This window comes from Mytilus trossulus, unplaced genomic scaffold, assembly GCF_036588685.1.
Source record: "Mytilus trossulus isolate FHL-02 unplaced genomic scaffold, PNRI_Mtr1.1.1.hap1 h1tg000247l__unscaffolded, whole genome shotgun sequence".
Lineage (NCBI taxonomy): Eukaryota > Metazoa > Mollusca > Bivalvia > Mytilida > Mytilidae > Mytilus > Mytilus trossulus.
Genome location: NW_026963318.1, coordinates 3,045,772 through 3,117,860, shown reverse-complemented (window position 1 = coordinate 3,117,860; position 72,089 = coordinate 3,045,772). Strand labels below are relative to the sequence as shown.

General features: G+C 32.6%; 2 protein-coding genes across 2 annotated transcripts; both read right to left on the bottom strand.

Moving 5' to 3' along the window:
- Nucleotides 1–46,139: 46,139 nt before the first annotated feature.
- LOC134701624 (uncharacterized) lies at nucleotides 46,140–55,877 on the bottom strand. The gene is made up of 3 exons (XM_063562759.1): nucleotides 55,637–55,877; nucleotides 51,116–52,225; nucleotides 46,140–46,609 (listed from the first exon to the last, which is right to left on the bottom strand). The coding sequence occupies exons 2-3, from the start codon at nucleotides 52,193–52,195 to the stop codon at nucleotides 46,481–46,483; spliced, it is 1,209 nt and encodes a 402-aa protein (XP_063418829.1). The 5' UTR covers nucleotides 52,196–52,225; nucleotides 55,637–55,877; the 3' UTR covers nucleotides 46,140–46,480.
- Nucleotides 55,878–63,996: 8,119 nt separating this feature from the next.
- Nucleotides 63,997–71,207, bottom strand: LOC134701635 (uncharacterized). Its single transcript, XM_063562768.1, has 3 exons — nucleotides 71,047–71,207; nucleotides 69,624–69,709; nucleotides 63,997–64,372 (listed from the first exon to the last, which is right to left on the bottom strand). The coding sequence occupies exons 1-3, from the start codon at nucleotides 71,170–71,172 to the stop codon at nucleotides 64,222–64,224; spliced, it is 363 nt and encodes a 120-aa protein (XP_063418838.1). The 5' UTR covers nucleotides 71,173–71,207; the 3' UTR covers nucleotides 63,997–64,221.
- Between the last annotated feature and the right edge of the window lie 882 nt (nucleotides 71,208–72,089).

The following is a 72,089-nucleotide window of genomic DNA, read 5'->3' as shown; positions in this document are numbered from 1 at the left end:
GTGGTGTAATTTTTAATCTACACCTTTGTACTATATTAGTTATATATAAAGTTGAATTCTGTGATTTGTCGTTTTTACGTGATGACGGCTGACAAATTGGACCTCGTAATTTTAGTATTATAGATTATAAGATTATAAATTATTTATTTATGAACAGCTTCAATATTTAATTTTTGATTGTACTTTTTTTTAATGCTTGATATTAGTTTAGTTTAAACATATTCATTTATAGTGGATTGGGAAACAAGTTTTGCAACTTATATTAATCCCTTTCCACTTTGCGGGTGCGAATGCTGCCTTGTAGCGGCATTAGCCTATTCTTATTCGAAATTTACAAGGGTGTCTTTAACGTGCAAGAGATAAGGCTCTCTCTTAACACGGGTCAGCCATGTATCGTCCCCTTCCGACAGACTATCATCGTTTCTTCAAGACCATACTCGCAAATGGTGTCAAGGAATAGCCAAACATCGAGTTGCTGAAATTTTCATCCCGAACGGGAAACGAACCAGGAACCTTTGTGTTAGTAGTCCGATGCACTAACCACTACACCACGGTTCTCTATTGTAATAAAATGATTTTAAATTAGTATTTAGTTTTTTTGTACTAATCACATTACTGAACAGTTTTATTCAGTGCCGGCTGAATAGCAAATTTGCTATTTTGCGGGGTCCGGTCAAATAGCAAATTTGCTATTTAGCCAGTTCCGGTCAAATAGCCACTGCCTGTCCATAAATGTATCATACGGCAGTCATGTAGAAATAACCATTTGTTTGGAAAAAATCTACACTTACGTCTATACGTAGCTGTATGTATGCATATCATTCAAGAGGCCACAACGTAGAGTATGGTCAGATTGTAGATGATAACCCAAGGCATTTAAGATTTGAGTGTTTCTTTTTGTAACTTCATCGGGGTGTGTGCAAAAATGACTAAAAACTGCCTTAGAGTTAAGTCCATGCTAAACTGAAGTCCTTATGTTTCAGCTCTGGAGTTCCCAGTGAAGACATTTTTTTGGTTTCAAACATTAATGGTTAACAGTTACTAAATGAAGAAAAAGTTGAAAATTTCTTGAGCATCTTGACATATAATCAATTGTTAACATATTTGAACTGCTTAGATATTTAAATGGCGTCAATAGACACATTGGAAAAGTCGCATTTTTTAACATACATTTCTCTATTTCATTTGTTGAATAGACAGATTTGCCATCCATACAAATCTGACACGGTAATCCACAATGCCATATGAAAAATAAAGTATTGTTTTGAAAATAATGATAATCTTCCCTATAAAAAAATACATTACTAATCATTTTAAGCCATTGATGTCCCACTGAAAGACACCGTACTTATAGTTTTCATTCATACAAATGACAGGAACTGTAATATAGACAACCGAAATACAAGCGACCAAATAGGTCATTTTTTTTCTTTAAATAAGATCATTTCTTCTCTTTTCTATTAGGTCATTTTATCTCCTCTTCATCTTTTATCTGATATGAAATGACACCTTAACTGCATGTTTAAAAATTTACAATGTCATTCAAAAACAAGTGTGGTGTAAGCGTCAATATGCAGCATCCTACCGACACAAATAACCAAAAGACTTATGCAAGTTTGACGTTAAAAAATAGATGGGAGATTTTCTTAATGGGACCTCATCCCAGCGACAAAATATAGGTATGAATGAACTATTTACTTGGCTCATGCTGCCAATTATTTATTTTCTCCCTCGATTTTTTGGGGTATTTTCCTATAATAAAAATTACTGTTTGCATACTGATGAAAGTGGCATTACACACAAAAAAATCGACAAATCCATCATTGTTTATTTCAGACGTGTTCTACACCGCTCATAACTCTGGTAACAAGAATTTATTAACTGAAGTTGTTATTTCACTAGACCAATGTTTTGCATCACAAACTTGTTACTGTATATTTTGCATTATGTCTGTAATATTTGCCGCTGGTCAAGAAGCAGTTACAGGGAAATACATGTTTTATTCAATACCTGTAATAACAGATACTTTTAAACCCGAAGTATGATGAAAACGTCAATCAACTTTAACTAAAGAAAAAGAAAAACAGTGCATGGTAAAGAAGTATAAAGGGTTGAAAGAACAAAAGCAATATAAGTAGGACCTGCTTTTTAAGGTCTTTGTGTCCTTCACATGTTATGTGTGGTGACCTTTTGTTTATAAGTGTATAAAAAGTTAAACTTTTCAAAATTAAAGTAAACTTGTCATACAACTTTAGGTTCACACCAATAGATATAGAATTTTTATTTTCAAAATGAAAGGGTGTTTTAACCCTGATTTTTTAACCCTGTATGCGTACATTGCCTATGTAAATTTTCAAATTGTTTGTATGCACATTGAACGACAAATTTATGTGACGTATATAATTTTTCTGACGTCAGACACTCAAATCAATCCATGTGTTCGTAGATAGTAGATGTTTTTGTGTCCTGTTAAATTGTTCCTTTTAAAAGTTTTGGATTCTCATAAATTCTATGTATAACTTTTGGACTAGTTTGAATTTCGGTCTATTTCTGTAATTTATTCTTACATACTTTTGATTTTTTAACCCTGTACGCGTACATTGCCTATATAAATTTTAAAATTGTTTGTATGCACATTGAACGACAAATTTATGTGACGTATATAATTTTTCTGACGTCAGACACTCAAATCAATCCATGTGTTCGTAGATAGTAGATGTTTTTGTGTCCTGCTAAATTAATCCTTTTAAAAGTTTTGGATTCTCATAAATTCTATATATAACTTTTGGACTAGTTTGAATCTCGGTCTATTTCTGTAATTTATTCTTACATACTTTTGATTTTTTAACCCTGTATGCGTACATTGCCTATGTAAATTTTCAAATTGTTTGTATGCACATTGAACGACAAATTTATGTGACGTATATAATTTTTCTGAAGTCAGACACTCAAATCAATCCATGTGTTCGTAGATAGTAGATGTTTTTGTGTCCTGTTTAATTGTTCCTTTTAAAATTGTTATACGATGATGACTGATGTACCCATATTTTGACTATTTTATTAATTGGTACTGTTTATTTAACGCATCATGTAAATGTAGCGGAATTGATGAGACTGTTATTAAAGTGAGAGGGTTAGCGCTATAGAACCAGGTTTAATCCACCATTTTCTACATTTGAAAATGCCTGTACCAAGTCAGGAATATGACAGTTCTTGTCCATTCGTTTTTGACGCGTTTTGTTTTTTGATTTTGCCATGTGAATATGGACTTTTCAAATTGATTTTCGTCTGAGTTCAGTATTTTTGTGATTTTGCTTTTTATATGTCGAAAATTTTCAAAAATTCTGCGAATGTATCGCACAGTCTCTATTTTAATTCATCATTCTGTAGTTAAGAGGACATGTCCTCGTGAAGCACAACAGTTTCACACTAACTGTTTCTGTAAAGTTCCTATGTGCAAAAATGACCAAAAACTGCCTTAGAGTTAAGTCCCTGCTAAACTGAAGTCTTTATGTTTCAGCTCTGGAGTTCCCAGTGAAGACATATTTTTTTGGTTTCAAACATTAACGGTTTACAGTTACTAAATGAAGAAAAAGTTGAAAATTTCTTTCCTGAGCATCTTGACATATAATCAATTGTTAACATATTTGAACTGCTTAGATATTTAAATGGCGTCAATAGACACATTGGAAAAGTCGCATTTTTTAACATTCAATTCTCTATTTCATTTGCTGAATAGACAGATTTGCCATCCATACAAATCTGACACGGTAATCCACAATGCCATCTGAAAAATAAAGTATTGTTTCGAAAATGATGATAATCTTCCCTATAAAAAAATACATTACTAATCATTTTAAGCCATTGATGGATGGCCCACTGAAAGACACCGTACTTATAGTTTACGTTCATCAAAATGACAGGAACTATATTTATAGACAACCGAAATACGAGCGACCAAACAGGTCATTTTTTTCTTTAAATAAGATCATTTCTTCTCTGTTCTATTAGATCCTTTTATCTCCTCTTCATCTGTTATCAGATATGAAATAACACCTTAACTGCATGTTTAAAAATTTACAATGTCAATCAAAAACAAGTGTGGTGTAAGCGTCAATATGTAGCATCCTACCGACACAAATAACCAAAACACTTATGCAAGTTTGACGTTAAAAAATAGATGGGAGTTTTTTTCAATTAGACTTCATACCAGCGACAAAATATAGGTATGAATGAACTATTCACTTGGCTAATGCTACCAATTATTAATTTTCTCCCTCGATTTTTAGGGTATTTTCCGATAATAAAAATTGCTGTTTGCATACTGATGAAAGTGGCATTTCACACAAAAAAAATCGAGAAATCCATCATTGTTTATTTCAGACGTGTTCTACACCGCTCATTACTCTGGTAACAAGAATTTATCAACTGGAGTTGTTATTTCACTAGACCAACGTTTTGCATCACAAACTTGTTACTATATATTTTGCATCATGTCTGTAATATTTGCCGCTGGTCAAGAAGCAGTTACAGGGAAATAAATGTTTTCTTCGATACCTGTAATAACAGATACTTTTAAACCCGAAGTATGATGAAAACGTCAATCAACTTTATGTCAAGAAAAAGAAAAACAGTGCATGGTAAAGAAGTATAAAGGGTTGAAAGAACAAAAGCAATATAGGTAGGACCTGCTTTTTAAGGTCTTTGTGTCCATCACAGGTTATGTATGGTGACCTTTTGTTTATCAAGTAAACTTGTCATACAACTTTAGGTCCACACCAATAGATATAGAATTTTATTTCAAAAATGAAAGGGTGTCTTATATGTCAAATTTTTTCCAAAATTCTGCGAAAGTATCGCACAGTCTCTATTTTAATGCATCATTCTGTAGTTAAGATGACATAACCTCGTGAAGCACAACAGTTTCACACTAACTGTTTCTGTAAAGTTCCTATGTGCAAAAACGACCAAAAAACTGCCTTAGAGTTAAGTCCCTGCTAAACTGAAGTCTTCATATTTCAGCTCTGGAGTTCCCAGTGAAGACATATTTTTTTTGTTTCAAACATTAACGGTTTACAGTTACTAAATGAAGAAAAAGTTGAAAATTTCTTGAGCATATTGACATATAATCAATTGTAAACATATTTGAACTGCTTAGTTATTTAAATGACGAAAATAGACACATTGGAAAAGTCGCATTTGTTAACATACAATTCTCTATTTCATTTGTTGAATAGACAGATTTGCCATCCATACAAATCTGACACATTAATCCACAATGCCATCTGAATAATAAAGTATTGTTTCGAAAATGATGATTATCTTCCCTATAAAAAAATACATTACTAATCATTTAAAGCCATTGATGTCCCACTGAAAGACACCGTACTAATAGTTTACATTCATAAAAATGAGGGGAACTAAATTTATAGACAACCGAAATACGAGCGACCAAACAGGTCATTTTTTTCTTTAAATAAGACCATTTCTTCTCTTTTCTATTAGGTCCTTTTATCTCCTCTTCATCTTTTATCAGATATGAAATAACACCTTAACTGCATGTTAAAACATTTACAAAGGCAATCAAAAACAAGTGTAGTGTAAGCGTCAATATGCAGCATCCTACCGACACAAATAACCAGACTTATGCAAGTTTGACGTTAAAAAATAGATGGGAGTTTTTTTCAATGAGACTTCATCCCAGCGACAAAATATAGGTATGAATGAACTATTCACTTGGCTAATGCTACCATATATTAATTTTCTCCCTCGATTTTTGGGATATTTTCCGATAATAAAAATACTGTTTGCATACTGATGAAAGTGGCATTACACACAAAAAAAATCGATAAATCCATCATTGTTTATTTCAGACGTGTTCTACACCGCTCATTACTCTGGTAACAAGAAGTTATCAACTGGAGTTGTTATTTCACTAGACCAATAATTTGCATCACAAGCTTGTTACTATATATTTTGCATTATGTCTGTAATATTTGCCGCTGGTCAAGAAGCAGTTACAGGGAAATACATGTTTTCTTCAATACCTGTAATAACATATACTTTTAAACCCGAAGTATGATGAAAACGTCAATCAACTTTATGTAAAGAAAAAGAAAAACAGTGCATGGTAAAGAAGTATAAATGGTTGAAAGAACAAAAGTAATATAGGTTGGACCTGATTTTTAAGGTCGTTGTGTCCATCACAGGTTATATGTGGTGAACTTTTGCTTCAAAGTGTATCAAAAGTTAAACTTTTTAAAATTAAAGTAAACTTGTCATACAACTTTAGGTCCACACCGATCAATATAGAATTTTTATTTTCAAAATGAAAGGGTGTTTTAAATGTCGAAATTGTTCTAAAATTATGCGAATGTATCGCACATTATCTATTTTAATGCACCATTATGTAGTTAAGAGGACATGTTCTCGTGAAGCACAACAGTTTCACACTAACTGTTTCTGTAAAGTTCCTATGTGCAAAAATGACCAAAAACTGCCTTAGAGTTAAGTCCCTGCTAAACTGAAGTCTTCATGTTTCAGCTCTGGAGTTCCCAGTGAAGACAAATTTTTTGGTTTCAAACATTAACGGTTTACAGTTACTAAATGAAGAAAAAGTTGAAAATTTCTTGAGCATCTTGACATATAATCAATTGTTAACATATTTGAACTGCTCAGTTATTTAAATGGCGTCAATAGACACATTGGAAAAGTCGCATTTTTAACATACAATTCTCTATTTCATTTGTTGAATAGACAGATTTGCCATCCATACAAATCTGACATGGTAATCCACAATGCCATCTGAAAAATAAAGTACTGTTTCGAAAATGATGATTATCTTCCCTATAAAAAAAATACATTACTAATCATTTTAAGCCATTGATGTCCCACTGAAAGACACCGTACTTATAGTTTACATTCATAAAAATGACAGGAACTGTAATATAGACAACCGAAATACAAGCGACCAAATAGGTCATTTTTTTCTTTAAATAAGATCATTTTTTCTCTTTTTTTATTAGGTCATTTTATCTCCTCCTCATCTTTTATCTGATATGAAATGACACCTTAACAGCATGTTTAAAAATTTACAATGTCATTCAAAAACAAGTGTGGTGTAAGCGTCAATATGCAGCATCCTACCGACACAAATAACCAAAAGACTTATGGAAGTTTGACGTTAAAAAATAGATGGGAGATTTTCTCAATGAGACCTCATCCCAGCGACAAAATATAGGTATGAATGAACTATTTACTTGGCTCATGCTACCAATTATTTATTTTCTCCCTCGATTTTTGGGGGTATTTTCCTATAATAAAAATTACTGTTTGCATACTGATGAAAGTGGCATTACACACAAAAAAAATCGACAAATCCATCATTGTTTATTTCAGACGTGTTCTACACCGCTCATTACTCTGGTAACAAGAATTTATTAACTGAAGTTGTTATTTCACTAGACCAATGTTTTGCATCACAAACTTGTTACTGTATATTTTGCATTATGTCTGTAATATTTTCCGCTGGTCAAGAAGCAGTTACAGGGAAATACATGTTTTCTTCAATACCTGTAATAACAGATACTTTTAAACCCGAAGTATGATGAAAACGTCAATCAACTTTATGTAAAGAACAAGAAAAACAGTGCATGGTAAAGAAGTATAAAAGGTTGAAAGAACAAAAGCAATATAGGTAGGACCTGATTTTTAAGGTCTTTATGTCCATCACAGGTTATGTGTGGTGACTTTTTGTTTATAAATGTATAAAAAGTTAAACTTTTCAAAATTAAAGTAAACTTGTCATACAACTTTAGGTCCACACACATAGATATAGAATTTTTATTTTCAAAATAAAAGGTTGTTTTATATGTCGAAATTTTTTTCAAAATTCTGCGAATGTATCGCACATTCTCTATTTTAATGCATCATTCTGTAGTTAAGAGGACATGTCCTCGTGAAGCACAACAGTTTCACACTAACTGTTTCTGTAAAGTTCCTATGTGCAAAAATGACCAAAAACTGCCTTAGAGTTGAGTCCCTGCTAAACTGAAGTCTTCATGTTTCAGCTCTGGAGTTCCCAGTGAAGAAATATTTTTTGGTTTCAAACTTTAACGGTTTACAGTTACTAAATGAAGATAAAGTTGAAAATTTCTTGAGCATCTTGACATATAATCAATTGTTAACATATTTGAACTGCTTAGATATTTAAATGGCGTCAATAGACACAATATTGGAAAAGTCGCATTTTTTAACATACATTTCTCTATTTCATTTGTTGAATAGACAGATTTGCCATCCATACAAATCTGACACGGTAATCCACAATGCCATCTGAAAAATAAAGTATTGTTTCGAAAATGATGATAATCTTCCCTATACAAAAATACATTACTAATCATTTTAAGCCATGGATGTCCCATTGAAAGACACCGTACTTATAGTTTACATTCATAAAAATGACAGGAACTGTAATATAGACAACCGAAATACGAGCGACCAAACAGGTCATTTTTTTCTTTAAATAAGACCATTTCTTCTCTTTTCTATTAGGTCCTTTTATCTCCTCTTCATCTTTTATCAGATATGAAATAACACCTTAACTGCATGTTAAAACATTTACAAAGGCAATCAAAAACAAGTGTGGGGTAAGCGTCATTATGCAGCATCCTACCGACACAAATAACCAAACTTATGCAAGTTTGACGTTAAAAAATAGATGGGAGTTTTTTTCAATGAGAATTCATCCCAGCGACAAAATATAGGTATGAATGAACTATTCACTTGGCTAATGCTACCAATTATTAATTTTCTCCCTCGATTTTGGGCGTATTTTCCGATAATAAAAAATACTGTTTGCATACTGATGAAAGTGGCATTGCACACAAAAAAAATCGATAAATCCATCATTGTTTATTTCAGACGAGTTCTTCACCGCTCATTACTCTGGTAACAAGAATTTATCAACTGGAGTTGTTATTTCACTAGACCAATAATTTGCATCACAAGCGTGTTACTGTATATTTTGCATTATGTCTGTAATATTTGCCGCTGGTCAAGAAGCCGTTACAAGGAAATACATGTTTTCTACAATACCTGTAATAACATATACTTTTAAACCCGAAGTATGATGAAAACGTCAATCAACTTTATGTAAATAAAAAGAAAAACAGTGCATGGTAAAGAAGTATAAATGGTTGAAAGAACAAAAGCAATATAGGTGGGACCTGCTTTTTAAGGTCGTTGTGTCCATCACAGGTTATGTGTGGTGACCTTTTGTTTCAAAGTGTATCAAAAGTTAAACTTTTTAAAATTAAAGTAAACTTGTCATAAAACTTTAGGTCCACACCGATGAATATAGAATTTTTATTTTCAAAATGAAAGGGCGTTTTATATGTCGAAATTGTTCCAAAATTCTGCGAATGTATCGCACATTCTCTATTTTAATGCATCATTCTGTAGTTAAGAGGACATGTCCTCGTGAAGCACAACAGTTTCACACTAACTGTTTCTGTAAAGTTCCTATGTGCAAAAATGACCAAAAACTGCCTTAGAGTTAAGTCCCTGCTAAACTGAAGTCTTCATGTTTCAGCTCTGGAGTTCCCAGTGAAGACATATTTTTTGGTTTCAAACATTAACGGTTTACAGTTACTAAATGAAGAAAAAGTTGAAAATTTCTTGAGCATCTTGACATATAATCAATTGTTAACATATTTGAACTGCTTAGATATTTAAATGGCGTCAATAGACACATTGGAAAGTCGGATTTTTTAACATACAATTCTCTATTTCATTTGTTGAATAGACAGATTTGCCATCCATACAAATCTGACACGGTAATCCACAATGCCATCTGAAAAATAAAGTATTGTTTCAAAAATTATGATTATTTTCCCTATAAAAAAATACATTACTAATCATTTTAAGCCATTGATGTCCCACTGAAAGACATCGTACTAATAGTTCACATTCATAAAAATGAGGGGAACTATATTTATAGACAACAGAAATACGAGCGACCAAACAGGTCATTTTTTTCTTTTAATAAGACCATTTCTTCTCTTTTCTAATAGGTCCTTTTATCTCCTCTTCAACTTTTATCAGATATGAAATAACACCTTAACTGCATGTTAAAACATTTACAAAGGCAATCAAAAACAAGTGTGGTGTAAGCGTCAATATGCAGCATCCTACCGACACAAATAACCAAACTTATGCAAGTTTGACGTTAAAAAATAGATGGGAGTTTTTTCAATGAGACTTCATCCCAGCGACAAAATATAGGTATGAATGAACTATTCACTTGGCTAATGCTACCAATTATTAATTTTCTCCCTCGATTTTTGGGGTATTTTCGATAATGAAAAATACTGTTTGCATACTGATGAAAGTGGCATTACACACAAAAAAAATCGATAAATCCATCATTGTTTATTTCAGACGTGTTCTACACCGCTCATTACTCTGGTAACAAGAATTTATCAACTGGAGTTGTTATTTCACTAGACCAATAATTTGCATCACAAGCTTGTTACTATATATTTTGCATTATGTCTGTAATATTTGCCGCTGGTCAAGAAGCCGTTACAGGGAAATACATGTTTTCTTCAATACCTGTAATAACATATACTTTTAAACCCGAAGTATGATGAAAACGTCAATCAACTTTATGTAAATAAAAAGAAAAACAGTGCATGGTAAAGAAGTATAAATGGTTGAAAGAACAAAAGCAATATAGGTGGGACCTGCTTTTTAAGGTCGTTGTGTCCATCAACGGTTATGTGTGGTGACCTTTTGTTTCAAAGTGTATCAAAAGATAAACTTTTCAAAATCAAAGTAAACTTGTCATACAACTTTAGGTCCACACCGATGAATATAGAATTTTTATTTTCAAAATGAAAAGGTGTTTTATATGTCGAAATTGTTCCAAAATTCTGCGAATGTATCGCACATTCTCTATTTTAATGCATCATTCTGTAGTTAAGAGGACATGTCCTCGTGAAGCACAACAGTTTCACACTAACTGTTTCTGTAAAGTTCCTATGTGCAAAAATGACCAAAAACTGCCTTAGAGTTAAGTCCCTGCTAAACTGAAGTCTTCATGTTTCAGCTCTGGAGTTCCCAGTGAAGACATATTTTTTGGTTTCAAACTCGGTTTACAGTTACTATATGAAGAAAAAGTTGAAAATTTCTTGAGCATCTTGACATATAATCAATTGTTAAGATATTTGAACTGCTTAGGTATTTACATGGCGTCAATAGACACATTGGAAAGTCGCATTTTTTAACATACACTTCTCTATTTCATTTGTTGAATAGACAGATTTGCCATCCATACAAATTTGACACGGTATTCTACAATGCCATCTGAAAAATAAAGTATTGTTTCGAAAATGATGATAATCTTCCCTATAAAAAAATACATTATTAATCATTTTAAGCCACTGATGTCCCACTGAAAGACACCGTACTTATAGTTTACATTCATAAAAATGACAGGAACTACATTTATAGACAACCGAAATACGAGCGACCAAACAGGTAATTTTTTTCTTTAAATAAGACCATTTCTTCTCTTTTCTATTAGGTACGATTATCTCCTCTTCATCTTTTATCAGATATGAAATAACACATTAACTGCATGTTAAAACATTTACAAAGTCAATCAAAAACAAGTGTGGTGTAAGCGTCAATATGCAGCATCCTACCGACACAAATAACCAAAAGACTTATGCAAGTTTGACGTTAAAAAATAGATGGGAGATTTTTTCAATGAGACTTCATCCCAGCAACAAAATGTAGGTATGAATGAACTATTCACTTGGCTAATGCTACCAATTATTAATTTTCTCCCTCGAATTTTGGGGTATTTTCCGATAATAAAAAATACTGTTTGCATGCTGATGAAAGTGGCATTACACACAAAACAAATTCGAAAAATCCATCATTGTTTATTTCAGACGTGTTCTACACCGCTCATTACTCTGGTAACAAGAATTTATCAACTGGAGTTGTTATTTCACTAGACCAATAATTTGCATCACAAGCTTGTAACTATATGTTTTGCATTATGTCTGTAATATTTGCCGCTGGTCAAGAAGCAGTTACAGGGAAATACATGTTCTCTTCAATACCTGTAATAACAGATACTTTTAAACCCGAAGTATGATGAAAACGTCAAAGAACTTTATGTACAGAAAAAGAACAACAGTGCATGGTAAAGAAGTATAAAGGGGTGAAAGAACAAAAGCAATATAGGTAGGACCTGCTTTTTAAGGTCGTTGTGTCCATCACAGGTTATGTGTGGTGACCTTTTGTTTAAAAGTGTATTAAAAGTTAAACTTTTCAAAATCAAAGTAAACTTGTAATACAACTTTATGTCCACACCAATAAATATAGAATTTTTATTTTCAAAATGAAAGAGTGTTTTATGTGTCGAAATTGTTCCAAAATTCTGCGAATGTATCGCACATTCTCTATTTTAATGCATCATTCTGTAGTTAAGAGGATATGTCCTCGTAAAGCACAACAGTTTCACACTAACTGTTTCTTTTAAGTTCCTATGTGCAAAAATTTCCAAAAACTGCCTTAGAGTTAAGTCCCTGCTAAACTGAAGTCTTCATGTTTTAGCTTTGGAGTTCCCAGTGAAGACATATTTTTTGGTTTCAAACATTAATGGTTTTCAGTTACTAAATGAATAAAAGGTTGAAATTTTCTTGAGCATCTTGACATATAATCAATTGTTAACATATTTGAACTGCTTAGATATTTAAATGGCGTCAATAGACACATTGGAAAAGTCGCATTTTTTAACATACAATTCTCTATTTCATTTGTTGAATAGACAGATTTGCCATCCTTACAAATTTGACACGGTATTCTACAATGCCATCTGAAAAATAAAGTATTGTTTCGAAAATGATGATTATCTTCCCTATAAAAAAAAATACATTACTAATCATTTTAAGCCATTGATGTCCCACTGAAAGACACCGTACTAATAGTTTACATTCATAAAAATGAGGGGAACTATATTTATAGACAACCGAAATACGAGCGACCAAACAGGTCATTTTTTTCTTTAAATAAGACCATTTCTTCTCTTTTCTATTAGGTCCTTTTATCTCCTCTTCATCTTTTATCAGATATGAAATAACACCTTAACTGCATGTTAAAAAATTTACAAAGTCAATCAAAAACAAGTGTGGTGTAAGCGTCAATATGCAGCATCCTACCGACACAAATAACCAAAAGACTTATGCAAGTTTGAATTTAAAAAATAGATGGGAGATTTTTTCAATGAGACTTCATCCCAGCGACAAAATGTAGGTATGAATGAACTATTCACTTGGCTAATGCTACCAATTATTAATTTTCTCCCTCGATTTTTGGGGTATTTTCCGATAATAAAAAAATACTGTTCGACACTGATGAAAGTGGCATTACACACAAAAAAAATCGATAAATCCATCATTGTTTATTTCAGACGTGTTCTACACCGCTCATTACTCTGGTAACAAGAATGTATCAACTGGAGTTGTTATTTCACTAGACCAATAATTTGCATCACAAGCTTGTTACTATATATTTTGCATTATGTCTGTAATATTTGCCGCTGGTCAAGAAGTAGTTACAGGGAAATACATGTTTTCTTCAATACCTGTATTAACAGATACTTTTAAACCAGAAGTATGATGAAAACGTCAATCAATTTAATGTACAGAAAAAGAAAAACAGTGCATGGTAAAGAAGTATAAAGGGTTGAAAGAACAAAAGCAATATAGGTAGAACCTGCTTTTTAAGGTCGTTGTGTCCATCACAGGTTATGTGTGGTGACCTTTTGTTTAAAAGTGTATAAAAAGTTAAACTTTTCAAAATCAAAGTAAACTTGTAATACAACTTCAGGTCCACACCAATAAATATAGAATTTTTATTTTCAAAATGAAAGGGTGTTTTATGTGTCGAAATTGTTCCAAAATTCTGCGAATGTATCGCACATTCTCTATTTTAATGCATCATTCTGTAGTTAAGAGGACATGTCCTCGTGAAGCACAACAGTTTCACACTAACTGTTTCTTTAAAGTTCCTATGTGCAAAAATGACCAAAAACTGCCTTAGAGTTAAGTCCCTGCTAAACTGAAGTCTTCATGTTTCAGCTTTGGAGTTCCCAGTGAAGACATATTTTTTGGTTTCAAACATTAATGGTTTTCAGTTACTAAATGAATAAAAAGTTGAAATTTTCTTGAGCATCTTGACATATAATCAATTGTTAACATATTTGAACTGCTTAGATATTTAAATGGCGTCAATAGACACATTGGAAAAGTCGCATTTTTTAACATACAATTCTCTATTTCATTTGTTGAATAGACAGATTTGCCATCCATACAAATTTGACACGGTATTCCACAATGCCATCTGAAAAATAAAGTATTGTTTCGAAAATGATGATAATCTTCCCTATAAAAAAAATACATTATTAATCATTTTAAGCCACTGATGTGCCACTTAAAGACACCGTACTTATAGTTTACATTCATAAAAATGACAGGAACTATATTTATAGACAACCGAAATACGAGCGACCAAACAGGTCATTTTTTTCTTTAAATAAGACCATTTCTTCTCTTTTCTATTAGGTCCTTTTATCTCCTCTTCATCTTTTATCAGATATGAAATAACACCTTAACTGCATGTTAAAAAATTTACAAAGTCAATCAAAAACAAGTGTGGTGTAAGCGTCAATATACAGCATCCTACCGACACAAATAACCAAAAGACTTATGCAAGTTTGAATTTAAAAAATAGATGGGAGATTTTTTCAATGAGACTTCATCCCAGCGACAAAATGTAGGTATGAATGAACTATTCACTTGGCTAATGCTACCAATTATTAATTTTCTCCCTCGATTTTTGGGGTATTTTCCGATAATAAAAAATACTGTTCGACACTGATGAAAGTGGCATTACACACAAAAAAAATCGATAAATCCATCATTGTTTATTTCAAACGTGTTCTACACCGCTCATTACTCTGGTAACAAGAATGTATCAACTGGAGTTGTTATTTCACTAGACCAATAATTTGCATCACAAGCTTGTTACTATATATTTTGCATTATGTCTGTAATATTTGCCGCTGGTCAAGAAGTAGTTACAGGGAAATACATGTTTTCTTCAATACCTGTATCAACAGATACTTTTAAACCAGAAGTATGATGAAAACGTCAATCAATTTAATGTACAGAAAAAGAAAAACAGTGCATGGTAAAGAAGTATAAAGGGTTGAAAGAACAAAAGCAATATAGGTAGAACCTGCTTTTTAAGGTCGTTGTGTCCATCACAGGTTATGTGTGGTGACCTTTTGTTTAAAAGTGTATAAAAAGTTAAACTTTTCAAAATCAAAGTAAACTTGTAATACAACTTCAGGTCCACACCAATAAATATAGAATTTTTATTTTCAAAATGAAAGGGTGTTTTATGTGTCGAAATTGTTCCAAAATTCTGCGAATGTATCGCACATTCTCTATTTTAATGCATCATTCTGTAGTTAAGAGGACATGTCCTCGTGAAGCACAACAGTTTCACACTAACTGTTTCTTTAAAGTTCCTATGTGCAAAAATGACCAAAAACTGCCTTAGAGTTAAGTCCCTGCTAAACTGAAGTCTTCATGTTTCAGCTTTGGAGTTCCCAGTGAAGACATATTTTTTGGTTTCAAACATTAATGGTTTTCAGTTACTAAATGAATAAAAAGTTGAAATTTTCTTGAGCATCTTGACATATAATCAATTGTTAACATATTTGAACTGCTTAGATATTTAAATGGCGTCAATAGACACATTGGAAAAGTCGCATTTTTTAACATACAATTCTCTATTTCATTTGTTGAATAGACAGATTTGCCATCCATACAAATTTGACACGGTATTCCACAATGCCATCTGAAAAATAAAGTATTGTTTCGAAAATGATGATAATCTTCCCTATAAAAAAAATACATTATTAATCATTTTAAGCCACTGATGTGCCACTTAAAGACACCGTACTTATAGTTTACATTCATAAAAATGACAGGAACTATATTTATAGACAACCGAAATACGAGCGACCAAACAGGTCATTTTTTTCTTTAAATAAGACCATTTCTTCTCTTTTCTATTAGGTCCTTTTATCTCCTCTTCATCTTTTATCAGATATGAAATAACACCTTAACTGCATGTTAAAAAATTTACAAAGTCAATCAAAAACAAGTGTGGTGTAAGCGTCAATATACAGCATCCTACCGACACAAATAACCAAAAGACTTATGCAAGTTTGAATTTAAAAAATAGATGGGAGATTTTTTCAATGAGACTTCATCCCAGCGACAAAATGTAGGTATGAATGAACTATTCACTTGGCTAATGCTACCAATTATTAATTTTCTCCCTCGATTTTTGGGGTATTTTCCGATAATAAAAAATACTGTTCGACACTGATGAAAGTGGCATTACACACAAAAAAAATCGATAAATCCATCATTGTTTATTTCAAACGTGTTCTACACCGCTCATTACTCTGGTAACAAGAATGTATCAACTGGAGTTGTTATTTCACTAGACCAATAATTTGCATCACAAGCTTGTTACTATATATTTTGCATTATGTCTGTAATATTTGCCGCTGGTCAAGAAGTAGTTACAGGGAAATACATGTTTTCTTCAATACCTGTATCAACAGATACTTTTAAACCAGAAGTATGATGAAAACGTCAATCAATTTAATGTACAGAAAAAGAAAAACAGTGCATGGTAAAGAAGTATAAAGGGTTGAAAGAACAAAAGCAATATAGGTAGAACCTGCTTTTTAAGGTCGTTGTGTCCATCACAGGTTATGTGTGGTGACCTTTTGTTTAAAAGTGTATAAAAATGTTAAACTTTTCAAAATCAAAGTAAACTTGTAATACAACTTCAGGTCCACACCAATAAATATAGAATTTTTATTTTCAAAATGAAAAGGTGTTTTATGTGTCGAAATTGTTCCAAAATTCTGCGAATGTATCGCACATTCTCTATTTTAATGCATCATTCTGTAGTTAAGAGGACATGTCCTCGTGAAGCACAACAGTTTCACACTAACTGTTTCTTTAAAGTTCCTATGTGCAAAAATGACCAAAAACTGCCTTAGAGTTAAGTCCCTGCTAAACTGAAGTCTTCATGTTTCAGCTTTGGAGTTCCCAGTGAAGACATATTTTTTGGTTTCAAACATTAATGGTTTTCAGTTACTAAATGAATAAAAAGTTGAAATTTTCTTGAGCATCTTGACATATAATCAATTGTTAACATATTTGAACTGCTTAGATATTTAAATGGCGTCAATAGACACATTGGAAAAGTCGCATTTTTTAACATACAATTCTCTATTTCATTTGTTGAATAGACAGATTTGCCATCCATACAAATTTGACACGGTATTCCACAATGCCATCTGAAAAATAAAGTATTGTTTCGAAAATGATGATAATCTTCCCTATAAAAAAAATACATTATTAATCATTTTAAGCCACTGATGTGCCACTTAAAGACACCGTACTTATAGTTTACATTCATAAAAATGACAGGAACTATATTTATAGACAACCGAAATACGAGCGACCAAACAGGTCATTTTTTTCTTTAAATAAGACCATTTCTTCTCTTTTCTATTAGGTCCTTTTATCTCCTCTTCATCTTTTATCAGATATGGAATAACACCTTAACTGCATGTTAAAAAATTTACAAAGTCAATCAAAAACAAGTGTGGTGTAAGCGTCAATATACAGCATCCTACCGACACAAATAACCAAAAGACTTATGCAAGTTTGAATTTAAAAAATAGATGGGAGATTTTTTCAATGAGACTTCATCCCAGCGACAAAATGTAGGTATGAATGAACTATTCACTTGGCTAATGCTACCAATTATTAATTTTCTCCCTCGATTTTTGGGGTATTTTCCGATAATAAAAAATACTGTTCGACACTGATGAAAGTGGCATTACACACAAAAAAAATCGATAAATCCATCATTGTTTATTTCAAACGTGTTCTACACCGCTCATTACTCTGGTAACAAGAATGTATCAACTGGAGTTGTTATTTCACTAGACCAATAATTTGCATCACAAGCTTGTTACTATATATTTTGCATTATGTCTGTAATATTTGCCGCTGGTCAAGAAGTAGTTACAGGGAAATACATGTTTTCTTCAATACCTGTATCAACAGATACTTTTAAACCAGAAGTATGATGAAAACGTCAATCAATTTAATGTACAGAAAAAGAAAAACAGTGCATGGTAAAGAAGTATAAAGGGTTGAAAGAACAAAAGCAATATAGGTAGAACCTGCTTTTTAAGGTCGTTGTGTCCATCACAGGTTATGTGTGGTGACCTTTTGTTTAAAAGTGTATAAAAAGTTAAACTTTTCAAAATCAAAGTAAACTTGTAATACAACTTCAGGTCCACACCAATAAATATAGAATTTTTATTTTCAAAATGAAAAGGTGTTTTATGTGTCGAAATTGTTCCAAAATTCTGCGAATGTATCGCACATTCTCTATTTTAATGCATCATTCTGTAGTTAAGAGGACATGTCCTCGTGAAGCACAACAGTTTCACACTAACTGTTTCTTTAAAGTTCCTATGTGCAAAAATGACCAAAAACTGCCTTAGAGTTAAGTCCCTGCTAAACTGAAGTCTTCATGTTTCAGCTTTGGAGTTCCCAGTGAAGACATATTTTTTGGTTTCAAACATTAATGGTTTTCAGTTACTAAATGAATAAAAAGTTGAAATTTTCTTGAGCATCTTGACATATAATCAATTGTTAACATATTTGAACTGCTTAGATATTTAAATGGCGTCAATAGACACATTGGAAAAGTCGCATTTTTTAACATACAATTCTCTATTTCATTTGTTGAATAGACAGATTTGCCATCCATACAAATTTGACACGGTATTCCACAATGCCATCTGAAAAATAAAGTATTGTTTCGAAAATGATGATAATCTTCCCTATAAAAAAAATACATTATTAATCATTTTAAGCCACTGATGTGCCACTTAAAGACACCGTACTTATAGTTTACATTCATAAAAATGACAGGAACTATATTTATAGACAACCGAAATACGAGCGACCAAACAGGTCATTTTTTTCTTTAAATAAGACCATTTCTTCTCTTTTCTATTAGGTCCTTTTATCTCCTCTTCATCTTTTATCAGATATGAAATAACACCTTAACTGCATGTTAAAAAATTTACAAAGTCAATCAAAAACAAGTGTGGTGTAAGCGTCAATATACAGCATCCTACCGACACAAATAACCAAAAGACTTATGCAAGTTTGAATTTAAAAAATAGATGGGAGATTTTTTCAATGAGACTTCATCCCAGCGACAAAATGTAGGTATGAATGAACTATTCACTTGGCTAATGCTACCAATTATTAATTTTCTCCCTCGATTTTTGGGGTATTTTCCGATAATAAAAAATACTGTTCGACACTGATGAAAGTGGCATTACACACAAAAAAAATCGATAAATCCATCATTGTTTATTTCAAACGTGTTCTACACCGCTCATTACTCTGGTAACAAGAATGTATCAACTGGAGTTGTTATTTCACTAGACCAATAATTTGCATCACAAGCTTGTTACTATATATTTTGCATTATGTCTGTAATATTTGCCGCTGGTCAAGAAGTAGTTACAGGGAAATACATGTTTTCTTCAATACCTGTATCAACAGATACTTTTAAACCAGAAGTATGATGAAAACGTCAATCAATTTAATGTACAGAAAAAGAAAAACAGTGCATGGTAAAGAAGTATAAAGGGTTGAAAGAACAAAAGCAATATAGGTAGAACCTGCTTTTTAAGGTCGTTGTGTCCATCACAGGTTATGTGTGGTGACCTTTTGTTTAAAAGTGTATAAAAAGTTAAACTTTTCAAAATCAAAGTAAACTTGTAATACAACTTCAGGTCCACACCAATAAATATAGAATTTTTATTTTCAAAATGAAAAGGTGTTTTATGTGTCGAAATTGTTCCAAAATTCTGCGAATGTATCGCACATTCTCTATTTTAATGCATCATTCTGTAGTTAAGAGGACATGTCCTCGTGAAGCACAACAGTTTCACACTAACTGTTTCTTTAAAGTTCCTATGTGCAAAAATGACCAAAAACTGCCTTAGAGTTAAGTCCCTGCTAAACTGAAGTCTTCATGTTTCAGCTTTGGAGTTCCCAGTGAAGACATATTTTTTGGTTTCAAACATTAATGGTTTTCAGTTACTAAATGAATAAAAAGTTGAAATTTTCTTGAGCATCTTGACATATAATCAATTGTTAACATATTTGAACTGCTTAGATATTTAAATGGCGTCAATAGACACATTGGAAAAGTCGCATTTTTTAACATACAATTCTCTATTTCATTTGTTGAATAGACAGATTTGCCATCCATACAAATTTGACACGGTATTCCACAATGCCATCTGAAAAATAAAGTATTGTTTCGAAAATGATGATAATCTTCCCTATAAAAAAAATACATTATTAATCATTTTAAGCCACTGATGTGCCACTTAAAGACACCGTACTTATAGTTTACATTCATAAAAATGACAGGAACTATATTTATAGACAACCGAAATACGAGCGACCAAACAGGTCATTTTTTTCTTTAAATAAGACCATTTCTTCTCTTTTCTATTAGGTCCTTTTATCTCCTCTTCATCTTTTATCAGATATGAAATAACACCTTAACTGCATGTTAAAAAATTTACAAAGTCAATCAAAAACAAGTGTGGTGTAAGCGTCAATATACAGCATCCTACCGACACAAATAACCAAAAGACTTATGCAAGTTTGAATTTAAAAAATAGATGGGAGATTTTTTCAATGAGACTTCATCCCAGCGACAAAATGTAGGTATGAATGAACTATTCACTTGGCTAATGCTACCAATTATTAATTTTCTCCCTCGATTTTTGGGGTATTTTCCGATAATAAAAAATACTGTTCGACACTGATGAAAGTGGCATTACACACAAAAAAAATCGATAAATCCATCATTGTTTATTTCAAACGTGTTCTACACCGCTCATTACTCTGGTAACAAGAATGTATCAACTGGAGTTGTTATTTCACTAGACCAATAATTTGCATCACAAGCTTGTTACTATATATTTTGCATTATGTCTGTAATATTTGCCGCTGGTCAAGAAGTAGTTACAGGGAAATACATGTTTTCTTCAATACCTGTATCAACAGATACTTTTAAACCAGAAGTATGATGAAAACGTCAATCAATTTAATGTACAGAAAAAGAAAAACAGTGCATGGTAAAGAAGTATAAAGGGTTGAAAGAACAAAAGCAATATAGGTAGAACCTGCTTTTTAAGGTCGTTGTGTCCATCACAGGTTATGTGTGGTGACCTTTTGTTTAAAAGTGTATAAAAAGTTAAACTTTTCAAAATCAAAGTAAACTTGTAATACAACTTCAGGTCCACACCAATAAATATAGAATTTTTATTTTCAAAATGAAAAGGTGTTTTATGTGTCGAAATTGTTCCAAAATTCTGCGAATGTATCGCACATTCTCTATTTTAATGCATCATTCTGTAGTTAAGAGGACATGTCCTCGTGAAGCACAACAGTTTCACACTAACTGTTTCTTTAAAGTTCCTATGTGCAAAAATGACCAAAAACTGCCTTAGAGTTAAGTCCCTGCTAAACTGAAGTCTTCATGTTTCAGCTTTGGAGTTCCCAGTGAAGACATATTTTTTGGTTTCAAACATTAATGGTTTTCAGTTACTAAATGAATAAAAAGTTGAAATTTTCTTGAGCATCTTGACATATAATCAATTGTTAACATATTTGAACTGCTTAGATATTTAAATGGCGTCAATAGACACATTGGAAAAGTCGCATTTTTTAACATACAATTCTCTATTTCATTTGTTGAATAGACAGATTTGCCATCCATACAAATTTGACACGGTATTCCACAATGCCATCTGAAAAATAAAGTATTGTTTCGAAAATGATGATAATCTTCCCTATAAAAAAAATACATTATTAATCATTTTAAGCCACTGATGTGCCACTTAAAGACACCGTACTTATAGTTTACATTCATAAAAATGACAGGAACTATATTTATAGACAACCGAAATACGAGCGACCAAACAGGTCATTTTTTTCTTTAAATAAGACCATTTCTTCTCTTTTCTATTAGGTCCTTTTATCTCCTCTTCATCTTTTATCAGATATGAAATAACACCTTAACTGCATGTTAAAAAATTTACAAAGTCAATCAAAAACAAGTGTGGTGTAAGCGTCAATATACAGCATCCTACCGACACAAATAACCAAAAGACTTATGCAAGTTTGAATTTAAAAAATAGATGGGAGATTTTTTCAATGAGACTTCATCCCAGCGACAAAATGTAGGTATGAATGAACTATTCACTTGGCTAATGCTACCAATTATTAATTTTCTCCCTCGATTTTTGGGGTATTTTCCGATAATAAAAAATACTGTTCGACACTGATGAAAGTGGCATTACACACAAAAAAAATCGATAAATCCATCATTGTTTATTTCAAACGTGTTCTACACCGCTCATTACTCTGGTAACAAGAATGTATCAACTGGAGTTGTTATTTCACTAGACCAATAATTTGCATCACAAGCTTGTTACTATATATTTTGCATTATGTCTGTAATATTTGCCGCTGGTCAAGAAGTAGTTACAGGGAAATACATGTTTTCTTCAATACCTGTATCAACAGATACTTTTAAACCAGAAGTATGATGAAAACGTCAATCAATTTAATGTACAGAAAAAGAAAAACAGTGCATGGTAATGAAGTATAAAGGGTTGAAAGAACAAAAGCAATATACAGTGGAGATCAGTTCTAACCTCTCATTAGAACTGTCAGAATAATCTGTCATAGAACTGTTCTAACCTGTCCTAGAACAGTTCTAGCTAGAACAGTTCTACCCTAGAACTGTTCTAGGTAGAACTGTCAGGATCAGTTCTAGGTAGAACTGACTAAATCAGTTCTAGGTAGAACTGTCAGGATCAGTTCTAGGTAGAACTGACCAAATCAGTTCTAACTGTAGAACTGTCAGCAGAACTGACCAAATCAGTCAGGACTGAAGAACAGTTCTAAATGACGTCACTGCAGAAAGGGCACTTTAGAATTTAAAAGAAAAAATCAGTTCCAATTACTTTACCTTATATAATAGCGGATTTTTCTATATTTTTACTGATCAAAATTTACATGTACAAATATCGAAGTGGATAGGAGGTTATCCAACTCATCGGAGAATAATTTTTATAAGATTGCAAATGAAACATCATTGTTTACGTTTCTTCGTTCCCCGTCTTTAACAGTCTCTTCATAAATATACCTCTGCATTTAATTCATGGAAATTTAATCTTAATTTACCTTGTTTGCCTTGGAATTACATTCATGATTTAGGATTCTGTATTGACAAATGTTCAAACGAAAAGTGTACAGTGGATGGATTATGGGATTAATGAAATCAGTGTTGTTAAACGTAAAAAAAAACTATGTACATTTGCATTAGCTAGTTGCCAAACTTATCCATAACGATTATGAATAATATCTGGGAGTCCTGAAAGTCTGAAAATTATACTCGATCTGAACATAAATGAAATATTTGCCACTAGACATAAGGCTACAAACAAAACCAATCATTGTCCTTCTTCAAATTATATATTAACAGTATAGTCAGTATACTATTCCAAGAAGAGAACTTCTCATACATGTACTTTTCATTTTAAAATAAAGTATACGAATCAGTCATGTGAGTGTTGGATTGTGCCGTTAAATAGTTTTGTTTAAAAAACCCATCATGGACTACTGACTTAAAAAGTCACTTTTGTGACGGTTCAATATTTGATAATTTAAGTTTGGATGTAACGGGTCTTCTGACGTTATTTTGTTATCAACGCCCATAGACATAAGTTAGTCATGTGAACGTAACATCATCAACGGTTTTTTATGGTTTGCCAAGGTTTAAACATTTTGTTAAAATGAAATTTAGAATTAAATTATGAGAAATGACTGTAATATTTTTTCTGTCTATTCGAAATAACGTAAAAAATGTGGTGCACACTGTTAAATAAACCCGCTACGCGCATTTATCAGTGTGCACTAAATTTTTTATGTTATTTCTTCATAGACAGAAAAAATATTACAGTCATTCCTTAAATAGTAATATTACATGTATTATCGATACAGAGAGGAAATAAGGGCGCTCTTAAATGATGTGGATAAAATTTGGTGTCCTCTTTATCATACAATATCTGTCCTGACTTAGAAATATTATTGGTTTACAATGACAAAATGAATGAAGCCATATATATTGACATGATAAAGAATATATAGATATAGGAAGATCATGAAGATGTGGTGTGAGTGCCAATGAGACAACTCTCCATCCAAATAACAATTTAAAAATAAGTAAACCATTATAGGTCAATGTACGCCCTTCAACACTGAGCCTTGGCTCACACCGAAAACAACAAGCTATAAAAGGTCCCATATGTTCAGTTTTGGTTGATGCGGTCAAATAATTTTGTTATTAAAATGACTCAGTCTAATATATCGAAACTTCTGAAATTTGTTAACAATTCAATATTTTGAATAACAGAATAAAAAGAGGACACGCTGTCATTTGAATTATACAATCCATCGTGATCGGTTGTTGTCTGCTCTATGGTTGGGTTGTTGTTGCCCAGACACATATTTTTGTTCAATGAGTCAGTCTGAGATATGAAAACTAGCTGATGTTTGTTTCTGATGCGATATTTTGAATAAAAGTAGGAAATGATGGCACTCTCAATCAATGCGAATGCGATTTTTTTTTGTGGTTGTTGATTTCCAATATTGCAGTTTTTTATAAACTACAGTCCCTCTTGACCTAAAATTATAACTGATATACTGTCCAACTATATAGACTTGCATAAAAAAAAAAAATATGGTCATTTTTGGTTGATGCGGTCAAACGATTTTATTACAAGACTCAGTCTTAAGTATGAAAACTACCGATATTTGTTTACGATTCAATACTTTGAATAAAAAGAGGAAATGGTGGCACTATAAATTCATGCGAACAAAATTTTGAAGTCATTGTTTTCCAAAATTGCTGTAACTTGTATATTATAGTCCCTCATGACCTAAAATTATAACTGAATTACTGTGCAGCTATATACTAAGCAGATTTGTAGAAAGAAAGAGCAAATAAGGTCAGTTTAGATTGGTGCGGTCAAAATATTTTATTACACGACTCAGTCTGAAGTATGAAAACTACTGATATTTGTTTACGATTCAATACTTTGAATAAAAAGAGGTCATGCTAGCACTTTAAATTCATGTGAACAACATAATGAGGTCATTGTTTTCCAATATTGCTGTAACTTGTATATATATTACAGTCCCTCTTGACCAAAATTTATAACTGAATTACTGTGCAGCTATATAGATTTGCATGCAGCAGAGGCGGATTTAGGGGACCCCCCCTTTTTGGAAAAAAATTTTGTTGCTTATATATGGAATCACTGAAGCGTGACTGGAGCGGGCCCCCTCTTAGGTCAGTCAGTGGGCCCCCACTTATTAAAATTACTGGATCCGCCACTGGGAAGAAAGAGCAAATAAGGTCAGTTTAGATTGATGCGGTCAAAAGATTTTTGTTTAACAGGTCCGTCCGAGGTATGAAAACTACTTGTAAAAAGATATCACATTTGTTTACAATTCAATATTTTAAATAAAAAGAGGACATGCTAGTACTATAAATTGAGTGCAAATAAAATTTTGAAATCATTAATGTTTTCCAATATAATTGGTATCCTTGCCTAAAGATAAACTGGATTCCTGCAGTTTGCAGCTAAATGTATATAGATTTATATGATGAAATCAAATATGATCAGTTTAAGTTAATAGTGGCTCAATGGCAGATCTAGAGCGGTGGGGGACCCCCTTTTTTGACGATCAATGCATTTGAATGAGGACATTTAGTTGGACCACCCCTCCCCTTTTAAAACTGCTGGATCCGTCCCTGGTGGTTTGGGCCAGAATAACATATTACACAAAGATTAAGGTCAGATAATTTTTTTTATGTAAAATGAGCCATCCTGACTCCCCAAATGACAAATGTAAAACAATTGAAATAAAAATGCCCCCCCCCCCTTTTTCCCAATATTAACGGCTTTATCTATGTTCAAACATGAAAGAAAAGCAAATAATTTATGTAACACATCAACAACAAAAAATCACTGAATAACTTGGAACAGTCACATACATGCAGAATATGACGGGGTTAAACATGTTCTCTTGCCGACGAAAAATTTGAAATAAAACCGGCAAAATAGCAAAACTCTTTATAATATTAATCGCTATTTTGTCGAAGCTTTTATATTAAGACAAAGAGTTCTTAAAACTTATAAATCAATTCTAGACGTAGAATTTATAAATCAATTTTAGCCGTCGGATTTAAAAATCAATTCTAGCCGTAGAATTTATAAATCAATTCTAGCCGTAGAATTTGTAATCAGAACTGTTCTAGTAGTAGAACTGACTAAAACTGTTCTAGAGTAGAACTGTCAGGATCAGTTCTAGGTAGAACTGTCCAAATCAGTTCTAGGGTAGAACTGTCAGGATCAGTTCTAGGTAGAACTGTCCAAATCAGTTCTAGGTAGAACTGACCAAATCAGTTCTAGCTAGAACAGTTCTAACCTAGAACTGACTAAAAGGTGTCAGGCTGACAGTTCTACGTACTGTCCTAGAACAGTTCTCCTGACAGATTCTGACAGATTTAATGAGAGGTTAGAAGTGATCTCCACTGTAGGTAGAACCTGCTTTTTAAGGTCGTTGTGTCCATCACAGGTTATGTGTGGTGACCTTTTGTTTAAAAGTGTATAAAAAGTTAAACTTTTCAAAATCAAAGTAAACTTGTAATACAACTTCAGGTCCACACCAATAAATATAGAATTTTTATTTTCAAAATGAAAGGGTGTTTTATGTGTCGAAATTGTTCCAAAATTCTGTGAATGTATCGCACATTCTCTATTTTAATGCATCATTCTGTAGTTAAGAGGACATGTCCTCGTGAAGCACAACAGTTTCACACTAACTGTTTCTTTAAAGTTCCTATGTGCAAAAATGACCAAAAACTGCCTTAGAGTTAAGTCCCTGCTAAACTGAAGTCTTCATGTTTCAGCTTTGGAGTTCCCAGTGAAGACATATTTTTTGGTTTCAAACATTAATGGTTTTCAGTTACTAAATGAATAAAAAGTTGAAAATTTTCTTGAGCATCTTGACATATAATCAATTGTTAACATATTTGAACTGCTTAGATATTTAAATGGCGTCAATATACACATTGGAAAAGTCGCATTTTTTAACATACAATTCTCTATTTCATTTGTTGAATAGACAGATTTGCCATCCATACAAATTTGACACGGTATTCCACAATGCCATCTGAAAAATAAAGTATTGTTTCGAAAATGATGATAATCTTCCCTATAAAAAAATACGTTATTAATCATTTTAAGCCACTGATGTCCCACTGAAAGACACCGTACTTATAGTTTACATTCATAAAAATGACAGGAACTATATTTATAGACAACCGAAATACGAGCGACCAAACAGGTCATTTTTTTCTTTAAATAAAACCATTTCTTCTCTTTTCTATTAGGTACGATTATCTCCTCTTCATCTTTTATCAGATATGAAATAACACCTTAACTGCGTGTTAAAAAATTTACAAAGTCAACCAAAAACCTGAGCCAAAAACAAGTGTGGTGTAAGCGTCAATATGCAGCATCCTACCGACACAAATAACCAAAAGACTTATGCAAGTTTGACGTTAAAAAATAGATGGGAGATTTTTTCAATGAGACTTCATCCCAGCTACAAAATGTAGGTATGAATGAACTATTCACTTGGCTAATGCTACCAATTATTAATTTTCTCCCTCGATTTTTGAGGTATTTTCCGATAATACTGTTTGCATACTGATGAAAGTGGCATTACACACAAACAAAATCGATAAATCCATCATTGTTTATTTCAGACGTGTTCTACACCGCTCATTACTCTGGTAACAAGAATTTATCAACTGGAGTTGTTATTTCACTAGACCAATAATTTGCATCACAAGCTTGTTACTATATAGTTTGCATTATGTCTGTAATATTTGCCGCTGGTGAAGAAGAAATTACAGGGAAATACATGTTTTCTTCAATACCTGTAATAACAGATACTTTTAAATCCGATGTATGATGAAAACGTCAGTCAATTTTATGTAAATAAAAAGAAAAACAGTGCATTGTAAAGAATTATAAAGGGTTGAAAGAACAAAAGCAATATAGGTAGAACCTGCTTTTTAAGATCTTTGTGTCCACCACTGGGACCTTTTGTTTATAAGTGAATAAAAAGTTAAACTTTTCAAACTTTATGTAAACTTGTCATACAACTGTAGGTTCACATCAATAGATATAGAATTTTTATTTTCAAAATGAAAGGGTGTTTTTTATGTCGAAAATTTTCCTAAATTCTGGGAATGTATCGCACAGTCTCTATTTTAATGCATCATTCTGTAGTTAAGAGGACATGTCCTCGTGAGGCACAAAAGTTTCACACTTACTGTTTCTGTAAAGTTCCTATGTGCAAAAATGACCAAAAACTGCCTTAGAGTTAAGTCCCTGCTAAACTGAAGTCTTCATGTTTCAGCTCTGGAGTTCCCAGTGAAGACATATTGTTTGGTTTCAAACATTAATGGTTTTCAGTTACTAAATGAAGAAAAAGTTGAAATTTTCTTGAGCATCTTGACATATAATCAATTGTTAACATATTTGAACTGCTTAGATATTTAAATGGCGTCAATATACACATTGGAAAAGTCGCATTTTTTAACATACAATTCTCTATTTCATTTGTTGAATAGACAGATTTGCCATCCATACAAATCTGACACGGTAATCTACAATGTCATCTGACGCCATTTAAATACCTAAGCAGTTCGAATATGTTAACGATTGAGTATATTTTAAGATGATCATGAGATTTTCTTCATTTGGTAACTGTATACCGTAAATGTTTCAAACCAAAAAAAATGTCTTCACTGGGAACTCCAGAGCTGAAACATGAAGACTTCTGTTTAGCAGGGACTTAACTCTAAGGCTAGTTATGGTCATTTTTGCACATAGGAACTTTACAGAAACAGTTAGTGGTAAACTGTTGTGCTTAAGGACGACATGTCTTCTTAACTACAGAATGATGCATTAAATTAGAGACTGCGCGATACATTCACAGAATTTTGGAAATTTCGACATATAAAACACCCTTTCATTTTGAAAATAAAAATTCTATATGTATTTGTGTGGACCTACAGTTGCATGAAAAGTTAACTATAACTTAGAAAAGTTTAACTTTATATATTAATGATAAAAAAAAAGTTTAACTTTATATATAGTTATAAACACAAGGTCACCACAGATAACCTGTGATGGACTGAAAGAGCTAAAAAAAAAAGCAGGTCATACCTATATTGCTTTTGTTCTTACAACCCTTTATACTTCTTTACCATGTACTGTTATTCTTTTTCTTCACATAAAGGTGATTGACGTTTTCATCATTCTTCGGGTTTAAAAGTATCTTTTGTTAGTTGTATTGTAGAAATCATTCATTTCCCTAAAACTGCTTCATGACTACCGGCAAAAATTACAGTCATAATGCAAAATATATAGTAACAAGTTTGTGATGCAAAACATTGCGCTCTAGTGAAATAACAACTCCAGTTGATAGATTCTTGATACCAAAGGAATTAGCGGTGTATAGAACACGTCTGAAATAAACAATGATGGATTTATCGATTTTTAGTGTGTAATGCCACTTTCATCAGTATGCAACCAGTTATTTTTATTATCGCAAAGTACCAAAAAGACTGAGTCTGATACAATCTATACAAAATGCGCTACCTTCGGGAACAGCAATCTAAATTCAAAAACGGGGGTATTGTTTTTTTCTGAGTCAGAAAATTTTACTATTTTTCGATGCTATCGAAGTATTTTTTTTTCTTAAATATTTAACACTATAAGGTATGGGGAAATCTGGACTCGGAATGTTCGTTCCCTTTGTACATCATAATAAAAAAAAACTGTTTCGTGCTTTTGAATGTAGCGTCTCTTAACTAATCCCTTTGGACTTTGTAAAAATCTGATGTTCAGTAGTTGTCGTTTGTTGATGTGGTTCATAAGTGTTTCTATTTTCTCTAGTTTTTTTTATAGGTTAGACCGTTGGTTTTCCGGTTTGAATGGTTTTACACTAGTAATTTTTGGGGGCTTTTTATAGCTTGGTGCTCGGTGTGAGCCAAGGCTCCGTGTTGAAGACGATACCCTGATCTTAAAGGTTTACTTACATAAATTGTGACTTGAATGGAGAGTTGCTTTATTGGCACTCATACCACATCTTCTTATATATATATTGTAACAAGAAGTGAAGACAATTATTCCACTGTTTATAAAAATTGATAATTTATTCAATATTTGATTGTTTGGGACTATCGCACGTTTCATTGAACAAATCTTGATATTTCCCTCTGAGTATCATACTCCCCTTGCAGTGTCGGGACTACACGTACATGCACATCTTTCGACGTTCTGCGCAGTTAATGTATATAACGTTTGAACTTTTTTTTGTTTTAAATAGCAATAGCCAAAATCATTATCGTATTCAAGTTTATTTCAGCCGTTAAACAAACAGACTAATAGTTTACTTTTGATCCGTGCTGTTTGTCAATGAGTATGTCGCGTTTATTTATAAAAACTAGAGGAGAAGGGATTGCATGTATTTATAAACACATAGTTGATTTGCAGGTAGGAAACAACGCATTGACAGTGGAATAAAACATCCATTACCCTTGGCTTAGGGAGACATGAATATTTGCTCACCTTCAAAACATTATATATCCCTCGGTCAAAGCCTTCATGAAGTATGAGTATTTTTGGGAAAACAAATCTGCATATCTCCCTTAGGCATAGAAAATTAATGTATACTCCTGCTTTTTTTAAATTTTATAGGCCAAGAACTCCTGCCGTGCCCCTCCTCAATACATAGTCAAATGGTAGCTCCATTACTTGTATGCAATCAAACTTCTATCAGATTTTAATATGAAATAAGCAGAGAAAAAAAATACATTATTAAATTACATTTCCTTCTTCCTTATGGAATTGCTGGAATAGTATACAAAGTGTTTAACTCAAGCGCATAACAACCCATAAAACAACCCGCGGTTAGGCATTGGGATGCACCGGTATTTGTGGAACACTGCTTAAACTCCGTTTCAATGGAAGTGAAAGATAATAATTCTCCTTGGCAGGTTGCACGTTGAGAGGTCAGCAGCGCTATGTTGGTGTTACACGAATTTAGCTGTCCATTGCACTGTTGAAGTTGTTGCTGATTAGTTGACAGACTTGTTGTACAGTCCGTTCGCTGTTGTTGAACAGCTTGATTGTCCGCAGTAAGTTGTTGTCGAATGGCCTGATTTGCTGCAGTGAGTTGACGTACTTGTTGCTGTAAAGTATTAACCTGTTGCTGTAGTCCGGTATCTTGCTTACAGGCTGGACATGATAGAGATCCTAATGCATAACCAGAACCTAAAATATCGAATGACATACTTAATAATTCTAGTTGATAAAAACCAGGAAATGAAAGGCGTAGTAAATGGCTGTACTACTGCTAATTATGGAATGAAATATTAAGTTACATCATAAATAAATGAAACATAAAGTACATTGTACTAAGTGTAAATATGTCCCAATTTACATTATGTATGAATTATATAATATACCTAATCGTATGAACTATATGCTATATGAATTATCGAATGCTCATTGGAAATCGTTGCCTGTAAAACCTTGTATAAACAAGAAAATAAAATGATAATTGAAGTCTACTTCCTTTTCAGTGGCAAACATTTCAACCAAACATAAGAACACATTTACAATTTATACCATAAGTAGGCTCAACCCAGTTGGTCGACCAGTGGGAAAGTTATGTCCCTTTGTTGGAAAGAAGGATATTATTAGATTAGATATACAGTCTTTGCGTTGGAATCATACATTTTAGATTAAGTTTTCATTTTGGTCAGTTTAGGACCACTGAAAAAGTTAAGGAAATAGTTCTTTAAGCTACAGAAAGTTTGGAACTTTTTCTCATCAAAACATTTAGTTTAATGACTCTATTCTGATCAAATATGGCTACGTGTTCATATATCCCGGCCACTCAGTAGAACGGTCAGTCCTACATGTAGTAAGCAGGTCTGGGAACACAGTTATCACAAATATATAGTCCCTAGTATTGACAGTGTGTTACTTGCCAATTTTTGTATACCGCTTCCAAATGTATTTCTTCATGTTTTATGCCTTAAATAGCAAGTATTGGATATAAATTATATATACTGTAAAAAAAATTGGGTCATGAATTCTATTAACGTAAAGAAGTGATTAGGTCCAGCTAAAAGAAAAGTAAAAAGTTAACACTTTAAATTGGAAGCTGTCAAAGATTTCAAGACCCCCTGAACATAAAATGTACATATTTGGAGTCAGAGCCGGTGAAGTTTTATAATTTTGTTATAATTTGTCCCAAAAATATAATTGAGAAAGTGCTGGGTTTTTGTTGTTGTTTTCTGTCTCAAAGAAATGCACTTCGATATAATTATAAGTGTGTTCTCGGACTAGCATTGGTTGAACTACTGCGTGATAAAAATTCAAAGTCAATCCTTGGAATTTGGAATTTGATACAATGAAGCAATTGTAATATTAAACTATAATAATCGAAACTTTTTAATGAAATAAACTGCATTTTATGAAACGCCAACTTTAAATTAATTATCTTGTCGAAATAATCCCCAGCAATATGTCTTGGTAGATCTATACTACTATAAAACGAGGTAAATTTTGTTATCAAATATTTATGAAAAAAAATTAAAAGATCATTGTTTTTGGCTACGACACATATGATCTGGCTACAATCCTGTAAACTATACTTTCGAAGCTGTCAAGATTGTTAAAAGGAACAGCTAAGGTATTTTTTTATCGAAATTTGCATACTACTAAAGATCATAATTATAGGTTTTTGCATATTATATATATGATATTACAAAGCTAATTTTGGTGGGTTTCCCTTTTGTGTCCATTTCATCCAGGTCGACCCCTTTTCTCGACCCTTTTACAGGACCTATACGTTATGTATTAATTGTTAATTTTATTCTCATTTAGAAAATGTAGGAACTATTTGCCATTAGCCACAAAGCAAGCAACACTCAATTAATCATCAATATTTATGCAGCAGCACTAATAGTCTTTCTTTAAAGCAAAATAACATGGAAAGACTTTTTTTTAATTTGACCACCATCAACATCACCATTTCTAGTATTTCCAGAAAAGAAACAATATGTGTTATATCAGAAGTAAGAGTTGTGCTTACTAACTTTATGTGTGTTTTTTTTTTAATATTATCACTCACAACTTTTATGCATTCATCTCCAGTTGTGAACATTTACGGTCTTACATCCTGTCAATGAATATAATGTTTCGACAGGCAATAATTGATCACTATACGGCGCCATATTATTTTTGCTCACTGTTGAAAGTCGTTCTGAGCGAGTTGTCTCTCTTGACGGCCCAACAGTTGTCATATACATATGTTTCTTTATAGCGATCAAATTATACAAATGACATGGTCTCAAGAACGGTTAAAGTTGGCTGAATAGACGATATGAGTTATCTCAAATGAAGGTCAGCGCGGTGTCAAAGTTGCCCTTTCTGACGATCTGTTTTCTGTTAAAATTGTGAAGAATACCAGTATTGAATTGTGAATCGTGGTAAGATGTTTTTCTCCATAAAATAGCCGGAGAACTTTACGGAATATGATTAGATTTTCCTTACTTCTTAAACATACTAAGCAAATAACTCAAATAAAATTTGAAGAGGTTGAGATAAAATGAACTTATTTGGGGAATAACTGTCGAATGATTGTACCTGGTAATTAAAATCTATTATATCCATTTGCGAAATATTTACCTATTAACAACGATAATAGAATCACAAAAGATCACACAAGCGTTTCTTATGACTAAGTTATAAAATGTGTCTTACCTAAGCCAAGTAGAGTCAGAAACGAATCCATTGGTACTAAGGGGGTCCCAGTTCCACTAGAGAGACAAAGGGAAACGTTTTCACATCTGTCTGTAATGTAAGCTTCTGTTGTTGGAATTATAGAACTTCCAAAAAGTACCAGTATGTGTATCCAAATTCTAAAAACGTACACAATGAGATAATTTATATCATTATGCTTCACGTTAAAATGCCATATTTTTGTTGGCTAATACGAGGGTATTTTTACTTCGCCGCGATTTGTGTCATTTCGAGGCTTTTTATTGTTTATGTGATGTCGTACTATGTGGGCATGGGTTTACTTATTGTTGAAAGCCGTTCGGTGACATATAGTTGGTAATTTATACGTGGAGATTTCATTGGTAAACCTGAAATTGATATCTTCATATTCTTATAGTTTTCAAGAGTATAAGTACCCGTTTTGTAGGTGTAGCGAGTATCTTAACAATTTGTTTACTAGTAAGTGACATGTTGGTCTTATTAAACCACAGACTTAATTCCGACATGTAGAAAAAATCCTCATTGATGAATCTGGTTAACATCTGAATAGTTTTCTTAGACTTTCTAACTCAATGGGTAAAAAAGTAGACATATATACATGTATATCTTAACGTTTGATAACAGAAATAAACAAAGGCGACTTCGAAATATTAACCGCCGTCTATTAAAAGTTTTTGTCATCATGAACCTATTAACCAGCCCAACCATAGACAGATAGTCCAAAGCCTATTTGATATGGAATTTCTAACCAAGCATTCTTTTTTATTTCAAAATCTCAATAATAACATATAAAAATTGAAGTACGTACCGTTTATATATGATAAATTCACATAAGATCAAATATAAGATATTAAAATCATACCTCGTCATATTTTTTCATCACAACAACAAGCGCACATGATACAAGCAGTCCACATGACATATAAGTTAAACTTTTAGATGTGAGATGAACTTTTACGAGGAAGTAATGTGATAGGTATATTTTTCTTATTAAGAAAACATGTTAGGGTAAATCATTGAACATGGTCTTCAAGGCAAATTCTCACAGCGAAATAAAATATATATCATGTAGTATTTTCTATAAATACATTGTATACCTTAGTTAAACTGTTGCGAACCTATACTTATGGCATGCGGGTACTACACAAATGTGATAATTATAAATTATAGGTGGTCATCTCAACGAGATTGATTTTATCGCTTGAGCCGGTACGGTATCGAGATAACCAAAATTTGGTCCGAGAACACAATTAATTCATAGTGCATTTCTTTTAGAACATAAATGAAAATAAAAAAAATCCCACCTGCGCTTTCTCAAAGAAACTTTTACAGTGTGTTGTACTACTTTTGGGACAAATTTTATCAAAATTATAGAAAACTTCATCGCCTCTAACTCAAACTATGGACAATTTTATGTTTAGGGCGTCTTGAAATCTCTTGACAGCCTCCGAAGTGCTCATTTTCAACCTTTTTCAGCTGGACCAAATCAATACTTTCCTTGGTAGTAATTTGGAAGGGGTATAAAAATTAATGGCAAGTAACCCACTGTCAACACTAGGAACAACGAAAATCGAAAATCAAGGGACGACAATGGTGGTCTCGGACCATAATAATCTCTTTATTGCTATTTTACCTTTGACGATGTTGTTAATGTTATTGACAACAGCACGTGCGCCCGTACTTTCAAGCGATATTTTTTCATATCACTCTACTGAGTTGAGAAAAAGAATTGGGGAATTATCAGTTAGGAAGATCAAAAGAGTTTTTTAGTAACATAGCGATAGTCGAAGTTTATCGGGGATAATGGTAGATTACTGGATGATCATCATAAATGAACGCCGTAGATTTACCATTACTATAAGTATTGTTATTATTATGGAAAAGAAATTATTATCGATTATAACTGATAAACGATCGACAACTTATAATAGTATAACTTTATTCTTTGAGGAAATTATCCAGAACATTAATTTCATATATTTATCAAAGTTGTGAAAATTCGAACATCTAAAAATGTTGTTTGTTTATAATTGTCATCTTTATACATGTTTGGTTGTTTACAGTAAGTTATGTTCTATTGGGTTACTGGGATATATATGCACGAGTGAACTCGGGTGGTTTAAAGTCATTGGAGCTATTGCAGTCAAAGTGTGCAGTAACAGTTTGCCAAGTAAATAATATCATTAAGTACATTAATTTTTTCTTCAGATTTGTAAATCACTAGTATGGGGAAGCAAGTACTAGCTGTTTAAGACCGGTGTATTAATACGATCTTTCCACACTAATATATTCATATTTATAATAATCATAGAATGAAATGTGTTTTATCTTAAGAAGGAAATTGTGGTTTTATAGCTAGCTAAACATCTCACTTGTATGACAGATGTATAACATTACATTATATTGACAACTATGTGTGAACAAAACAAACGGACATAATAGGTAAAAATGTCACAAATAGGGGTGCAGAAGTCAACATTGTGTTATAAATCTTAATCACTTTAAAAAAAAATAATATGTAAATACACATTAACCATGGTACAATAACATTATGACGGGATGTATATGTACAGAGCTACGTCTTGTGTTACAAAGAAACTCACCAATGCAGTTTTAACAAAATTGAAGGATAATAATAAATAAATAAATCATTGTTCTATAACACAATCACGGGTTGTATACGTTATAAGCCACGTAATATATTACAAAGGAACACTAACAGACACATAGACAAAGCTTAAAAACTGAAAGACAAGAACACAAAAATTATCAAAGAAAAATAATAACGACGGGATGTATAGGCACAGAGTCACGTTAAATTGATACCACCAAAACAACCTGAAGGTTATCATTAATATTTATGAAGACAAATAAAAGAATATATTATACTTTAACACGTTATTAAGATGATAAAAAACGTCAGAGCCAAGAATCTATATTTCAAGACCATGGTGTTGATATGGAATATGTATCAACAAGGTCATGGTATCTTCCGATGAAATATATTGAAGAAATGGAACGATACGTTCTTTAATATATCCCTGGTTCATCAAATTTCTGAAGAGACACTGGTGACGTTTAACAAATTCTTAGTATAAATTACTGCATACTCTTAAATACCGAATAAGTTGATAACTGTAAATCCTATATGCAGGTGAAGTTGATATATTGCTACTACATTTTATAGGTGTGTGAAACTAATAATTTTTAAATTAGAATCGTCTCGTTTGTCATAGATTCTGATACTGAGATGACCATTTATGTCAGATTTGACGTAAAAGTCTAAAAATGCGACAAAGGAAGCGGTTTCTGTTGTTTCTTCAATTTCTAGTTCTGGGGGATATATTTATTTAATTGAACCCTATCAGAAAAAAATGGGATTGTTAATGGAAGGAACATCATCAATTTATCTAAATGTAAATTGAATTGACCTGGCTTTTTGTGCCTCCTTTGTTTTTGACAATAAGAAACTCCTGCATACTGATCACTTGTTTCTTCTGTGTAGCATGTTTTACCTTTTTGTTCACTATTAAGAAAATATGCCGTACGGTATCCCAAAGTAATAAATTTACATCATGTGTAGAGTATACTACCATTTTGGTGTTGAAAAGTATTGTGAATTATTAATTTATTTTGACGATTTTCAATTCTACATTTGAAATGGTGTTAAACAGGGTTAAAACAATCCAAAGTTTTTACAAAACTAATAACACAAAACAAGATCGAGTTTTTAAATTAGTAGTTATTTTAGATTTTGTTTTAGAATCCACATATAGGGTTAACATTGGTTAAGACTTCAACGCGAGTTAACAGTTTCACAATATTCATGAAGAGCTTCATTCACTGCAGACAAAATTGTGTCAATCTTATGAACAAAACCATAGACGTATTGGCAACCTCTTTTGGGAAGGTTTGGTCCTTGGAGTTTATCAACATTGTTCTTGTTTTGGCTTTCAGACTTTCATCTGAGGGTCACTGGTTAGTCTTGTGAGGACGAAATACACGTCTGGCGTATTAAAGTTTAATGATACCTTGTGTTAGCTATTATTCGTGTGTTTCTCTGTCCTATTTTAATGTTATATATTTAAGGTTTGGTATGCCATAAAACCAGGTTAAACCCGCCATATTTTTCTTAAAATGTCCTGTACCAAGTCAGGAAAATGGCCATTGTTATATTATAGTTCGTTTATGTGTTGTATCTTTGTCCTTGTATATGTAATGCCCCCCCCTCCCCCCAAAAAACTCCCCTCCACCATGATAACAAATTTACTCATACTCTTTTTTATGTTTTATAAAGATAAGGAAATATAGAATACAAAAGTTCGTCCGAAACAAAATAAATCGTTACAGACGTTTTAAAACAAAATCGCAAATAGAATTTGAAAATCAAAATCAATTAGAACCCAAAGTTTTGACAAAAAGAATAACGGTAACATTTTTCTTGGGAAGAAAAAGAAAACGAAAGAAGCACAAATATAAAACCTCAAGGATTTTTTGGAATGCAATGGTGATCAGGGGTGAAAGGATTTTAGGCAGGCATATCCAAACCCACATCAGAATTTCTTGGTCCTAAACCTTAAAGATTTAGTGATGTACAAATATGTAGAAGTTGAACATTTGCGTGACATCTTACTTAAACTTTGTGTTAGTGGTAAGTTATTGACAAGTACATGTCCTTTAAACTTTATACTGAAATATTTACCTACAAACAAGATCTGTCGGTAGGTATTTCGCGTGTTTACTTTTGCTAGAGTTTCAGATATATTATCTGCAATTGTATTGTCAGTTTCACATTTGGCTTATTTCCTCTCTTTTTTCTTGAGTCAATTTCTTTTATATTTTCAACATTTTTTTTTAAAACAATTCAATTCAGACTTGGTTTTAACCTGGCTTGATCTTTTCCTTTGTTAAGCAGATTCCCTTGTGTCAAAGTGTTGTACAATTGCTTCTCACATTGTTAAATACGGACTTCGGAGTTTCATTGTCCTAACAGAATAAACATAAATTTGTTATTTTGATACCAGTTAGTCATAGAACATACAACATTGTGGTAAAGTGAAAACAAGCAATAAACCAAAACATGCAAGAGTTCCAAGTGGTGAAATTGAAGTCATCCGTTCGTAAATTTTTCGGACGACATCACGAGTTTACTGGCCGTCATGGAATATCTCTTTCATAGATGGTAACGGATATGTTCCTTATATGATGAGACAATTAGATATTTCTCCATCCAAGTCACAATTTGTAAATTGAAGTAAACCATTATAGGTCAAAGAACGGTTGTGTCGCAATCACTATCCCGTACCCTTTTCCCGAATTTGACCTACCGAGTTAGACTTATTATTGTGTTTGTTAATACATGAGCAACACGACAGGTGCCACATGTGAAGCAGGATCTGCTAACCCTCCCATAACAATTGAGATCAGATTCATATATATGAGGGGTTCTTGTTGCTCAGTCGTTAGTTTTTCTGTGCTGTGTGTTTTTGAACTGGTGTTTGTTTATTGTTGTTTTTCTTTTTTAGCCATGGTGTTGGCTGTTTGTTAAAGTTTTTTGCATATGAATATCTTATACCCCTTAGTATATTTTGCCCTTCTTTTTCGGATATCAAAAGATTTTTTTACATTACAAAATTAGTTAACACTTTTTCACATTTTATTTTTTATTACCAACGTTAATAATAAGTTCTTTAATAATAGTTTATGAACCCGTTAAAAACACTAAAATCTTAATAATCGAAACGAAACAATGTTATCAGACTTAGTTTAGTTTTTGTTTGTGTTGTTTAGGTAACTACACAAAGTAGAGGCATTCAGGTGTTCTGAAGAGGCCTATAACATGTATAGCTGAGTTGTGAAATTGATATTTCTAAATATTATAAGACTGTCTGTAGAGCGTATGGCCTTCAAATGACCTTCAATTTAGTGAATTGTATAATCAATATTAAGAACTTTCGTGTACTAAATACATAATTGTAGATGTAGATCGTCACGTGTTAAATTATTTTGAGATGTTTATGTCGTTGATTGGTGTTAATGCAATTTTGCAAATTTTACCAAGTTCTTTTAACTGTTTATGTGGTTGTCCTAGTAGCTTCTAAACGAGATGTATAATTCATTATATGTTTAACATCGTGTTCCTTTACCCGGTCAGACTTCCAAGATGTTTTTTATATATAAGTCAAACACTACATATCAACCCTTTGTTCTATATTAAGCTTTATGGTGGACTAACCAGTAAAAACAAAAACGTATACTTATACTTTTAAGACAACTTTACACGTAAGGCCGTATGCAATCTCATGAGTATAAGTGTACCAACACATTTAAAACACTAAAAGAAATATGCTTGAAAATGGAAAAGATATATTTAGGCAAAGTTTAAGCCTTAGTTGAATTGCTTAAATAAAAATCGGTGAAAATATAAAAGAACATTTGCTCGAGGTGCACGAAATAAGGTTACGTTTGAAACTAGTGATACAACCAATTTCTATTACAATACCATTGCAAACAGTAAATCTGAAACCCTATTAAATGGAAACACGTAAAATGTTTCACTAAAGATGTCTTTGCAAACAGTACATCTGATGCCCTAGTAGTGGGAACACGTAAAATGTTTGATTGAAGACGTCTTCAGGCAGTTCGTGTTGGTAGGTAAATATTTCAGCATACAGTTTATAGGACATGCAGTTGTCAATTACTAATCACTTACACGAAGAAAGATGTCATACGAAGTATTCAACATCTGCATATGTGTAAACCATAATTATTTAGTACGTGTAAACCACAATTATGTGTACTACTACGGTAACCTTAGCACTTCAATTCTTCAATGGGATATTCATTCGTCAGATACTAGGCAGTAAGACGTCTGCTGCATTGCCTATTTTTCCCTTATCAAAATGACTGGTTTTCTCACTTTACTGCTGCTGTATATATAACGTAATTTTTAGATCTCTACCTGGAGAAATGATTGACGGCAAATGAAAACTTGTTTGTTGTGAACCATATCCTGGATGCTTAGTTCCGGTGTCCAAAGAAGCCAGATTATATCTAACGTAGTACCAAAAGGGTTAACAACAACTTACGAAGGGGACAGTGACCGGAATGTATTAATTGAAATATACACAAATGATGATGACACGCGAGCTGTTATCGTTACCACAGAATGGGGAGCATTACTCTTTTCGTTGTGCTAGCGTATAACAGGTTTACATGCATTGCACTTTAACGATTAAATAAACCATCATAGATGCCAAGTTTAAAATTTGGTACGACAGAACTGAGTGTCTTCTTAAAAAATATTCATCTTCGAAAAGAAAACCAAGGAGGCTTATGTATAAAAAAAGACGAAAAGCTTTGAGGTCCCAAATTTACGATCAATTTGCAAAGTACAGCTCAGATAATCTATTCCTGGCAAAGGTAGACAATTCGAAATAGTTATTAAAGGTACCATGCTTATAATTTGATACACCAGACGCAGGTTTCGTCTACACAAGACGTATCCATAATGCTCGGATCAAAATAGTTAGGAAGCAAAAACAAGTACAAAGTATTTCGAATATTGCAACTGTAAATTTATAACTATGACACCATTAGCTGCCTAAGGAGGTAGACTTTGAAAACAAAACAAAACATTGAATACGTCTAATATAAAACGGACGATACGTTCCTAACTGTATGACGTTGAATGATAAGTGACCCACACGATGTACTTTTAATTCCTTCTCCTTACAAACTGATCATGTATACAGCTGAAAGGACATACTATCATAAACTGAGATGTCACATGCATCGCCAATTTATACGTACTCGTACATTCCTTGATCTCAAATGATAAGGTTTGAGCATCTTCACGCAGTTGCATGTTAAGGAGGATAAGTGCATCAAACATACGACCACTATAAACAAACGAACAGTATAAAGTGTAATTTTCAATCAGGAGTCACAGTACTGGTGGCATATAAAGGATAACAATATGTTGTTGCGATATGAAAATGAACCCTGTTTTAGATTTGTACTAACCCGACATAATGAGCTGGTTTTTAAGCGGACTACACAAGAACATTCATACCGCTTATATATATACAGATATGATAACATTTTGAAAAGCTTGATTTACCAGCATTTTAAAAAGCACAATATTGAGTTTATGCAATTCCAACTTATTACACCCGTCCAGAAATAACCTGTAATAATTAGCTTAAAGATTCTCATAAAATTTGCAAAATGTTGAAAACACACACAATCTGCTTACTCCCGAAAACCTGAGATCACCCCAAGTTTTTAGTGTGATTCGTGATGCTAAGTTTTTATATTTCTATGTTGTATTTTGTGTACTATTGTTTTTTGGTTTCTTTTCTTTAGCCATGGCGTTGTCAGTCTATTTTTCGAATTATGAGTTTGAAAAGTTTTTTTTCAATTCATCTAAATGGTCGTTAAAATCATTCTAAATGCAAATTGATTTGATGAAACTTATATAAATTCCTTAGCGTATATCGTACTTAGCGGAAAAGCAATAAATACAAATTGTATAGTCTTAAGTTTGACCCGACTGGCAAGAACGCCAAGACCTCCCCCAAACAAACTTAGTTTTTCCTGGAGACCACCAAAGCAGATTTTTTATAAGATAGGAAACACGTATTATAGCCTTCAACCATATACCGCTGCTATTTTTCAAACGGCGAACTTTTTTTTCAAATTTATTCGACAGTTCAATTGAACATTCATAAACTTATTGAAACATGATTCTATAGTTATAAGCCTATGAAAATACAAACACGACATGATTATTATACGATGTAAAAACACTTTTGGTATATCAAATATTTTCTAAATGATATGGTTTATATAATGAATATAATAGACAAAAAAGAATGAGAAAGAGTTCCAACTACACATTGACCTGTGTACCAATCACAATATTCGTATTATCATTCTTGTGTCGAAATCTTGGTTACTGGACTGGGGCCGGTAACAAGAAATTTTATTAGTAGAGGTCTTAAGTATTGAATTAGGGGGAAGATAAGATCATTCTAAGATCACTCAAAGAGTGTAAATCAAAGCTCCCTCGGGTTGTTCGTAGATCGCTCTTATTTCTCCCTTAAGTTGCATCGTAATAGTTTTCAAGTTACGAGTTCTTAATAATTTTCTGGTGTCTCCGTTTTTGGTTCCTCGCAAGGAAATTAGAATCACCTTAAATAAGTCATAGAAACGTTTTAACGAACGATTAAATGTGCATAACAATCAACTACCCATTTAACCTAAAGAAAACAATTCTGGCCGCAGACCACCATTGTTCTTCCGGCCCTTTTTTGATAAAAGTAAATTTGAATTAAAAAATTTGAACCGCTTCAAACATGAAATTATTTTAACTGCTTATATAATATATTTTAATAATAATATGCTTGTCTCAGAACAACCCTTTTGAGGGCCATATTATTCACCAGGCCAATGGTAGGATTTGAATCGAGTATAAATGACGAGTCTCAAATGACGAAGGCTTATTTTTCTATCCTACCGTTCATTTCGGTCAAATCACTACTAGAACGGTTTACTTTTATAATTTGTAGTTTGGATGGAGAGTTGTCTCATTGGCACACATACCACATCTTCTTATATTTTTTCCCTATAAACAATATTTTTTTTCACATTTTAAAAGCCTTCTTACGAAAATAAAATCACAAAAATACTTACTCCAAGGAAATATCAAAACGGAAATTAAGTCCTTAACCAAATGGCAAAATCAAATGATCTAAAACATCAAACGAATGGACGACACTTGTCATATTCCTGACTTGTTACAGGCATTTTCAAAGTGTAAAAATATGATGGATTGAACCTGGTTTAAAGAGCTGAACCTCTCACTTGTATGACAGCCTTGTCAAATTCCATGATTTTGATAACGATACGTGAACAAAAAGGACACAAGAGGCAAAAATGTAAAAAAAAACAGGTATACAACAACAACACCCAACCCACTAAAAACTAAAGATGATTTTAGATGATTCGGAAGGATAAGCAAATCCTGCTCCACGTGTGGCGCCCATCGTGTCGCTCATTATATTAAAAAGCCGGTAAATAATTGGCCAACCAACTCATGATGGCTTCCGTAAAATGTAAGAAGTGATGATTTAAACTTCACCATTTGGAACTCTTGGTTCAAAATTGAAAAAGGTCACAAATGTCTCCTTGCTTTATATTTAAGACTTCTCTCAACAAGCCAAAATTGTAATGATTTACAAAAAAGAGAAACTACCATCCTCCACATAAATGCCATTATGGCCAAGAAAACACTTATATATAATTTCCTATTCAGATGAATTAATAATTAGAGTAAAAAAGTTCTAACTAAAGGTTGACGTATTAACCTTTTTAAGCAACTTGTTCTAATATTAACTAGTGAATGTTCAGCTAAGAGTAGTCGGGACCACTCTTACAAAAATGTCAAGTGAAGCTATTGCGAATTGTTCTTGGTACACCCCTAAGTTGCTAAGTTTGTTTTAAGAACACTTAATAACTGACCAAAATTTAAGAATGATTTTGTGTTACCGGAATTAGTAAGAATGCTTTAAGGTAGAGGTAAGAATCGTTCTTAAATCATGCTCTTTTTCAAAACATTAAGGGCTGTCAATCATTCTAAGATAGGTCTGAGATAGGGTCTTGTTACATTCTTAAATCTTAAGACGCCCTTAAGACGTTCGTAAGACATACGAATGCTTCTTGTTACCGGCCCCTGGTGTATACAGGTTATTTTTTAAAGGAAAATTAAAGTGCAGTGATGGGTGGATTGTCATAAGTTGGATATCAATTTTCGTGGGTATCGTGGGTCCAGGTGAACCACGGTTTCAAATGATCAACGAATTGTTAATTGTCTGTAGGCTTGGTATGCAGAGATTGGTAAAATCACGAAATCCCAAATGAACGAAGATGATTTCCCCACTCCACGAAAAATTGGTACCCACGATAATAAATGAATTATCAGTAACTGCAGACGATGTTGTTAAGAGCTCATTTTTTTAAGGTGAACTAGAATAGAAAAAGTAGAAAAAAAATAACTTGTTTTTAAAAGTTCGAAATATCAACTTTATAAACATTGTAATCAATTCATTGGTATTTATCATGATTGTCAGATGAAGAACATTATTTGAATTGTTACCCGATCATTTAGCTTTATATATAAGCACCTTACCGTTGATGTTATTTCTACCATTGGGTAACAACCTTCCTAGTGGACTGTGAATCTCTGGGGCATCAACACCAAAGTAATCATTGCTTTGGCACTGGCATGAAAATACGGATGTTTAATGTTTAATTGCTGTTACCGAAATTATGGAAGTTATTTTGAATCAAGGTGTATACATGTACCTCCCTCATGAAAACTCTTAAACCTATTTCTTGTCCGTTCTTGGCTACATTTTTTTCTTTCTTCAGTTTTTATGATCTTTTTTTTTGTCACATCTCACATTTATCTTCGGGTCTAAAACAGGTTTTTTGTTTTGCCTTCAATCATCACACATCTGGCGCAGAAAAAAAAATAGTACCGTTATTTTTTTTACCAAATAAACGAATAAAAATACGAAGAATAATCAATTTCAATTGCTCATGTCAACGAAGATATTTACGTTGCCGTAAAACAGAATTAAACAATATTGTTCAGTGCACCAAAAAACAACAATTTTTTTCATTTGATAACTACGACGTAGTTTCTTACACTTTTCAATTAAATAAAAAGCGTTCCGTACGCAGCCAAACAACCCCAAGTAAATGTTATTAAATTTTATAATTTTAAGTTCATATCACATTTATAAAAGTAGACAAATAAAATTGAAAATAATAACAATAAACAAAAGGATAACGACTTCTTAAAAAATGTATACAACAAAATATAATACACCAGCCACCAACCTCCAACTTCTCCGAAAAATGGCGTACAAACATAGAAAAACAAACAGTGCGTGAATCTGATCAAGATAGTCAGCTGGTCTGGTCATGAGAACAAGATGAATGTTGGTTTATGTGTAGGATACAATAGCTTCCATGTTTAATTAAAATGCATGTATTGATAGTTATTGACTATATTATGTGTCATCATCTAGAATAACCAACAAAACATAACGTAGCTATATAAGGTTTTTAAATATATATAAAGAAAAAAGGATATCTCAAAACATTTTGATCACATAGGAGTAATAACGTCACACTTTGTATTCGTTGTTTTATTAACAAGCTAATTAATATCTATATTGTATATGCTAATAATAAAGTTATTGCCACTGCTACTATGGTTCCAGCGAAGAGCGAGATATAAAACATACAAGTCCTTTTTCTAGACAATTTTCTTTTCTTGTACGAATCACTCCCGACAGACTGGAAGAAGAAAATAGGAAAAAAATCAATATCAAGGAATGTTCTTATGTATAAAGTCTGGCTGACTGTAAAAAAACAATCATGTAACTTGAAAATGGGTGGAAGATAAAAAAAAAAAAAAAAAAAAACACCACAATCTGGTCAAGCAAAACATTAAAAAAATATGTTATATCAAGATTTCCCCAATAAATTATACCTTAATATCTTAAATATGGGGGAGTGGGGTTGATTGGTGGCGTTGAATAAAAAACTACTAACTCAAACCCTAATGTATACAGAAGAGCGAATATGAGTTGATTGAATTCATGCGAGTTACAGTATTTTTTTTTAAATTGCTTATTATGGTTTGTATGCAATTTTCGCCTTTGTATAAATAAAGGCAACAGTAATAAACCTCTGTTTGAAAATCATAAATCGATTAAAAAAAAAAAATCCCGGTTACAAACTAAAACTGAGAGAAACGCATTAAATATATCATGTATATATAAGAGGGGAACAACGACTCGACATTTAAATGTAACACACACAGAAACTAACTACGCATTTTTAGACAAAATTCGATGAGAATAATGTCTCTTTCACATGTACGTTTAATTCGAATTCGAATTCGAATCGAATGCGAATCGAATTTGCTATTTGCGTTCACACACTCCTCTTTTTTAATTCGAATCGAATTCGAATTGGCTAATTTGCATTATCTAATTCGCATTAGTAGTACACCTTTGTCAATACGAAGTAAATGTTGACGTCGTTTGGACAGTAAACCGAATTTGACGCGCATAGATTTGGGATAGAGACGTACCGTGACACGTCTTATAGTAATGTGAATTCACACTCACATATAAGAGGAAACAAACATCACAACAGAAACACAACGTTAAAATGTAACACACAGAAACAAACTACATGTATAATATAGCAATGGCCATATTCCCGACTTATATACAGGACATTTTTAAAAAGAAAAAAATGGTGGGTTGAACCTGGTTTTGTGGCATGCTTTAATGGGCAATGTTAAAGATACCATATAAATCATGTCACCTTAGGCAGTGAAATTTGTCATTGGAAATATAAGAGAACAACCTAATATTGTAAGTTAAATTAGATGTTCATTATGCCCGCATCACACTGTCCAGATTTTTATATACTATGGACACCCGAATGCGAAAATTGTAAGTTCGTACGAAGTTGGTCCCGATTTCGTTAAAATACCAAAAAGTGACCGAAGCAAGTACGACGAATAACGAAGTCTATTCGATGGTGCCGAAATTATATACGATAGCAAAAGATGGACATACAAAGGTTAACCGAAGACGGGTATCTAAGCTTCATATCTCAGCCGAAGCCTACTCTATGGATCACGAAGGCTACACGATGGATTACGATGATGGCACGATGACCAAACGATGTCCAAAAGACGTCTTGTACAGCTTACGATGCATTTAAATTATATGCCGAAGGCATCACGCGTTGTAAATTGTTTGATCAATATTGAATATATATTATATTGTACATTTAATTTCTGGTTTAGTTATAAGACGGAAAAGCTCTTTCTAGGCGAATATCATAATAATATAGACAAAAGGAAGAATGTGGGGAAAGCAACAAATGCGGCAAAATATGACATATAGAAAACAAAATGGTTATGGAGAAAACATTCGTGTAACAACAACTCAGACGATACATAAAAAATCAGAATAATGAAGAAAAAGTTGGTTTCCCTTTATACGTGTACATGTACCTGCAGTGTAGGTGTACGAGGCGCGTTAATAATATTTTACTTGTAAAAGTAAATCCTGAGCCTGTAATAGCTGCTGTTCTTGGTCTATTTGAATTAAAAGAAACAACGCTGTCGCTTTTCTTGTTCTCATAGAATCATATGATACATGTATGAGCTCCATGTTTTGTGAACGTCTTTCTTATTTGTCGTATTAGACTGACGAGTGCATATCGCGCATGGCACTTTATATGTATTTTAGGCCACACCAATTTAATTTCTTGTTCTACGGATTTTTGGACTCCAAAATTTGGGGATAGCGAGCGATTTGAAAATTTAAATAAAAAAATATTTAATTTGCAAATTTTTTAGGCGAAGCTTGAAAAGTAAAGGCGAGCGATTATAATTTTTTTTTTTGTAAACATAAAATGTATTTTTTCCCTGTTCACAAAGAAATAATTAAATCTGGTCTATGTAAGTGTGACTGACAATGAGACAATTCTCCATCCAAATCATAATCAGTTTGGGGGCAACCCCTTAATGTTATAAATATCCCTTTTACATGTTTTATGAGGGATCAATAAAAGTTATAATATATTTGTTTGTACAAAAGGCTCATATTTTCTCATAGAACTATATATCTAGCTGGTATTAAATGGTAAAAACATGTCAAGAATTTAGTAATATTCCTGGACTTTAACCATGTTAACACATTTACTTTAACAGTTTAATATTATTCAAAATAAGTGGACCCCTCTTTTAGAAAAAATTGTTTAAAATATGATGTAACTCTCCTCTTTTTGAGTACAAAATTCTAAGTGTTCAAAGGTTTTGTATAGAAGAACTATACAAACCTTGGTATTTCTATTTTCTTTTCTACATCAGTAAAATGATCCCTTGTCTGAGGGAGGATTGTTCTCAACCTGATGATAACAAACACAGGTCAAAGTACGGCCTTTCACACAGGGCTTTGATATAGACCAAACAGCAAGCTATAAAGGACCCCAAAAATTATTAGCGTACACAATTCTAACAGGAAAACCAACGATCTATATATCCAAACGGGAAAATACCAATGAAAAACATCAACAAACTATAACTGTCGTACGACATGCTCCTGAATCAATCAGGACAGGTGCATAAACATGCAGCGGCTATGGATAGTTTTGTTTCGCCAGCATACAATATAATTGCAATTGAAGGCAAATCCTTTAGAAGTTCTTTGTACTTTATTCTAACAACGAACATTTTTTGATAGGGAATATAAGTAAGGGGGAAAGTAACCAATTTTTTGTTCTTCACGGAAATACCCGCTGTTATATAACTTTTTATCCACTCCAGGTGTCATGCTGAAACAAATATTCTCACAGATATTTACACAGTGTGGTGGGGTGCTTTTATGTTTAAAATCGTTATATACAGGTTAGACTGTGATTTTATAAATGTTGATATCTTTTTATAATATTTACAAAAAAAAAACGGTGCGGGAAATGGACATGATTACAATTCCGGATGCGGGAAGCGGGAATATAAAAAAAATAAAAAAAATTCTGTTTTGAATTTAATAGGTGCGGGCGGGTCCGTCGAACAAGGGATCAAATTGGTGTGGCCTTAGCGCGAAAATTAACTTACATTTTGCTGGATTTATTGCCGTCGTAGTTCCATCTTGTCGCCTTCGTACTTTTATTCGATGGCAACACGACGTGATTACGAGGTCTTCACGAAGTCGTGTTGCCACCGTAAGACCTTCGGGTAGCTTCGTGATTCATTCGTGTCGACATAGTAATGTCAAAACTGCCCGATGGAAACACGAATGCAATACGATGTTCAAAGATGCATTTCCGGTGACATTACGATGGTGAGGATGGTGATACGAACTCAATACGAACCCTCAACATCGGACGCACCTTCGGGGATTTTTTAACAGGTTTGAAAAATTTAGAACCCTTCCCGAAGTTGTCCCCGAAGTTTAGAAAAAGTGGCCGATGGTTCTTCGATGGTTAAACATGGCACTACGAATAGCCCGATCTGGATACGATCACTCTCAATTTTGAAAATTTCCATAATCGTGTTACCATCGGCGTAAAAATCGGGACAGTGTGACGCGGGGATAAATGAGATAGCAACCGAACGTTGATTCAACGTTAAACATAACTATTTAGCTATAAACGACCAAAATCTTTGCCTTGGGCGTGAAAGTTCTATCAATGTTTCATCTTGAACAAAACTTAGACTGAGCAAAATCAGTTGTGACATTTAAACCACTATGTTTAAGAGCATTTAGAACAAAATTAAAATCGGAAACCAGTAAAATTGATGTTAAGACGAGTTTTACGGTTAAGTTTTTGTCTATTTAATTTTACGCTCATAACCGTTCAATATTTTAATCTTTGCAAAACAACGGATACCGCATGTGGATTATACAAGCCTGACTTAAGAACCCTGGGAGCAACGCCCCCCCCCCCCCCCTTTTCCCCTTCACCAACTCTGTTTTAGTAAGGTTTGTGTTTCTATCTGTAGCTTTCTAATTTTTTGTCGACTTATGTTCGAATTTTTGTCTTTTGTTCATTTTTTGTTTTTTTACAAAACATGGTCAAACTAGATTTTTCGACTTATACATATGACAGTGATTTTTGATATCTTCCGGCTTTTTTCAGACTTTTTATACCACATGTACTCGAGGTGGGTCATGATAAACGTATTGTGTGCACATAAGCCATATATTTATGTTTTAGTCTCAAATTACCAAAATCTAGTTATTTTTAAAGTCAAAACCTCTAACTGATTACCTTTTCTTTGACGTTCTTAAGTTCTTTGTTTGTATGATAAGAAGTAATAAACGCTTTTCCATCATGGTCTTGTACGGAAATATTCTCTACTACTTTTCCATGCGGAGAAATATAAACATGCTGAACTGTTCGCCGAAATTGCGATAGCCAAGGAGCACTTGTACCTTTTGATTTCATATCAAAATGACCGTAGTTTGACTGCACTGCAAATCCGTCTTGATCATACTTGCAGCCTTCTTTGAGCCAATCGTTTGCCTTTACAAAAATGAAATTGCTATGTCCAGGAAATGACGAATATGATAACGAAGAATCGTATTTGTATTTTGGTAGTTCATCGTTACTAATGTTTATTTCGGAATGCAAATGTATATTAGGTTTAGTATCACAAGGCTTTAGTTTATCGTTTATAGGTACGTTTTTGTTTTCTTCTGTCGTGTTAGTTTTTGTGGTATCATTGAGAACCTTACCCACACTAGTCTCGGTAATAGACGGTTCGGATACAGTTTCTTGTGATTCCGTTGACGATTTAATCAAACTTTGATACGAATCTTCAGAGGTAGAAGTATCATCAACACTTTCATACATCCGGTTGTTATCTGATGTATTCGTCAAACAAGCATAACATGGATGATCGAGTTTTATAAATGATTTTGGTATTTTTCCGTAAATATTTTCTTTAAGGTCAGTCTTTGTTTTAACCACAACTTTCAAATTATGATTTTTATCATTTGGTACGTCATGCATTTTCCCATCTTTTCGTAAGCATGGTTTTATTCCCTTTTCTGTAATGTAAGTAACTGGCGAGTGCACTTCTGCAGTAGTTTGTGTTATGTTTAAATGAGCTTTTGCATTTTTATTTTGCTTTAGCTGAAAATGACTATCAGCAGTATCAATTTTGTCTCCTTGTTCATTTCCAGTAGAGCTTTGTTTCTCTTTTTCATTTTTGATATCTCCATTTACATTAATTGTCGTAATATTTTCATAGATATGATAATTATCGAAATCAAATGACGATTCTGCGCTGTTAATGATTTCCGGTTCTTCGCAGAATCCGACAGATCGTCTGCTGGTTGTTGTCATTGTGTTCACATGGTACTTCGAACACTTTCTCTGAAAAACAGTACATGCAAATCAAATTACGCAATATAATATAAACCGAGTGAAGAGTTATCTTGTTTGAAATTTCTCATTTAAATAACATTTTATTGATTATTGAGTGTTGGATGGTTGCATAACGTCCATTGATTAAATATATCATGTACATGTAGTACTACGTTTATATGTTTAGGACGAGAACAAATTAATTTGGCATTCAGAGAAAACAGGTCACCTACGGACCTCTCAAAGAATAAACGTCGTTGAAAGGGTTCGTAACTATCCACCGACAAGAGACATCGCGATCGGATTTAAAGTCCACACCATTACAGACTTGGCTATGTGATTTTATACGTGTATATCGCACAACCAATTGGACACATCACATATTTTAAAAGAAGGTGCTTTGACCTAATTGACTTTCACACGAGAAAGTTATCAATGAACCTTTAAAATTTAGTTATAATTGAATATGATGGTTAAGTCGTTATTCGTGATAAGCTTTGTTAAATAATAAATGTATGAAAACCTTATAATGGTACGTTAGACGCCATGTGTGGGCTAGAATGTGTGAGAAATTTGGAGAAATAAACAAAAGATATACATGTAAATTAATGGTCAACTTAAATGATGTGATTGCATGTAGTTTTAAAGATATATGTGTGAAGTTCTCGATATCTTTTTTTTGCTTTTTTTAACCCTCTATTTTGCTGTTCTGAAGGCGTAACAAGCCAGTCTCTACTATTCTTTTCACGCAAAAAAGCTTCCGCATCTGTAACTCATGAACAGTTGAGTAAAGCTTACAATGAATTTTAATCGTATTTATATAATAGCAGTCTGGCTTTTAGACACAGGATAAGGGGAACAGTATGTGTATTCCTTAAAAGGGGTACATACGCATATTATACCAGTACGCGACATCGGATCCAATGCCCTCTTAATGACCAAACTGGCATGCGTTTTATGCTTCCATACAGAATTGCTGCCAAATTTGCAGGAAAATTATTCAACATACGCTACATATAAGTGCACCTATAACTTACTAGTACTTTATTCTTGGTCAGACATTTTTGCCAATTTATATTCAACTTGATGGCCAATAAATACGTTTTACGTCAAATTGATGACATAAAATCCAATGACATCGTGTTGGAATAGTGCTAAATTCACAATAAGTATGACAAGAACCTTGCAAAAAACAATTTGAATCCTTTCCGGATGTAAAGGAAACCACGATTATAAGAATCAAAGATAAGCTTCATAGTACATATGTACGTCAATTTTGCTTAGGGTGGTATGAGTGTCTTAACAAATGACGAATTTTCTTAAACCTTGCACACTTGGTCCCTGTAACAGGTAGATTAAAAATATGAAAAAAAAATGAGAGTCTTCGATCATATGAGAGAATGATTTGAACCATAAAAAATCATACATTTGAAGTCATTCCGTATAAAATGATAAATAGGAAATATAGTCATCTTCGTAGTCGTAGTTTTATTGAAAAACAATAAATTATAGAAAAATATTTTTTTAGATATAATCATATACCTTTAGCTTTAAAATTTGCACAAGAAGTTTGAATCATATTGTGTAATTATAAATACAATTTATAATTGTTTACATAATGTACTTTGTCAATGTCGCTTTTCCTTTTTTTCGACTCATAGTTTGGATTGCATATATCATTCTGTTCAGCAGATAAAGATTTCTTAAATTGTATATATATAAGTAATTAAACTTACCTTTTTAAATCCATCTCATTTGAAATACAACTTAAATAAAGTTTAGCTTTGTAAAATAATAAATGAATGAAAACCTTATTATAGTACGTCAGACGCCACGTGTGAGCTAGAATGTGTGAGAAATTTGGAGAAATAATCAAAAGATATATACATGTAATGGTCAATTTAAATGATGTGACTGCATGTAGCTTTAAAGATATATGTGTGAAGTTCTCGATATCGTTTGTTTCTTGTTTTAACCCTTTTTTTTGCTGTTCTGAAGGCGTAACAAGCCAATCTCTACGACTCTTTTCACGCAAAAAAAGCTTCCACACCTGTAACTCATGAACAGTTGAGTAAAGCTTACAATGAATTTTAATCGTATTTATATAATAGCAGTCTTGTCTTTAGACACAGAATCAGGGGAACAGTATTTGTATTCCTTAAAAGGGGTACATACGCATATTATTCCAGCACGTGACATCGGATCCAATGCCCTCTTAACGACCAAACCTGAATGCGTTTTTATGCTTCCATTCAGGATTGCTGCCAAATTCGCAGGAATATTATTTTTTTCAATATACGCTACATATAAGTGCACCTATAACTTACTAGTAGCTTATTCTTGGTCAGACATTTTTGCTAATTTATATCGAGTCAACTTGAGGGCCAATCAATACGTTTTACGTCAAATTTATGACATAAAATCCAATGACATCGTGTTGGAATAGTGCTACACTCACTATAAGTATGACAAGAACCTTGCAAAAATAATTTGAATCCTTTCCGGATGTTAAGGAACCCACTATTATCAAAGAATCAAAGAAAAGCTAAATAGTACATATGTACGTCAATTTTGCTTAGGGTGGTATGAGTGTCTTAACAAATGACGAATTTTCTTAAACCTTGCACACTTGGTCCCTGTAACAGGTAGATTAAAAATATGAAGGAAAAAAAATAAGAGTCTTCGATCATATGAGAGAATGATTTGAACCATAAAAAAAATCATACATTTAAAGTCATTCCGTATCTATCTATAATACTAAAATTACGAGGTCCAATTTTTCAGCCGTCATCACGTAAAAAAGACGATTCACAGAATTCAACTTTATATATAACTAATATAGTATAAAGGTGTAGATTCAAAATTACACCACTCCAGACCCTTTTGTTTTCCACGTAATTGATATTGCCAATAATTAAGAAGTTCCGGGTCGAGTCCGATACCGATACCAATAGTATATTCACCTGTTACATATTACCTTATCTGTACGTTCCGCATCTAACGGGCGCACCACCAAACGGTGTATTCAGGATAAATATGCTATATGTACACGGGTCATAATCACAGGGTAATACTTTAATTCGGTCACGGACCCGTGATATCACGGGTGTGTTCTAGTAAAATGATAAAAAGGGGATTTAGTCATCTTCGAGCTGTAGTTTTATTGAAAAACAATAAATTATAGAAAAATATTTTTTTAGATATTAAATACATATACTATTAGCTTTAAAATTTGCACAAGAAGTTTGAATCATATTGTGTAATTATAAATAAAATTAATAATTGTTTACATGATGTACTTTGTCAATGTCGCTTTTCCTTTTTTCGACTCATAGTTTGGATTGCATATATCTTTCTGTTTAGCAGATAAAGATTCGTTAAATGTTATTAAATTGTATATTTATAAGTAATTAAACTTACCTTTTTAAATCTAGTATCTCATTTGAAATATAACTTAAAATAGCATGCCTATTTCTAAGTCCCGTTATAACGTTAACTGTATGATCCGAGTAAAGAATATAGAATATTTAAATACTAATAAAGAGAATATAAAATGTTGTCAAATAAATGAAAATAACACTGAAGAAAACCAACCCACGTCTGTACGCCTCGTCCGAAGGGCATTTTTGTTTTAAATTGAATATACCTTGTTACATTGACGATCAGGCACACACTCGAGTTATGTTTAAATGTTCTCTCTATCTTAATTTAAATCTAAAGAGTTACATTGTACATTTAATATTGGACTTTCAAATGCACCAGTAAGATATTAAGCCTTATGGCTGTACGACAGTATTGATGCTATCTGATATGTAAAAAATAACCTTTAAGCAATTATTGAGAAATAAAAATGTAATTTTTTTACATTGCTGCATTTACAACTGTACAGTTACTTTCACTGCATTTCCAAAAAAAAGTTATAAATTGGCGAGGGAAAATCAATACTAATTTTATGATATATTTACATTTGATTGTATTATTTAAAATATGATAAAGATATTATTAATATAGTAAAGATATTATTTAATTAGTTTAGATATTTCTAATATAATAAAGGTATTAATTAAACATTTAAGCCTTTTATAATGTTTGAAAAATAAATTTAAAGAATTTTAGGACATATATTTTGAATTTCTTCAACATAATGTTTATGAAACAGGCATATGGTCCAGCTTCCTTTATGTTTGCCAAGAAAGCATAAAAACGATTATCTTACCTCCTATACATTTCTAGGAATATGATTGGTTAATAGCGACCTTGTGGAGACCGTGTATATTCAATATTAGGTTAGTAGGGAGGCGGGGCATATTTCAATACATGGTTAATAGTGGATTTACAACTTAGGCATTGTTTGATTATTAAAAAGTATTGAAAGATCTGTTGAATATTATAATATCAATATAAAAAGAAGATGTGGTATGATTGCCAATGAGACAACTATCCACAAAAGACCAAAATGACACAAACATTAACAAATATAGGTCACCGTCAACAATGAGCAAAGCCCATACCGCATGTAGTCATCTATAAAAAGGCCCCGATAAGACAATGTAAAACAATTTAAGTTTGTTGATAATAGATATTTGTCGTTTACATTAGTTTTTTAGTGTAGACCAATTGAAGAAGGTTCTTAAAATTAAACACGTGAACACTTTTTATACAGAAATAAGAAGATGTGCTATGATAGCAAATAAGACAACTTAAGTCTAAATTCAACAAATAAAGATAGTCGGTAGGATAAATTCGTTACATAGTGTGCTAGTGACCTAATATGATATATACAGGGTCAGTAAATTCCATGTGGGGTTCGAGCTTCGATCTCACCCTATATGGAATTTACTGACCCTATTTATATCATATTAGATCACTGACACACTATGTAACTAATAATCCAGGAAACGGAACTATGAATATAAATTTGAATAATAGAAACAAATGTGAAAAAGCGACCGAGACCGAAAAACACAAAACACCAATAAATACGGGAGGGGGAGGGGACAATTACATGTGTTCTGTGAAGTTACAGCATGCCTGCAGATTCACATGTGGCACCTGTTGATTATTTGTTTAATGTCTATATTAATTTTAAAAACTGAGTATACTTATATTCTGCAACTTCTTCTCGATAAAGAAACAATGAAACAGTGGCGGATCCAGCTATTTTGAATTGGACTTCCCAACCCAGGAGAAAAAGGGAAAGTTTTAAACAATAATCCACCATTCAAATGCATTGGTCGTTCTAAAAAAGGGTGATCCAATCCCAGGAACACCCCTCCCCTGCATCCGACACTGGAGAAACTAGCCTGATTATTTAGCGGGTCAACTTTTAAAAATTCAAAAAAAAAGTTATATTTTAATTCTTATCAACTTTCAATTCTTTCACTTATGAAAACAAACAGAAATCAAACACTTCATTGATATGCATTATGTATTAAAAACAAACAATAAAAAGATACGTAACAAATATGTACATTGTAAGCCTCACAGCGAATATAAACTGTTTATTCATATTGTAACATAAACAATAAAAGGCTATCTTTATTACTTATGAATTTCACAAGGCTGAATTTTATTCCTCATATTTGTTAAATTTATTGCCTTTATATTATGCCCAAACTGAAGTGTATTCGTATTCTAAAATAATAGATAGTAAAAAGTGTCAATTTGACATACGCACGGTGGGTATGGTTGTCCTGCGAGAGAACGTACTGTGCTGGTGATTCGGTCCTGACGGGTGCTGGTGATCAATGAAAAAATGTAAACAAAGACGAAAATTATGATTTTTGACGTTTTCACTCATAAAAAATGGAAGAAAATAGTTGAGATTTTTCAATTTCGTTTCTTATTGGTTCATATATAAACCATTAAAAAAATGACCCTCTAAACTGTTTCAGAAAATCTCGAACTGAAAAAATAAAACAAAAATGCTCATAGAGTCCGCTTTCTATGCCGCAATCCACTCGACAAAACAATTTTGTGAAAAAACATTGCAATTTAATAAAATTTAGCATTTTCTCAATTTATTCATGTCCTGATACTGTGCTGGTGGGTCCTGTCATTGTGCTGGTGGGTCCTGATACGGTGCTGGTGATTTTGGATAAGAAGTTGGTCATATTTGAAACAAATGTTACAAATCAATAAAATTAGCCAGATAATTGTTGCCAACAGGATCTATGACTCCTATTTTAGCTCTTGTGCATCCATTTGGCTGTTTAATATGTGTTTTCAAATGATCTGAACTTGTATTACATAATAACATAAAAGGGCAACATCTTTCTTCCAATATCAGATAACAATATATAGTATCTAAAATAAGTTAAAAATTCCACAATACTATATAATTCATTTTATGTGTCAATTTATTCGAAAAAAGTCGAAAAGAAGAGACTTTTTTAATGTCATGATTATATGTCGCTTTCTAGATCTATGCTTAGCATTTATTTCAGATGACATGGACTCCTCACACTGATGACCCTGCTGCCTTTCATAACTTTATCCGTATACATATATTAATAGATAAACAAAAGGCTGCATGCAACACGTATTTTTGTATTTAAAATGATTCGTTGTAACGCGAATATTTGTGGTGAATGAAAACTGTGAGGGTCACAATCTTAAATTGCTTATAAATGTTACTGGAACCAGTTTCGTTATCTGATCTGAATTTTCTGAAATGTGCAAGGTAGATAGACATTTTGATTTTTTTTACTCGGAAATGAACCATTGTGTTGATCCCATGCTAAACATTACAAAAATCTCTGTACAAAGGTCTGTGAATTTTCTACAAGAATAGTGATTTTATTTTCACTACTTAATACAATAATGAACTATAAATAATAATGCTTTGCAAGAAGTTTCCCCTTGATATATGTACAAAATTATATCTCTATTATTCATTGTCTGTGCTGTTTTGATACTATTGCAGTTTGCACATTTCGGAATTGACAGGCCACAGGAGGGGGTCATAAACCGTACACGAAAAGATAAAATATTGATATAAGTACTTAGATTGCATCTTTGAACCCCCACCCCGGCTTGTTTTTTAAGAGGCTGAGGTGTCTAAAAATGGTCGATTACAGACAGCCGAGTACTCTTTTCACTTTCCAGGCGTTTTATTGTTGATTGTTTAAGTCCTGAAAACGAATAGATGGAAACAAAAATGTTTGATATATCTGGCTTTAGATTCAGTTTTTTTTTAATATAAGTTAAGGCTACATTTTAATATAATAATTCAATGAATTCACAATCTAAAAAATGCAGAAAAAATGAATGAAGTGAAATATCTTAGTAAGGAGTCATTACTACAGAGATGGTGTGTTTGACACACAAAACTTAAAAGCTTAGGGATATTACCAATATTAAAATAAAAGTGTATTTTAGTTGGGTATTTTTTCCATTGACTCATTTTCAATTATAATCAAGGCACATTTTATTTTTATTCATGAAAAATATTTATATATACAAAAGAAGGACACAATGTTCACTTCCTCCCCCGTAATTCTTTGTCAAAATATTTATTTTGAAATGAAAAAAGCTAAGAAATATTAATTTTATTAGTGTTCTCTAAGTTATCCCGTCTTCATTCTCTGACATATTCTAGCCTGCCCTTTCATAAAATACGGATTTTTTTTTAGTGTTCTATCGAACTTTCGAAAAAAAATATACCTGATAACCGTTTAGACAAAAAAAATGTGTTGGAAAAATCTTTCAGCAAGTGATTCTAAAATAGCTATAAGATACATTTTTCTTATACAATACAACTTTTAAATCTTACGGGAAACTGTTCCGAGCTTTCACTGTAACCTCGCTCTAACTTTTCCCCATCCCTACCCCCTCCAAAAAACCACCAAACAAACAAACCCGCAATACTATTGTCATTCTTATAGTCAGCACTCAATTGTTCACAAACAAACGTGTTTTAAGCTGCTAAAGACATGATTCAAACGCTCAGAAAGTCCTTTGTTCTATATTTTTGCTCTCCATTTTTATGCAAAACCTTATACATTTTTATTTTATGGGTTATTGTTGAAGGTCGTACGATGACGTATGGTTGTTAACACATACTTCCTTTGGTTTCTTATTGAAATTTGTCCATTGACAACAAACATACCACATCATCTACTTTATATAAGTATTGTATAAATTACAACGTATTTTGGTGATCTTGCCAAATGATCGTAATCCCGAAAATCATTATAAACATATTTTCTTATCTTAAAAGGGGACAAGAAGGGTTCCATTAACAGGCCAATAAATAAGATTACAGTTAGTTTAAAAAAAAAATTAAAAATAGGTGTATTTTTTCTCTCATAATAACAGTAAACAGATCACAACAATGTCAATTTCAAGAAAGCAGACAACAGCTAATAAGTCAATAACAGTACAGCATCAATGATCTTGAATATATGCCACTTTTAACTAAAATATAAAAGCACAGAACCAGGACATAGGAGCACAGAACCAGGACCGTTTTTCTGATCACCAGCACAGCGTCAGGACAATTCCGTTTAACGAACTTGCACGACTTTTGCAATATAATATTGTTGTAATATACTTTGCATGGTACTTATGACACATCAGAGAAAAATTAAGCAACAAAACAGTCGTTTTATTGCCGTTCTGATACAATGTAAACAAACCCACCAGCACAGAATCAGGACCCACCAGCACCCGTCAGGACCAAATCACCAGCACAGTACGTTCTCTCGCAGGACAACCATACCCACCGTGATACGTTTTTTTTTAATATTTGTTCACCAAAGTTTACAATGATTATTGTTTTAGAAGATTTGTGATTTTGTTCTGCAGTCAACGTTTTGATTTTTTGCTCGTTTCGTATTAACATTTTTTAAAGTGTGCGTTTATCTATTATTTTTTTGTAATTGTATTTTTTATTTTCAACACCTTTAGTGCCGTTAAATTTATCTTCTATATACAAAGCAGTCACTGTATTGCTTCAAATCCTTACAAATAGAGTACATACATAAAAATGATAATACTAACCTCGAATACTAATGAATTTTACAAAACTCGGGATATTTGAAAATAGTTCTATTACATCTAATTGTCGTAGTTAGTTGTATTGTAGATTTTGTAACATAATTTGAAAGATTATTATTGTTAATTGATATCATATTGAAAGCCTAGAAAAATGGACGACTGGTTTCTAATTAAGGTTAATATGACAAACAAAATTAGGTCGTTTGAACCTACTGTTCATGGCACATGCATAGCACAATAGAGAAGTTGTTAATGTATGTGTCATTTGGTCTCTTGTGAAGAGTTGTATCATTGGCAATCATACCACATCTTCTCTTTTATATTGTCGGCAACTTTTGCACATATATACTTTTAACAAGCAAGTGATTGACGAATTATTAGTCAGAAAGTCGTCGAATATTAAGCCAGAAGAATTGACCAAATATTAATGAGAATAATTCAATTAAACCTCTTCAATTGAATGCCTCTTTTTGTAACTTCATAGGGTTGTAAAAACGTTGACCGTGTGCACATTTTTAGAATGAAACGCTTCTGCGCTTAATACAAAATGTATTTCGGTCAAGGATTTTACACCCAAAGGAAGTTGCAAAAAGAAGCATTCAATTCTTAAATAACAGACTACGGTTTAAGTGCTGCTACTTATTGAAGGTTAACAGTTTTAACAGATATATTTTTTACTAAAAACAAAACTTGACCAAAGGTTTGGCCGAAGTAAGTGTAGAAGTTGGTCACTATAACTTATACTAATCGGAAGTATAGAAACCAATGCTTTACTTTGGCTGTCCGCGATGTATTCAAACTAGCCTGGTACCCGGCCGTTATTTAAATTCTTCACAGTACTTGTATACTCCACAAAGGCATACTGAATATTTTACGGAGGTAACCAAACTATATCTTGTATATCAAAACGAAGTCAAGTTTGTTCCAAATAGGGACGTTAATTATGTATTATTGTCATTTTGTTTATTTTCTTTGGTTACATCTTCTGACATCAGACTCGGACTTCTCTTGAACTGAATTTTAATGTGCGTATTGTTATGCGTTTACTTTTCTACATTGGTTAGAGGTATAGGGGGAGGGTTGAGATCTAACAAACATGTTTAACCCCGCCGCATGTTTGCGCCTGTCCCAAGTCAGGAGCCTCTGGCCTTTGTTAGTCTTGTATTATTTTAATTTTAGTTTCTTGTGTACAATTTGGAAATTAGTATGGCGTTCATTATCACTGAACTAGTTAAATATTTGTTTATAGGCCAGCTGAAGGACGCCTCCGGATGCGGGAATTTCTCGCTACATTGAAGACCTGTTGGTGACCTTCTGCTGTTGTGTTTTTTTATTTGGTCGGGTTGTTGTCTCTTTGACACATTCCCCATTTCCATTTTCCATTTTATTGCAACATATATTTGAGGAGTCTGTACTTACCACGTTGCAGGTCAGGGTTCATAACTTACATGCCCTTTAAGCAAATGACATTCGAAAGTACATGTATAAAGCCTTATTCCAATCGACCTGATTCAGAATCAGTTTTATGATATAGGAATTTCAAACAAATATGGGATGCATGAAATATTTTCCACTGGACCTTTAAATAATAATTTATCAACCAATGTGACATGTCTATGTAGAAAGATGAAAGTAATACTTTCTATTTATACACTTCGCAAAAAACGGTAAAGGATCATGAAGTTTATTAGTAAACAAAACTTGTTTGGAAATACATAAAAATATAAATACGGGATATATGGAAAACAAAGATAGCGGAAATTTCTCGCTACATTGAAGACCTGTTGGTGACCTTCTGCTGTTGTTTTTTTATTTGGTCGGGTTGTTGTCTCTTTGACACATTCCCCATTTCCATTCTCAATTTTATAAATATTACTTTTGAATAACAAATAAGAAAAAAGAGGTAAAGCCGTCAGAATTTATTTTTCTAGAAGATGTCGTACGATTTTCAATGATTCACCTCTTCCTAAGAGACCAAATGACACTGCAAATAACAATTATAGAGAACTGTACGGTCTTCAACAATTAGAAAAACCCATACCACATAGTCAGTGCCAAGATATCAAATGTAAAACAATTCAAACAAGTAAACTAAAAGTCTAATTTAGGTACGAAATAAAGAACAAAAAACAAAATGTTACACAACAATAAATGACAACCACTGAGTTATAGTCTTAGATTGGGGACTGGCACAATTCCGAATGTGGCAGTGTTGAACTAGTTTGATAGAGCACCCCTCCCCTCAAAACCCCGGCCCTAAACAGGGAAAAGGGTGTAACACTAACAGCACAGCATAAGGCTCAACTCGTCAGCTCGATACAAATAGAAATTCAAATACATGTACATCAATAAAAAAAAAAAACACACATAGTTGACGTGGACGGGAACTTATTCGTCCACATAGGAGAACGACACTACAAATATAGATCTGACCGTATTTGCAGTTACATGTACTGACAGCTAGTTCAAAGCCAATAATAACTAATGAAATAAGACTAAAATAAACGACTTCTATTGAATAAAATGAGGTCAGTGTTATAAGTTAGTGACAGCATCAAAACGACACAGAAAAAACACCAGGAGCTCAATTGGTATTTTATTTAGATTTTTCTGAAATTCTTAAAATGAAAGACCTGTGCAATTCACATAATATGTAGATTACATTTACAATAGCGTTTATTCCAAAACCAAAATAAAAAGTTTTGTTTGCTGCAGAATAAAAAGAAAAATGGACTACATCAGTTTTTATTTTTATTTTGTGAAATTTTAGTAACACCACCTTTGGTGATCTTTGTTACATCGTATACTTTAGTATTAAGAAGTATTGTGCAAATATACATGACGTCTTAAAAATAGATCCTTCATGGACAGAATTAGAAAAATATATCTATTTACTTCTTATGCACTAGTAGATGGACACATACTTGTCAGTTTTAGCTTTTAACTTTTACATTTTTATTGTCTCATATTGAAATTTGTTGTTTCGGATGTTGTTCGGAAATGAGTTATTTTCTCCCTACTGCTCTCAAGCATAGACGGAACACTTTATTGGAAGGATCTGTCATGCAGTCGTAGGTTGTGTCATACCCATACAGCTGTCCACACATTTCACATGTCTTCTCAAATTCCTCAAGCGAATGACTACTTGGTTTATTTCTGCAATAATAAGTATTTGTAAACACATTATATGTTATAAATAATACATTAAATCAACCACAAAAAAATACCAAACTTTTAATTTCAACAGCAAGTAAACTTTTTAAGTATCAGAAATATACCCACCGATCCACACTGTCTGTTAAATTTTTTACCGTTATTATCAATTTCAAAAAATTGTCAGATGATTCAACTAGTATATGTATTTGTCGTTACTTTGCCGATGTAATTATGGACGTATTACCTTAATTAAAACTATAATATTAATACATGTATTTTTGTCAAAACTGATACAGACAAATTTTGGACAGAACATAATACATCGCACCCACTATTAACACCTGACTTCCTTACGAAAACAATTTATATTAACCACGAAAGAACAGCTACAAACAGAAAGGCCACTAACAAGATAGACTTTGTTCGAGGAATGAGGAACTTGTTCTTACAAAGTCCATGTACTTTAAATGAAAATTTGGTCTGCTAATATAATAGGTAACTTTAACCCTCAAGAAAACATATAACTTCAAGTTTTCCGTCAATGTTGCAAAAAACACCAAAATCCAATTTGTGGTATTATAAGCATTTATAAGTTCTGAATCACCATACGCTCCACAGTCCAATGTGGGTGGACGTACGCATCTATATGTCATTGTACAATTTGCAACATCAGTAAAAAATAAACCGTACAGACAGCAGTAAATTTAAAACAATTCCAGCGATTCAAGCTTCAGCCTCGAAAAACGAAAACCAACGAAGTATGTCAAATGTAGAAACCAACAACAACAACAGAATTACCGTTATCCGCCAAAAATAATTTGTTTTTGTAATAAATTACGACAGTTTGGTACTTCTGTATATTCTGTAGATCTCGTTCCTTAATCTACTAGTATTAAAACCACATACTTTACACATTGTTAAAATAAGTATCCACATTGCATCTGAAAATCTGAACTAAACAGCTTTACTATAAAGGGGCCTTTCATTTAATTTAACTTTTAATTAACTAGTAAGGAAATCTACTCCATGAATATACTATAAGGATACAATTTAGGTAATATTTATCATAGATATTATCCACAATCGTTGATACCTGAAACCATAAGCACGACAAACACTTTTCAATAATAGAAAATATCATTCTAAAATTCTAATACTATTATTTATATCCTCATAACAATCTTGCCATTAATATCTGGATTTTTTAAAACGTTAAAAAATTGTAAATTTAAGTTATACCTTCTCAATACATGTTTATCTGGTAAGTATAAGTCATCCGAACACAAATTATGAAGGCTTTGACGCATTCCCCATTTGTATGCTTAATTCTATTTATTAAATGTTGATTGCTTTACGTTCCGTGGGAAACATACAAAAGATGAAGATCAACGGGAGTTACACATCATATTAAAGGATATTATTTACCCATCATTTCCGGAAATTTGCACATCATGCATGTATTAGAATATTTGCACATCATGCATGTATTAGAATATTGGCACATCATATACATGTAAAGGTGTGTGTATATTATATAAAAGCAAGTGCACATCATATAAAAGTGAATAGACATAACAAAAAGAAAAGGAGATATGGTATGATTGCCAATGAGACAATTGTCCACAAGAGACCAAAATGACACAGAAATTAACAACTCTGAGTCACCGTACGGCCTTCAACAATGAGAAAATTTCATACCGCATAGTCAGATATTAAAGGCCCCGAAATTAAAATGTCAAACAATTCAAACGAGAAAACTAACGGCCATTATTTGTACATACAAAAAATAACAAGACAGTTTCGCGTTCTATAATTACGGACGAGATCATTTGGACCTCAACAGGAAAAGGGTATGTTGTATAGGAGCAAATATGTTTCCATTTAACAGATCAATGAATAACAATCTGCAAAGTATAACTGCGTTTAGTTGTAAAACATCTATACTATTAAACGAGAAGACCTCATTTTGGGTGTCGCTTCTCTTCCTTCCACAAGAAATCAATCATCATGCTTCTGTGTCCTATAGGTAACATGCATAGTCGCATTTGTCATCCATTCTTATGATTATTCAGATTGAGTTATTTTGGGAGAAAAACGTCAAAAAAGGAGTCCGGATATGATTCCGTCTTCGGTCTAACTTTTAGTCATAGATTAGATTTCCGGTTTGAAAGATGCACAAATACAACCAATAGTATGATAGATAACTAAATATGAAAAATAAATAAGCCAATCAGAGCGTTTTCCATAGCATGGGGCTTAGATTGCATGAAACACAACTATTATACATGTACCTCCTTATAGAGGACAATAATTATTTTTCGCGTTTATCTATATGTAAACTACAATTATGATACTTTAATATATAGAGACTCAGTATGTATATTAATGAAATTTATCCTGCTGAACTTACTTTAAATAAAGCTAATACTAATAATGACCACTGCCCTTTCCTCGATCTTGATATCTATATCACTAACGGAAAGCTGAATACTAAAATTTATGATAAAAGGGATGATTTTTCATTTCCTATCGTTAATTATCCGTTTTTAGATGGTGACGTTCCCTTGTCACCATCTTACGGTGGTTATATATCTCAACTTGTACGATTCGCTCGTGTTTGTAACAATGTTTTAGATTTTAACGAGAGAAATTTATGTATTACTGAAAAATTATTACACCAGGGTTTTCGATATCACAAACTAGTCAAAACTTTTACTAAATTTTATCATCGGTATAAAGACATCATTCGTAAATATAGCTCAACATGCAGACTTTTTATACGTTCAGGTATTTCACATCCAATTTTTTATGGAAATATTCTTTATAAAGCACAAAGGTGTCAGTATTCACCTCAGAAACTTACAAAACCTTTAAATAGACTGATTAAGAAGGGATATAATTACGATACTGTTGTCAAGTCATTAAAGATTGCATATTTTGGCGTTAATATTGAGTCACTGATAAGGTCTTTGCGTCGGAACTAAAGACATTTATTCTAAAAACAGTTGTTGGCATGACACGGGTTATGTTCTTCTCATATATGTTATGATGGTATGATACTAAACCCCTAACGGGAAGGATTGTGCCTGAGGTTCATATGATGAAATCATAATCTTTCAGTCAGTTTAATTGAAGTCTGGAGCTGGCATGTCAGTTAACTGCTAGTAGTCTGTTGTTATTTACTAGTATATATTATTGTCATTTTGTTTATTTTCTTTGGTTACATCTTCTGACATCAGACTCGGACTTCTCTTGAACTGAATTTTAATGTGCGTGTTGTTATGCGTTTATTTTTCTACATTGGTTAGAGGTATAGGGGGAGGGTTGAGATCTCACAAACATGTTTAACCCCGCCGCATTTTTGCGCCTGTCCCAAGTCAGGAGCCTCTGGCCTTTGTTAGTCTTGTATTATTTTTATATTAGTTTCTTGTGTACAATTTGGAAATTAGTATGGCGTTCATTATCACTGAACTAGTATATATTTGTTTAGGGGCCAGCTGAAGGACGCCTCCGGGTGCGGGAATTTCGCGCTACATTGAAGACCTGTTGGTGACCTTCTGCTGTTGTTTTTTTATTTTGGTCGGGTTGTTGTCTCTTTGACACATTCCCCATTTCCATTCTCAATTTTATCTCTGTATTCTGTTTACTGTTTTCTTTGAAATGTTTACTATTTATGGGGTCATATCAGTTGTTAAAATAAGTAAAATATTTGACACAAGTACAACCAATCGTATGATGGATAACAAAAATGGAGAGAAAAAATAAGCCATTCAGAGCGTTCTCCATATCATGGTGTTAAGATCGCAATAATCACAACTATTATACCTTCTTAGAGAGGACAATTATTTTTCGCGTTTCATATCACGGTGTTTAGATCGCAAGAACCACAACTATTATACCTCCTTAGAGAAGATAATTATTTTTTGCGTTTATCTACATGTAAACTACGATTATACTACTTTAATATATAGAGACTATCTGTATTCTGTCAGGGAATTTCTATGTTAGTATAGAATGTCGGCCCTGATTATGTCTACTGTTTTCTTTGAAATGTTTACTGCTTAAGGGGTCATACCACTTCCATATATATTAAAATAAGTAAAACATGCTTAACTTCATCTAAAACTACCTCGACCAAACACTTTATCCTGACGGACGGACAGACTAGCCTGAAAACATGATGCCCATAAATGGGGCATACAAATTTATTGTTGAAAGGGAAAATAGTGATTTGGCAAAAATGAAAGTAAGGTATAGATTAAAAGTAGGCGAGCATTTTTCGGGGCGTCGTGATCGTGTGTTTTTAAGCTCGGGATTTGGGGATTGATCCTTACTGGACCCGGGAATATATTTTTCGATTTCGTGATTTCAGGATAATATGCATTTTTTTTAATTCGGCATCTCTGGATTTCATGGTTTTAAGCGCGGGATTTCTGGATCAGGACCCTCCGACCACCCCTCAAATTAACCTTAGGCATTTAAACAGAATGCATATCCTACCATTGACATCTTAATAAGGCTCTCAAAAGAACTAAAAACACTGACGGATTGTCCTAGAAGCTTATTTTATTAGACTAATAATGGTCTATATATAAGCAGTTAGATTTATTTCATGTTTGAAACGGTGCAAATTGTTAATTTTATTTGACTTTTACCAAAAGCATTTGACTTTTACCAAAAGCAGCATCGTGGCAAAGGAGAAGAATAATTGTGGTCTGAAGCCAGACACACGAAAATATTTGAATTTAACAGATAGGAAACAAATATCGGACTTTTGAACAAGGGAGAAGGCTGTTGATACCTTTTATGAAATTTCCCATACATACTATCTTTTACAAAAAAATCATCCTACAACAGTCCACAAGCTGTATATACCCGTGATTTCGCGGGTGTGTTCTAGTTTTTTCTAAACTAAGACTGTCACGAGCAAAATTTAAACACTATGATTATAACTTAATTATAAAGATTATAAAAATATGACCGATATAAAAAAGATACCAATGGACAATAAAATGCATATCAAAGAAATGAAAGCATAAAAAATTAATAAGGACTCTATAAAAAAAAAAAAAATCCGCCCAAAAATGGTGATGAAATTATCTACGTATAAAAATAGAATATTCAATTTCAGATTTTTGACTGAAAACCTTTGCACGAAATTCTTGATATAGTGACGTGGAATTCTTCAAACAGACAGCAATCCGATCAAATTTAAAGAGCAGACAATTGCAGAATACGTTTGAAGCCTTACCTTCGTACTAAGGTCTCCAGTGGATTCCCTGATGAAAAATTTGTCAATAACTGTGTGATCACGAAACATATAACGATTAAAATACCCTGAAATGATAAAACACAATAATTTAGACTTCGCTGTTTTAGTTTTGTGCTAAAAGAAATATGTCCCTATCCTATCTTATAGCGATAGTAATATAATGCAACAGATCTTCTGTACTATTTTGAATTTTAAATACATGTCTAATCGTTGCAAAATTGCAAATTGTTATAAATGTCTTATCGTTGCAAAATTGCAAATTGTTATACATGTCTTATCGTTGCAAAATTGCAAATTGTTATACATGTCTTATCGTTGCAAAATTGCAAATTGTTATGCATGTCTTAGCGTTGCAAAATTGCAAATTTTTATACATGTTTTAGCGTTGCAAAATTGCAAATTGTTATACATGTCTTAGCGTTGCAAAATTGCAAATTGTTATACATGTCTTATCGTTTCAAAATTGCAAATTGTTATACATGTCTTAGCGTTTCATAATTGCAAATTGTTATACATGTATTAGCGTTGCAAAATTGCAAATTGTTATACATGTCTTAGCGTTGCAAAATTGCAAATTGTTATTATAATTGTATTCATTTGTTCCTAAATCTCTTCAAAAATTAGTGTCATCTTTAATAGTAAAGTATGTACCTCTAAGTATTTTCATTCAAAATTGACGACAATCGCAAGGCATTACCAAAATGTATTTTTTTTTCATTCAAAGTGCAGCATTTTCTAATTAGATGAGAGGGTGGGGAACGGAGGGGCAATTCTATATCCCTTCCCTACCCTTTGTTGTAATCTGTTTTGTCATTCAAATACATTAGTCATTGAGTGTCTTGTTGCAGGTAAACTGACAGCTCTTAAGTACTAAGAAGCTATATTATATTGACGTTAATGAAGATTCCGCTATTTTAAATAGCCGAAAGCAGTCACACGGCATACCACAATAGTATTTCTTCCTGTCAAGATGCAACATTCATTACTGTATTTTAACAGGTATAAAAAAAAAAGAAGATGTGGTATGATTCCCAATGAGACAACTATCCACAAAAGACAAAAATGAAACAAACATTAACAATTATAGGTCACCGTATGTGTACATTTTGAGCATACAAATATAGTTATTAGAAATAAATGTTCATTTTTGTGTGTATGAAACAGTGCGCTTCGGTCAACGCTTTCACACCGGAATTAAACTGAGAAAAGAAGGACTGGAATGATTAGTGTGTGTCTTTTTTTGTTAAAGAGGCACGTTTCCGAATAAAATTCAATATTGTTTAGCTTTTTTTTTTTCGTTATTTATAATCAAATATTTAATTCAAAATCAAATCAGAATATAATAGTAGGATCTGTATTTAGAAAGGTCCCCTTTTACATAATGTTACATAAAATCGCTTACCTGTAATTTCATTGTCAAAGGATGCTCTAGTGACCAATGACTGTCGTTAAAGTGGGAACTATACCTTGTGAAAAATAAGAAGAATAACGAACGTCTTATACGATTTGAGCAGTTCGATAAAACCATCCCGAATAGTCGTTCTTATGACATCATAACAGACTGAAGACAATATGGGTACTTTATAAAATCAAATATTCAATCAGTATTCAGCAAAATTATAGGCTACATAATTGCGACTATTGTTGGTAAGTTGACCGATTCATTAACACTTATCAAAAATAACGACATCCGATTCATCGTTATGTTTGGTTCATCGACTTTTTAAAAATATGACTATTGAATTTATAAAATAATTTCTTTAAATACTGATGAGAACGTTTTAGGCCAGTGAGCTTCCATTATGCACGAACCTGGCTCCAGTTTCTTCATCCCTTAATAGTCAATAATTTAAGATACCAGATAAGCTATATTCATTCTAAGGTAATTGATTGCGTAAAATTACGTGCACATATTTGTGTTTGTTATGTCGATTAAATCTAAATCGTTTAAGTTCGTTTCTTTTAAAATATTTCAAATTTAGGATCTTTAGTTTGTTAGGCAATAGTAAAAATTAATTATTATCGTAGAATTTTAAATTGTTTTTCGGAAGTCCTAGTTTTCAGAATTTTTAAAACAATACGGCATAAATATGCGTGCACTTAAATTGTTACCAAGCTTGCCAATACGGATTAAGGGGGAACAAGGGGTTATAAGTTATGCGTTGTTTTCATTTTTGGCAGATTTATTCTATATTAGCACATCTATAAGTGCATGTGACCGTAATATATCTTCAATCCACCATTATGTTACAAAGTCGGCTCAGATGGTGTCAGTCTAGTACAAAGCCGGGTTCATATCGTGATATCACATCAAACATGTTAGATCTATCTGACATTATTTATGTAATATTTGCCACTGAATGTTAAACACCAATCAATTATCAGACTTACAATGGCTTTGATATTTAGTGAGATAATTAAAGTCATAATGACACTAGATATTTT

Bases quoted from the DNA above. Each gene is read 5' to 3' on its own strand.
- LOC134701635 (XM_063562768.1), bottom strand. From the start codon at position 71,172: ATGGTTTTATCGAACTGCTCAAATCGTATAAGACGTTCGTTATTCTTC. The intron at 69,710-71,046 runs GTAAGCGATTTT...TTATCATTTCAG, and splicing joins CTTTGACAATGAAATTACAG to GGTATTTTAATCGTTATATG. The intron at 64,373-69,623 runs GTAAGGCTTCAA...TTATTATTGCAG, and splicing joins CTGGAGACCTTAGTACGAAG to AAATAAACCAAGTAGTCATT.
- LOC134701624 (XM_063562759.1), bottom strand. From the start codon at position 52,195: ATGACAACAACCAGCAGACGATCTGTCGGATTCTGCGAAGAACCGGAA. The intron at 46,610-51,115 runs GTAATCAGTTAG...TTCTTCTTCCAG, and splicing joins TTAAGAACGTCAAAGAAAAG to TCTGTCGGGAGTGATTCGTA.